The sequence below is a fragment of the Aegilops tauschii genome, chromosome 4, assembly GCF_002575655.3.
Source record: "Aegilops tauschii subsp. strangulata cultivar AL8/78 chromosome 4, Aet v6.0, whole genome shotgun sequence".
In the NCBI taxonomy this organism is placed as follows: Eukaryota; Viridiplantae; Streptophyta; class Magnoliopsida; order Poales; family Poaceae; genus Aegilops; species Aegilops tauschii.
The window spans coordinates 496,064,472-496,136,560 of NC_053038.3; the positions used below are offsets into that span (position 1 = coordinate 496,064,472).

Genomic DNA, 72,089 nt, shown 5'->3' on the forward strand with positions numbered 1-72,089 from the left:
TGATGTCGACGGCATGTAGTGAAAATTTTGTATGATTGATTGCTTAGTATTAATTTTCTAGTGGTATTGATTGATGGCTGCTTAGTAAAAAATATTGGATAGATCAAAACTTTAATATATGGATGTTGTAGATGGATAAAGTGAAGCCTCCTAAAGATACTCGAGATAGTGCGGCTCATACAATTTATATGGACGTGCGCATAGAGGAGGTGCGAGCAAATACCCGCTCGGCAGGAAACACCACTTTGTCTTATGTAGGACAAGCTAAGTTTCTTACTAAGTCCAATGAGCAGTCCGGGAGAAACTATTTGCACCAACAATTAAAAAACAAGTGGGATAGTGCGGCTCATACCATTTAAATTCTGATATTAAACACTTTATGCGATTTGCATCTCGCTTTCGTGTTCATATTAGATGTGAAACTATCTGAAATAACCAAGTGTTACCACTTCAAACACCATTAGGCACATGCAATAAGACAGGAGCAATGACATCGATCACCACGTAGCGCAATGTCACTCTTAATCTTGGACACTTCGTAGGGGAGTCACACATGGATAGTCAAACTCCTCCTGCTGGGCTCGTTCAAGGCTATTGTTCCCCTACCATTATAATCGATACTGATCGGCTTGGTGATTATGATCAGCAGATCCTACCAACACCTTAAGTGTTGTGGAACATACATCGATTCAGAGGGGACCTTGGGGAAAATTATGAAAAGCTTCATCGCGCATAAAAGAAATCTAGAAAATTGCACATGCAGTGTAAAACTATTGTTCACACAACTTCTGAAAAATGTTCTTACCATTCAAAACAATTTCATGACATTTTAAAAATGTCCACATATTCAAAAACATTGGTCGTCCCAATTTAGAAAAAATACACAAAAATGTTAAACATTTTTCGCACAGTTTGTAAAATTATTCATATCATTCAAATAATTTGTCATCACATTTAAAAAATATTCATGTGTTCCAAAAATATGTTTGTGACATTTTCAAGAAATGTTTATACAATATGAAAGATATTCACGTAAATTTCTAAATAATGTCATACCATTCAAGAAAATGTTGTCCCACCCACAAGCACTCAATCCGAGTTAGGGTTTGCGCCGCCAACCGGCAGCAACGACCAGGCGCCATTAGATTCGCCGATAGCCGGTCCCCTACGCCGCCATCCCGCCCTGTCCACCGCCTTCCCCATCACCTCGACGCCCAGTCGTACCCTCTCCTCCGCCGCCATCCCCATCACCTCCATGCACGCCGCCCCGTCCCATAGGCCATGTAGGAGGCACCGTCTTCGCCCGACCTAGCCTCGGCGTTGCTGCTGATCTCCTCTCGTCCCCAGCCTCTATGTCTCCTCCTCTATGCCCCTCTCTGTTTAATCCTCTCACCCTCTCATATCTTTGTTTCTCTTTTCTTCTCTGTTTAGCACTGTAAAAAAATTGTATGCTTATTTGTTTGCTAAACCATATGCCGATTTGGATGGTGCAAACATGTAGTGATTGATGTTAATGGTATGTAGCGAAAATTTTGTATGATTCATTACTTAATATGAATTGTGTAGTGGTATGGATTGATGGCTGCTTAGTAAAAAAGCTTGTATAGATTAAAACTTTGGCATATGGATGTTGTAGATGAAGAAAGTGAAGCCTCCGAAAGAAATTTGGGATGGTGCGACTCATACCATTTATATGGATGTGCGCGTAGAGGAGGTGCGAGCAAATAACTGCTCCACGGGAAACACCACTTTGTCCCATGTAGAACAAGCTAACTTTCTTACTAAGTTCAATGAGCAGTCCAGGATAACCTATTCGCACCATCAATTAAAAACAAGTGGGATAGTGCGACTCATACCATTTAAATTGTGATATTAAACACTTTATGAGATTGGCAACTCGCCTTCGTGTTCATATTAGACAAAATTGTCTGAAATAACCAAGTGTTACCAATTGAACACCGTTAGGCACATTCTATAAGACAGGGGCACTGACATCGCCAGGTAGTGCAATGTCACTCTTCATCTTTGACACTTCGTAGGTGAGTCACACATGGGTAGTTAAACTGCCCCTGTCGGGCTCGTTCAACACTATTGTTCCCCTACCATTACCATTGATAAAGCTCGGCTCGGTGATTATGATCAGCAGATCCTACCAACACTTTAAGTGTTGTGGAACAAACATGGACTTTTTTCGAGAGTATGCCAATGGCATACCTTACTTTTATAGAAGGTAGAAAGACATTTACAAGAACTTGTGTGAGATGCAAACATCCCCACAAGGATACAACCCACACCAACACCTAAGTCCTAACCCTACCCTCTCACAAATCTGTGGAGAACCCCAACGCCCTGTCCAGCTTCTTTCCACGCCTTGATCTCGTGGAAGATGTGTCTGTGAAGTTGCGCCACCGTCATAACTTGCTCTCCGCGGTTGAACACTCGAGCATTTCTTTGTTTCCAAAGTTCCTAGGTAACTGCCGTGACCACGGTGTCGAACCCTCCCATGTTTGTGCCGTGGAAGCTCTCCCTAGCCCGGAGCCACCAGTCAAGTAAAGTATCATCGCTGTCGGGCCGCCGCACGGTAATGTTGAGGTCCGTTAAGCATCGATGCCAAATTTCTCTTGCGTACCCACATTGAATGTGGATGTGCTCAGCGTTGTCCTCATCCTGGAGGCAAGTGTAGCACGCCGATGGGGCCTCATGTAAGCCGTGCATTGCTTTGCGATCTGATGTCCAAATCCTGTGTTGCACTGTCAACAACACGTGGATTTTGAATTTGAGTGGGGCCCAGTTCCCCCATATACATGTATCAAAGGGGGCCCGCTGCAATCCTAGGCACAATCTGTCATATACCGACCGTGTAGTGTAGGCACCCGATGCATCGCACGACTAGGAGAATTCATCCTCCATAGTCGGGTCACGCGGGGCCGTGGCAATTGTTTGCTGCAGATGCAAGAGTTGGATGTGGGCTGTGAAGGACATCTCACCCTGCACGTCGAACGGCCAGGTCGTGCCTGTTAGCGCCTGATGTATTGTCCGTCTGTTCCTTGTACGTTTCTCCACCGCGCCGGCCACCAACGGGGGTATGTCATATGCGGCAAACCCATGAATCCATCTGTCTCGCCAAAAAAGAACCTTCGAACCCTTCCCAACCTTGATCTTAACCAAGCTGTCGAATACCTGTCTCGCCTCCTTGTCCACGATCAGAGGGACTCCTTGCCATGGCCTCTCTGGATCCACTCTCCTTGGCCATTCCCATCTAACCTGTAGAGCAAGGGCTTGGGTTTGCAGGTCTTTCACTCCCAGTTCACCGTAGCAAGTTGGTCTGCAGATGCTATTCCATGCCACCATACACTGTCCACCGTGCACTTTGTCCTTAGCTGTCCAAAAAAGGCTCTCATCCACTTGTTAATTTCCTCGTAGACCCAAAGTGGCGCGTCCATTAACAAGAAGTGGTGTATCTGTCTCTCCAACATGATCGAATTCACAAGAATCAGCCTACCAGGTCTAGTGATCAAACCTCTCTGCCATGCCGGGACAACTTTCTTCGTGCGATCAAGCATCGGCTGCCATTCATTTCTTGTGAGTTGTTTGATTGCCAATTGTAAGCCCAGGTACTTGCAAGGGAACTCCTTCATATCGCACTGCAACCACGTGGCCACCCTCGTCTTGTCAAGTTCGTTGCCGCGTATCAGGATGGACGAGGACTTGCTATAGTTTACACGAAGCCCAGATGCTTCTCCAAACGCATGCAACGCACAGCAAACAAAATGCAAGTCCGCCATCGAGGGCCTGATGAAAAGCGCGACATCGTCGACGTAGATGGAGATCCGCTGCATAGCCTTGATTCCATGAAATGAGCTGACCACGTTCTCCTCCGCTGCCTTAGTGATCATCAGAGTAAGTACGTCCATGGCTATGACAAACAGGAGCGGTGATATAGGATTTCCCTGTCTCATTCCACACGCCTGCATGAAAGCTTCCCATGGTACTCCATTTACCAGAACTCGCGTGGATGTCGTTCTCAACAGGATGGAGATCCATCCAATCCATTTGTTCCCGAATCCCTTCGCCCGCAAAACCTCAAACAGGAACGGCCATGAGAGTGAATCAAAAGCCCGAGATATGTCAAGTTTAAGAAATAGTTCGGCTTCCCTGCGACTGTGTATCTTCCGTGTGACTTGTCGGACGAGCAGAAAATTATCAGGTAAGCTCCGAGTCTTAATGAAGGCAGACTGATTTGCCGCAACCACCAATTTCATCTGTGGCCTCGCTCTGTTAGCAAGCATCTCAACGAAGATCTTGGCTGCACTATGAGTCGGACTAATCGGTCAAAAATCTCCCACTTCAACTGCGTCTGGTTTCTTAGGGATCAATACAATGTGGGCATGGTTAAGCTTGCCAAAGCCACGACCGTCGCCAACATATAGCTTGAGCATAACAGCCATGAGGTCCTGCTTTATGATCGACCAAGCTCGCTGATAGAAAGCGCCGATGAATCCGTCAGGCCCTGGAGCAGATCCGGCAGCCTCTCCTTTATCGTGTTCCATACCTCCTCCTCCGTGAAAATCTCCTCCAGCTCGTGTAGGTCGCAGGCTTGAACACCTAGGAAGTTCAGATCCAGGGTGGCCTCCCTTGAGTTCGCCTTGCCCAGGAGCTGCTTATATGCCTCTGTGAACACCTCTTCCTTTCTAGTTTGATTTGTAATGATTTCTCCGGCGGCGCTTATCCGGGGGATAAATTTTTTTGATCGCCTACCATCGCCACCAGTTGAAACAACATAGTGTTCGCATCCCCTTCTTTAATCCACCTTAATCTAGACCGCTGCCTTTCTATAGTGCGCTGCAACGAAACCAAACCCAGCAGTGTCAATTTTAGCGTTCGCCTTAACCAGAGCTCTTCTGTAGTTAACTGGCGGTGCTCATGTGCTCTATCCAGCCTCAAGATCACATAGTTGGCCACCGACAACTGAATTTTGATATTGCCAACTTTCTTTTGACCCCAAGCTTGGAGTGCCCGAGCCGTGTTCCTCAACAGTTCATTAAATCTTTTGAAAGGATCTGTAATATTCTCCTCGCACATTGGTGCAAATTACTAAAAGGTTAATAGTGTAAAAAAGAATTTTGAAAAATGCTCATGCAATGTGAAAACCTTGTTCATACAACTTCTAAAACATGTTCTTGCCATTCAAAACAATGTTCATGACATTTTAAAAATCTTCATAGGTTCAAAACATTGTTTGTGACAATTTAAAAAAATACGGAAAATGGAAAGCATTGTTAACGTAGTTAGTAAAATTATTCATATCATTCAAAAAATTGTTCATCACATTAAAAAAATATTCATGTGTTACAAAAGCATGTTTGTGACATTTTTAGAAAATGTTTATACAATATTAAAGATATTAACGTAATTTAAAAAATGTTGAACCATTCGAAAAAATGTTTGGGAGATTTTATAAAAGTGTTCTAACACTTAACAATCTTCCTCATGATTTAAAAAATGTTAATGCCATTTATGAAAAAATGTTTAATATGTGATAATAAAGAAGTTCACCATGTGTTTTAAAATTTTAAATGTGCATTAGGAACAAATGTTGAACATGTATTCAGAAAAATGTTTAACGTTTAGTTCGAAAATGTTCGAGTTTATCTGAAATTGTTTAGCACGTGTATAGAAATGTTCAATGTGCATTTGACAAATGTTCAACATGTATTCAAATAAAAAATGTTTAGCATGTAACTGAAAAGTTTTCAACATGTATCTACGTTTATCTTCTGTGTCACTGGTTAACAAACACATACAACCTGCTGCCATTGAGGATTTCCTCAGTTGACTAGCAAAGATGCTTATGTGTGCGTGTGAAAATAGTAATGGGCTTTACTTCCCTCTCTAAAAACTTTGTAGCTATCTGGTTTCTGATAATAGAGACCTAAAGTACCCTCCTGTTTCATTGTAGGCGTTCGTGCGGCACGTCGATGGATGCATCCAACTCAAGGGCCGGTCCAAGGATATCATCATCTCGGGTTGCGGCGGATGACGTTTTGGTCGGCGGTGGAGGGATGGTCAACCGGTCAGGATGTGGATGATGCATAAGGAAAAATTAATAGATGCCAACAAAACGAGGCAACCAGCCATGCCCATAGATTTAAAGCAAAGGTTCAAAAGTGCAATCTATGTATCGTATGCGGTGCTAAATTATTTAATTGGCTATATATGTATAAGGAATAGGGAATGTTAATGTGGTATACCTTGTCGCTCGGTAATGACACTTTGTTGAATGACATGCAGTGGGACGAAAAGGGTGAGCGTGCGTTTGTGCGTGTCTGAACATGCATTTCAGCGTGTGCTAGAAGCACTTGGAGATCAGCCCCAAGAGCATAGTTGGAGAGTTCATCGGCGTCGGGTGACTCCACATAGAAATCATGATCAGAGCTAGCCGATGAGAGGAATACCGAAATTTGGACTGGCGCTCACAAACTCAAGATACTAGGGGGGAGTTCTATCGACACAATTCTAGGGAATCAAGGTTTGGGGAATCAAAACCGCAAAAGAACTAGTTTCCGCGCCAAGAATCGCCTAGAATCATTCCAGAATCGCAATGCATTTTAGAATCAGCAAACGTTAGCGTTTCTGGCGATTCTTGATGGCCCCTCAAAAGAAAATGATTCGTTTTCGATGACTATCCCTATAAGACATCGTCTTTACAAAATTACGACCGAAATGCCACTCGGGCCAGAGCGAGCGAGGCCAAAATGAATGAATCCAGCAAGAAGACTCGCGTTCTTTCCCCACTCTCGTTCGTCCTCACCCACAAGAACTCGACCCTAGTTAGGGCTCGCGCCACCAGTCGGTTTCCCTGACCCGGCGCCATCATATCCGCCGACAGCAGGTCCCTTGCGCTGCCAACTCGTCCCGTCCACCTCCTTCCCCATCACCTCGACGCCCAGCCGCACCCTCTCCTCAGCCTCCATCCCATCACCTTCACGCACGCCGCCTCGTCCCATCCGTACTGCAAGAGGCAGCGTCTTCACCCGAGCCAGCCTCACCGTTGCAGGTGAACTCCTCCTGTGTGCTACCTCTGTGTCTCGTCCTCTATGCCCCTCTCTGTCTCATCCTCTCTCCCTCTCATATCTTTGTTTCTCTTTTGTTCTCTGTTTAGCACTGTAAAAAAATTGTATGCTTACTTGTTTGCTAAATTGTATGCTGATTTGGATAGTGCAAACATGCAGTGGCTGATGTTGATGGCATGTAGTAAAAAAATTGTATGATTAATTTGTTGGGGGGCGTTGCCTGGAAAACAAAAAATTTCTACGCACATGCAGGATCTATCCATGGAGATGCATAGCTACAAGAGGGGGAGAGCATCTTCATACCCTTAAAGATCGCTAAGCGGAAGCGTTTATCAACACGGTTGATGTAGTCGTACACCTTCACGATCCGTCCCGATCAAGTACCGAACGTACGGCACCTCCGCGTTCAGCACACATTCAGCTCGATGACATCCTCACCTTCTTGATCTAGCAAGAGGGGCGAAGTAGTAGATGAGTTCCGGCAGCACGACGGCGTGGTGACGGTGGTGGTGAAGAACAATCTCCGCAGGGCTTTGCCAAGCACCATGGAAACTAGACGGGTGATAAACTAGAGGGTCGGGGTTGCCGGCACACGGCTTGGTGTATCTTGATGTGTTCCAGGTGCTAGCCCTGCCCCTCTATTTATATGTTGAGCCCTGGGCCGAAACTTGGAGAAAAAGCCTCCTCAAAGTCGGTTTTGCCCGCAAGGCAAGAGTCCTACTCGGACTCTAGGACTTGGCGTCTGGTCCCTGGCCTCCGCAAAACTTCCTTTTGCACCTTCCAAATGCCTTGTGGGCTTTACCCCTTGGCCCAAATAAAATGTTCTCGTACCCGAACATTTCGAGAAACATCTGAAACACTTTTTGGTGAATTCCGGAACCCTTCCGGAGACTAAACACTATTATCCCATATATCAATCTTTACCTCCGGACTATTCCGAAGCTCCTCGTCATGTCCGTGATATCATCCGGGACTCCGAACAATCATTCGGTCACCAACATACATAACTCATATAATACTAAATCGTCAACGAACATTAAGCGTGCGGACCCTACGGGTTCGAGAATGATGTAGACATGACCGAGACGCTTCTCCGGTCAATAACCAATAGTGGGACCTGGATGCCCATATTGGTTCCTACATATTCTACGAAGATCTTTATCGGTCGAACCTTTATGACAACATACGTAGTTCTCTTTGTCCGTCGGTATGTTACTTGCCCGACATTCGATTGTCGGTATCTCCATACCTAGTTCAATCTCGTTACCGGCAAGTCTCTTTACTCGTTCCGTAATACATCATCCCGTAACTAACTCCTTAGTCAATTTGCTTGCAAGCTTCTTATGATGCTGTATTACCGAGAGGGCCCAGAGATACCTCTCCGTCATACGGAGTGACAAATCCCAGTCGCAATCCATGCCAACTCAACAGATACCTTCGGAGATACCTGTAGAGCACCTTTATCATCACCCAGTTACGTTGTGACGTTTGATGGCACACAAGGCATTCCTCCGGAGTCCGGGAGTTGCATGATATCATGGTCGAAGCAACATGTATTTGACATTAAGAAAGCAGTAGCAATAAACCGAACGATCATATGCAATGCTAATGGTTGGGTCCTATCCATCACATCATTCTCCTAATGATGTGATCCCGTAACCATCTTTTGATCAACGAGCTAGTCTAGTAGAGGTTCACTAGGGACACAGTATTTACTTATGTATCCACACATGTATTTAAGTTTCCGGTCAATACAATTCTAGCATGAATAATAAACCTTTATCATGAATAAGAAAATATAATAATAACAATTTTATTATTGCGTCTAGGGCATATTTCCATCATGATTGCTCAGTATGAATTGTGTAGTGGTATGGACTGATGGGTGCTTAGTAAAAAGTTTGTATAGATTAAAACTTTCACATATGGATGATGTAGATGGAGAAAGTGAAGCATCCGAAAGAAATTCGGGATAGTGTGGCTCATACCATTTATATGGATGTGTGTGTAGAGGAGGTGCGAGAAAATAACCACTCCATAGGAAACACCACTTTGTCCGATGTAGGACAAGCAATTTTCTTACTAAGTTCAATGAGCGCTCCGGGAGAAACTATTCGCACCAGCAACTGAAAAACAAGTGGGATAGTGCGGCTCATACCATTTGAATTATGATATTAAACACTTCATGGGATTTGCATCTGGCTTTTGTGTTCATATTAGACGTGAAACTGTTTGAAATAACCAAGTGTTACCAATTCGAACACCGTTAGGCACATGCGAAGACATGGGCAATATATGTATAAGGCATAGGGAATCTTAATATGTTATACCTTGTCGCTCGGCATTGACATGATGTTGATTGACATGCGGTGGGAGGAAATCGGCGACCGTGCGCCCGTGCGTGGCCAAACATGCATCTGCGCGTGTACTACAAGGGCTTGGAAATCAGCACCAAGAGCATAGCTGCGGAGTTCACCGGGGGCTCGTGACTCCACCTATAAATCACAATCGGAGCTAGCCGGTCAGTGGAATAGCCAAATTTTGACCGTTGCTCGCAAACTCATGATACTAGGGGCGAGTTCTTTTGACTCGATTGTAGAGAATCACGGTCTGGCGAATCAAAACTGTTAAATAACACGTTTCTGCGCCAGGAATCGCCTAGAATCATTAAAGAAACGCAGTGCATTTTAGCATCATTAAATGTTTGTGTTTCTGTCGATTCTTGTCGGCCCGTCAAAAGTAAACGATTCATTTTTAATTACTGCCCCTATTGGACATCGTATTTATGACCAAAATGCCACTCGTGCCAGAGCGTGCTAGGCCAAACGAACGAATCCAACAAGAAGGCTCACTTTCGTTCACACTCTCGTTCATCCCCACCAATAACCATTCGACCCGAGTTAGCGTTTGCGCTGCCAGCAAGCTGCCATGACCTGAAGCCATCAAATCCGCCGACGGCAGGTCCCCTACGCCGCCACCACGTCATGTCCGCTCCCATCACCGTCATCTCCGTGCCCGGCCGCCTGGTTTCCTCCGACGCCATCCCCGTCACCTCCGTGCCAGCCACCCCGTCCCATCGGCCACGCAGGAAGCAGCGTCTTCGCCCGAGTCAGCCTCGCCGTTGCTGGTGAGCTCCTCCCATCCCCTTCCTCTATGACCCACTCTGCCTCATCCTCTCTCTCTCTCTCTCTCCCATATCTCTGTTTTGCTTCTCTGTTTAGCACTGTAAAATAATTGTATGCTTACTTGTTTGCTAATTTGTATGTTGATTTGATGGTGCAAGCATGTAGTCATTGATGTCGATGGCACGTAGTGAAATTTTGTATGATTGATTGCTTAGTACCAAATTTGTAGTGGTATGGATTAATGGTAGCTTAGTAAAAAAAGAGTTTATAGCTTAAAATTTTCAAATATGGATGTTGGAGACGGAGAAAGTGAAGTCTACAAAAGAAAATCGGGATAGTGTGGCTCATACCATTTAATATGATGTGCGCGTAGAGGAGGTGCAAGAAATTAACCGCTCCATAGGAAACACGACTTTGTCCGATGTAGGACAAGGAATTTTCTTACTAAGTTCAATGAGCGCTCCAGGAGAAACTATTCGCACCAGCAACTAAAAAACAAGTGGGATAGTGCAGCTCATACCATATAAATTCTGATATTAAACACTTTATGAGATTTGCAACTCGCTTTCGTGTCCATATTAGACGTGAAACTGTCTGAAATGACGAAGTGTTACCAATTCGAACACCGTTAGGCACATGCAAAGACATGGGCAGTGACATTGCTAGGTAGCGCTATGTCACTCTTCATGTTGGACACTTCATAGGTGATTTACACATGAGTAGTCAAACTGCCCCTGCCGGGCTCGTTCAGCACTATTGCTCCCCGACCATTACCACTGATAATGCTCAGCTCGGTTATTATGATCAGCAGATCATACCAACACCTTAAGTGATGTGGAACAGACATGGAATCAGAGGGCACGTAGGGAAAATTATGATAATCTTTATCGTGCAAAAAAGAAATTTAAAAAATGCTCATGCAGTGTGAAAACTTTGTTCGTACAACTTCTAAAAAAATGTTCTAACCATTCAAAACAATGTTCATGACATTTTAAAAATGTTAACAGGTTCAAAAACATTGTTTGTTACAATTTTAAAAAAATACATAAAAATGAAAACCTTGTCAAAGTAGTTGGTAAAATAATTCATATCATTCAGAAAATCGTACATCACATTTAAAAAATATTCATGTGTTACAAAAAATGTTTGTGACATTTTTAGAAAATGTTTATACAATATTAAAGATATTAATGTAATTTAGAAAAATGTTGAACCATTCAAAAAAAATGTTGGTGAGATTTTATATCGGTATTCTTACATTTAACAATTGTCCTTGTGGTTTAAAAAATGTTAATGCCATTTATGAATTTAATTAGTATGTGATAATAAAAAATTCACCATGTGTTCTAAAATTTAAATGTGCATTAGGAACAAATGTTCAACATGTATTCAGAAAAAGGTTTAACATGTAGTTGGAAAATGTTCAAGTTTATCTGTAATTGTTTAGGACGTGTATAGAAAATGTTCAATGTGCACTTGACAAATGTTCAACATGTATTCAAAAAAATATCCAGCATGTATCTGAAAAGTTTTCAACATGTATCTACCTTCATCTTCTGCATCACAGGTTAACAAACACATACAACCTGCCACCATTGACGATTTCCTCGGTTGACTGGCAAAGACACTTGTGTGTGCTGTGAAAATAGTAATGGGCTTTACTTCCCTCTCTAAAAACTTTGTAGCTACCTGTTTTTCATAATAGAGACCTAAGGGACCTTCCTGTTTCATTATAGGCGTTGGTGCGGCACGTCGATGGATACATCCAACTCAAGGACCGGTCCAAGGATATCATCATCTCAGGTGGGAGGCGGACAACATTTTGGTCGGCGGTGGAGGGCTGGTTAATCGGTCGGGGTGAGGATGACGCTTAAGTAAAAATTAATAGATGCCAACAAAACAAAGCAACTAGCCATGGCATAGAAGTAAAGCAAAGGTTGAAAAGTGCAAGCTATGTATCGTAGGCAATGGTATATTATATAATTGGCAATATACGTATAAGGAATTGGGAATGTTAATATGTTATACCTTGTCGCTCGGCATTGACATCATGTTGATTGACATGCGGTGGGAGGAAATCGCCGACCGTGTGTCTGTGCGTGGCTAAACATGCATATGAGCATGTACTACAAGGGCTTGAAGATCAGTACCAAGAGCATAGCTGCGGAGTTCATCGGCGGCTCGTGTCTCCACCTATAAATCACGATCGGAGCTAGCTGATCAGTGGAATACCCAAATTTGGACCATCGCTCGCAAACTCAAGATACTAGGGGGGAGTTCTTTTGACTCGATTGGAGAGAATCACGGTCCGCAGAATCAAAACTGTCAACTAACATGTTTCTGCGCCAAGAATCATTCAAGAATCGCCGTGCATTTTAGAATCATTAAAGTTTGCGTTTCTCATGACTCACGTCGGCCCTTCAAAATTAAACAATTCTTTTTTAATGACTACCCCTATTGACATCATATTTATGACCGAAATGCCACTCGTGCCAGAGCGAACGATGTCAAACGAACAAATCCAACAAGAAGGGTTGCTTTCGTTCCCCACTCTCGTTCGTCCCCACCCATAAGCATTCGACCCGAGTTAGCGTTCGCGCCGCCAGCCGGCTGCCATGACCCGACGCCAATAGATCCCCTGACGGCAGGTCCCCTACGCCGCCACCACGTCATGTCCGCTGCCATCACTATCACCTCCACGCCTGGCCGCGTGGTCTTCTCTGCCGCCATCTCCATCACCTCCATCCCAGCCGCCCCGTCCCATCGGCCATGTAGGAGGCAGCGTCTTCGCCCGCGTCAGCCTGGCCGTTGCTGGTGAAATCCTCTCGTCCCCTTCCTCTATGACCCTCTCCGATTCATCCTATCTCTCTCCCATATCTTTGTTTCTCGTTTGTTCTCTGTTTAGCTTTGTAAAAAAATTGTATGCTTACTTGTTTGCTAAATTGTATGCTGATTTGATGGTGCAAGCATGTAGTGATTGATGTTGATGGCACGTAGTGAAATTTTGTATGATTGATATCTTAGCACGAATTTTGTAGTGGCATGTATTAATGCTTGCTTAGTAAAAAAAGATTTTATAGCTTACAACTTTCACATATGGATGTTGGAGACAGAGAAATTGGAGTCTACAAAACAAATTCGGGATAGTGTGGCTCATACCATTTATTGTGATGTTTGCGTAGAGGAGGTGTGAGAAAATAACCGCGCCATAGGAATCACCACTTTGTCCGATGTAGGACAAGGAATTTTCTTACTAAGTTCAATGAGCGCTCTAGGAGAAACTATTCACACCAGCAACTAAAAAACAAGTGGGATAGTGTGGCTCATTCCATTTAAATTCTTATATTCCCACCATTTTTATATACAATGCCATAAACTAAGATTACAGATACCAATGTAAAATTGAATGCTTGCTTTGCAAGTCAGCTTTTCTTCTTGTTTACTGGGATCATTAATTCGCCAATTGCATCCAAGGATATTGAGTGGAGGAAGTACCTGACTATCCTTATGATTGCATGCATGCAAGTATTAAACAGGTTGTTAATACGAGAAAATATCATTGATTTTGCCCGGATTACTGTTAGTGGCCTTGTATAGATGCAAAATGTATATTTCATAGTGGCCTTGTATAAGTAAATGGAGGGAGTATTAAACACTTCATGAGATTTCCAACTCGCTTTCATGTTCATATTAGATGTGAAACTGTCTGAAATAACCAAGTGTTACCAATTCGGACACCGTTAGGCACATGTGAAGACATGGGCAGTGACAACGCCAGGTAGCGCTATGTCACTCTTCATGTTGGACACTTCGGAGGTGAGTCACACATGGGTAGTCAAACTGCCCCTGTCGGGCTCGTTCAGCACTATTGCTCCCCTACCATTACCACCGATAATGCTCAGCTTGGTTATTATGATCAGCAGATCCTACCAACACTGTAAGTGACATGGAAAAGACATGGAATCAGAGGGCACATTGGGAAAAATTATGATAAGCTTAATCATCCAAAAAAGAAATTTAAAAAATGCTCATGCAGTGTGAAAACTTTGTTCGTACAACTTCTAAAAAATGATCGTACCATTCAAAACAATATTCAGGACATTTTAAAAATGTTAACAGGTTCAAAAACATTGTTAGTTACAATTTAAAAAAACATAAAAATAAAAACATTGTCAACGTAGTTGGTAAAATTATTCATATCATTCAAAAAATCTGACATCACATTCAAAAAATATTCACGTGTTACAAAAAATGTTTGTGTCATTTTTAGAAAATATTAATACAATATTAAAGATATTAATGTAATTTAGAAAAATGTTTAACCATTCAAAAAAAAAGGTTTCTGAGATTTTATATAGGTGTTCTTACACTTAACAATTGTCCTGCTGGTTTACAAAATGTTAATGCCATTTATGAATTTTTTTTAATATCCGATAATAAAAAATCACCATGTGTTTTAAATTTTTTAATGTGCATTAGGAACAAATGCTCAACATGCATTCAGAAAAATGTTTAACATGTAGTTGGAGAATATTCAAGTTTATCTGAAATTGTTTAGCACGTGTATAGAAAATGTTCAATGTGCATTTGACAAATGTTCAACATGTATTTAAATAAAAAATGTCCAGCATGTATCTGAAAAGTTTTGAACATGTATCTACCTTCATCTTCTGCATCACTGGTTAACAAACACAAACAACCTGCCACCATTGAGGATTTCGTCGGTTGACTGGCAAAGACGCTTATGTGTGCGTGTGAAAATAGTAATTGGCTTTACTTCCCTCTCTAAAAACTTTATAGCTACCTGATTTTTGATAATAGAGACCTAAGGGACCCTCCTGTTTCATTATAGGCATTGTTGCGGCACGTCAATGGATACATCCAACTCAAGGACCGGTCCAAGGATATCATCATCTCGGGTGGAGGCGGACGACGTTTTGGTCGGCGTTAGAGGGTTGGTCAATCAGTCGGGATGAGGATGACACTTAAGGAAAAATTAATAGATGCCAACAAAACGAGGCAACCAGCCATGGCATAGAAGTAAAGCAAAGGTTGAAAAGTGCAAGCTATGTATCGTATGCAAAGGTATATTATTTAATTGGCAATACACGTATACGAAATAAGGAATAGGGAATGTTAATATGTTATACCTTGTCCCTCGGCATTGACATGATGTTGATTGACATGCGGTGGGAGGAAATCGGCAACCGTGTTTCCGTGCGTGGCCAAACATTCATATGAGCGTGTACTACAAGGGCTTGGAGATCAGTGCCAAGAGCATAGTTGCGGAGTTCATCGGCGGCTCGCGACTCCACCTATAAATCACGATCGGAACTAGCCGATCAGTGGAATACCCGAATTAGACCATCCCTTGCAAACTCAAGGTACTAGGGGGGGAGTTCTTTTGACTCGATTGTAGAGAATCACGGTCTTGGGAATCAAAACTGTTAACTAACATGTTTCTGCGTTAGGAATCGCCTAGAATCCTTCAAGAATTGCAGTGCATTTTAGACTCATTAAAAGTTTGGGTTTCTGACAACTCTCGTTGGCCCGTCAAAATTAGACGATTTGTTTTTAATGACTACCCCTATTAGACATCATATTTATGGCTGAAATGCCACTCGTGTCAGAGTGAGCGAGGCCAAACAAGCGAATCCAACAAGAAGGGTGGCTTTCGTTCCCCACTCTCGTTCGTCCCCACCCATAAGCATTCGGACTGAGTTAGCGTTCGCGCCGCCAGCCGACTGCCATGACCCAACGCCAACAGATATGCTGACGGCTAGTCCCCTACGCCGCCACCATGTCATGTCCGCTGCCATCACCGTCACCTCCGCGCCCGGACGCCTGTTCTTCTCTGCCGCCATCCCTGTCACCTCCATCCCAGCCGCCCCGTTCCATCGACCATGCAGGAGGCAGCGTCTTCGCCCGAGTCAGCCTGGCCATTGCTGGTGAAATCCTCTCGTCCCCTTCCTCTATGACCCTCTCTCTCTCTCTCTCTCTCTCTCTCTCTCTCTCTCTCTCTCTCTCTCTCTCTCTCTCTCTCTCTCTCTCTCTCTCTCTCTCTCTCTTCCATATCTTTGTTTCTTTTTGTTCTCCGTTTAGCTTTTTTTAAATTATGCTTACTTGTTTGCTAAATTGTATGCTGATTTGATGGTGCAAGCATGTGGTGATTGATGTTGATGGCATGTAGTGAAATTTTTGTATGATTGATTGCTTAGTACGAATTTTGTACAAGCATGGATTAATGGCTGCTTAGTAAAAAAAGATTTTACAGCTTAATACTTTCACATATGGATGTTGGAGATGGAGAAAGTGATGTCTACAAAAGAAATTCGGGATAGTGTGGCTCATACCATTTATTATGATGTGCGCATAGAGGAGGTACCAGAAAATAACCGCTCCATAGGAAACACCACTTTGTCCAATGTAGGACAAGGAATGTTCTTACTAAGTTCAATGAGCGCTCCAGGAGAAACTATTCGCACCAGCAACTAAAAAACAAGTGGGATAGTGCAGCTCATACCATATAAATTCTGATATTAAACACTTTATGAGATTTGCAACTCGCTTTCGTGTCCATATTAGACGTGAAACTGTCTGAAATGACGAAGTGTTACCAATTCGAACACCGTTAGGCACATGCAAAGACATGGGCAGTGACATTGCTAGGTAGCGCTATGTCACTCTTCATGTTGGACACTTCATAGGTGATTTACACATGAGTAGTCAAACTGCCCCTGCCGGGCTCGTTCAGCACTATTGCTCCCCGACCATTACCACTGATAATGCTCAGCTCAGTTATTATGATCAGCAGATCCTACCAACACTTTAAGTGACGTGGAACAGACATGGAATCAGAGGGCACATTGGGGGAAAATATGATAAGTTTCATCGTGCAAAAAGGATAAGAAAATGCTCATGTAGTGTGAAAACTTTGTTCGTACAACTTCTAAAAAATGTTCTTACCATTCAGAACAATGTTAACAGGTTCAAAAACATTGTTTGTTACAATTTAAAAAAATACATAAAAATGAAAAATGTTGTTAACGTAGTTGGTAAAATTATTCATATCATTCAAAAAATCATACATCACATTTAAAAAATATTCACATGTTACAAAAATTGTTTGTAACATTTTTAGAAAATGTTTATACAATATTAAAGATACTAATGTAATTTAGAAAAATGTTGAACCATTCAAAAAATGTTTCTGAGATTTTATATAGGTGTTCTTACACTTAACAATTTTCCTGGTGGTTTAAAAAATGTTAATGCCATTTATGATTTTTCTAATATATGATAATTAAAAAATTCAACATGTGTTTTAAAATTTTAAATATGCATTAGGAACAAATGCTCAACTTGTATTCAGAAAAATGTTGAACATGTAGTTGGAAAATGTTCAAGTTTATCTGAAATTGTTTAGCACGTGTATAGAAAATTTTCAATGTGCATTTGACAAATGTTCAACATGTATAAAAAAGATACAACATGTATCTGAAAAGTTTTCAACATGTATCTGCCTTCATCTTCTGGATCACTGGTTAACAAACACATACAACCTGCCGCCATTGAGGATTTCCTCCGTTGACTGGCAAAGACGTTTATGTGTGAGTGTGAAAGTAGTAATGGGTATTACTTCCCTCTCTAAAAACTTTGTAGCTACCTGGTTTTTGATAATAGAGACCTAAGGGACCCTCCTGTTTCATTATAGGCGTATGTGCGGTACGTCGATGGATACATCCAACTCAAGGACCGGTCCAAGGATATCATCATCTCGGGTGGTGACGGACGACTTTTTAACGGCGGGTGGAGGGCTGATCAATCGGTCGGGATGAGGATGACGCTTAAGGAAAAAATTAATATAGGCCAAAAAATGAGGCAACCAGCCATGGCATAGAAGTGAAACAAAGGTTGAAAAGTGCAAGCTATGTATCATATGCAATGGTATATTATTTAATTAGCAATATACATATAAGGAATAGGGAATGTTAATTTGTTATACCTTGTCGCTCGCCATTGACATAATGTTGATTGACATGCGGTGGGAGGAAATCGGCGGCCGTGTGTCCGTGCGTGGCCAAACATGCATATGAGCATGTAGTACAAGGACTTGGCGATCAGTACCAAGAGCTTTCATCGGCGGATCGCGACTCCACCTATAAATCACGGTCGGAGCTAGCCGATAAGTGGAATACCAAATTTTGGACCATCGCTCGCAAACTCAAGATACTAGGGGGGAGTACTTTTGACTCGATTGTAGAGAATCATGGTCTGGGGAATCAAAATTGTTAGCTAACATGTTTCTGTGCGAGGAATCGCCTAGAATCGTTCAAGAATCGCCGTGCATTTTATAATCATTAAAGGTTTGCGTTTCTGACGACTCTCGTCGGCCCGTCAAAATTAAATGATTCATTTTTAATGATTACCCCTATTGAAAATCGTATTTATGACCGAAATGCCAGTCGTGCCAGAGCGAGCAAGGCCAAACGAACGAATCCAAAAAGAAGGGTTGCTTTCGTTCCTCACTCTCGTTTCTCGCCACCCATAAGCATTCGACCCGAGTTAGCGTTCGCGCCGCCAGCTGGGTGCCATGACCGGACGCCAACAGATCCGCCGACGGCAAGTCCTCTACGCCGCCACCACGTCATGTCCGCTGCCATCACCGACACCTCCGCGCCCGGTCACCTGGTCTTCTCTGCCGCCATCCCCGTCACCTCCATCCCAGCCGCCCCGTCCCATGGACCATGCAGGAGGCAGCGTCTTCGCCCGAGTTAGCCTAGGCATTGCTGGTGAAATCCTCTCGTCCCCTTCCTCTATGACCCTCTCTGTTTCATCCTCTCTCTCTCTCTCATATCTTTGTTTCTCTTTTGTTCTCTTTTTAGCTTTGTAAAAAAAATGTATGCTTACTTGATTTGATGTTGATGGCACGTAGTGAAATTTTTGTATGATTGATTGCTCAGTACGAATTTTGTAGTGGCATGGATTAATGGCTGCTTAGTAAAAAAATATTTTATAGCTTAAAACTTTCAGACAGGGGTGTTGGAGACGGAGAAAGTGAAGTCTTCAAAAGAAATTCGGGATATTGTGGCTCATACCATTTATTATGATGTGCATGTAGAGAGGGTGCGAGAAAATAACTACTCCGTAGGAAACACCGATAATGCTCAGCTCGGTTATTATGATCGGCAGATCCTACCAACACATTAAGTGACATGGAACAGACATGGAATCAGAGGGCACATTGGGGAAAATTATGATAAGCTTCATCGTGCAAAAAAGAAATTAAAAAAATGCTCATGCAGTGTGAAAACTTTGTTCGTACAACTTCTAAAAAATGTTCTTACCATTCAAGACAATGTTCATGACATTTTAAAATGTTAACAGGTTCAAACACATTGTTTGTTACAATTTAAAAAAAATGAGAAACGTTGTTAACGTACTTGGTAAAATTATCCATATCATTCTAAATCGTACATCACATTTAAATAATATTCACGTGTTACCAAAAATGTTTGTGACATTTTTAGAAAATGCTTATACAATATTAAAGATATCAATGTAATTTAGAAAAATCTGAACCATTCGGAAAAATTGTTTGTGGGATTTTATATAGGTGTTCTTACACTTAACAATTGTCCTGGTGGTTTAAAAAATGTGAATGACATTTATGAATTTTTTAATGTGTGATAATAAAAAAATTCACTATGTCTTTTAAAAATTTAAATATGCATTAGGAACAAATGCTCAACATGTATTCAGAGAAATGTTTAACATGTAGTTGGAAAATGTTCAAGTTTATCTGAAATTGTTTAGCACATGTATAGAAAATGTTCAATGTGCATTTGAAAATGTTCAACATGTATTCAAATAAAAAATGTGCAACATGTCACTGAAAAGTTCTCAACATGATTCTACCTTCATCTTTTGCATCATTGCTTAACAAACACATACAACCTGCCGCCATTGAGGATTTCATCGGTTGACTAGCAAAGACGCTTATGTGTGCGTGTGAAAATAGTAATGGGCTTTACTTCCCTCTCTAAAAACTTTGTAGCTACCTGGTTTTTGATAATAGAGACCTAAGGGACCCTCCTGTTACGTTATAGGCGTTGGTGTGGCACGTCGATGGATACATCCAACTCAAGGACTGGTCCAAGGATATCATCATCTCGGGTGGCGGCGGACGACATTTTGGTCGGCGGTGGAGGGCTGGTCAATCGGTCGGGATGAGGATGACACTTAAGGAAAATTTAATAGATGCCAACAAAAGAAGGCAACCAGCCATGGCATAGAAGTAAAGCAAAGGTTGAAAAGTGCAAGCTATGTATTGTATGCAATGGTATATTATTTAATTGGCTATATACGTATAAGGAATAGGGAATGTTAACATGTTATACCTTGTCGATCTGCATTGGCATGATGTTGATTGACATGCGGTGGGAGGAAATCGGCGACCGTATGTCCGTGCGTGGCAAAACACGCATATGAGCGCGTACTACAAGGGCTTGGAAATCATTACCAAGAGCATAGCTGCGGAGTTCATCGGCGGCTCGCGACTCCACCTATAAATCACGGTCGGAGCTAGCCGACCAGTGGAATACCCAAATTTGAACCATCGCTTGAAAACTCAAGATACTAGGGGGGGTGTTCTTTTGACTGATTGTAGAGAATCACAGTCTGGGAAATCAAAACTGTTAACTAACATGTTTCTGCTCCAGAAATTGCCTAGAATCCTTCAAGAATCGCAGTGATTTTAGAATCACTAAAAGTTTGCGTTTCTCATGACTCTCGTCGACCCGTCAAAATTAAACAATTCGTTTTTAATGATTACCCCTATTGACATCATATTTATGACCGAAATGCCACTCGTGTCAGAGCGAGCGATGCCAAACGAACGAATCCCACAAGAATGGTTGCTTTCGTTCCCCTCTCGTTCGTCCCCACCCATAAGCATTCGATCCGAGTTAGCGTTCGCGCCGCCAGTCGGCTGCCATGACCGGACGCCAACAGATCCGCCGAAGGCAAGTCCCCTACGCCGCCACCACGTCACGTCCGCTGCCATCACCGTCACCTCCGCGCCTGACTGCCTGGTCTTCTCTGCCGCCATCCCCGTCACCTCCATCTCAGCCGCCCCGTCCCATCGACCATGCAGGAGGCAGCGTCTTTGCCCGAGTCGGCATGGCCGTTGCTGGTGAAATCCTCTCGTCCCCTTCCTCTATGACCCTCTCTGTTTCATCCTCTCTCTCTCTCTCTCCCATATCTTTGTTTCTCTTTTGTTCTCTGTTTAGCTTTGTAAAAAGATTGTATGCTTACTTGATTTGATGTTGCTGGCACGTAGTGAAATTTTTGTATGATTGATTGCTCAGTACGAATTTTCTAGTGGCATGAATTAATGGCTGCTTTGTCAAAAAGATTTTATAGCTTAAAACTTTCACATATGGATGTTGGATACAGAGAAAGTGAAGTCTACAAAAGAAATTCGGGATATTGTGGCCCATACCATTTATTATAACTAGATGATACCACGCACCTTGTTGCAGGGATATTTTGCAACATATTTCAGTGTGATTTGTTGTATGATACATGAATATTTGAAGTAATAATATAAAAAGCTCAAATTAAAAATACATAAATTTATTATGTTTGATTACTATATAGTTGTAAAAATTAATTATAAATAGCATAACAAAATGAAATTTCTTATGTATGTTTGCATGTTGAGATGAGTCTTTTTTTCATGCATGTTTAATGATGAAGTGGCATGCTTTCATGTTTTGAGAAATATGATACTGGGAGTGGGCCTTTTCTCATGCATGTTGTGGGATGATGTGGCATGCTTGCATGTTGAGAGAAATAGTTAGTGGGGTAGGCATTTTCATGCATGTTGTGGGATGATGTAACATGCTTGCATGTTGAGAGAAATAGATAGTGGGGGCTAGCTACTTAGATATAGAAGATGTGCGCGTAGAGGAGGTGCGAGAAAATAACTGCTCCATGGAAACACCACTTTGTCCGATGTAGGACAAGGAATTTTCTTACTAAGTTCAATGAGCACTCCAGGAGAAACTATTCGCACCAGCAACTAACAAACAAGTGGGATAGTGCGGCTCATACCATTTAAATTATGATATTAAACACTTTATGACATTTGCAACTCGCTTTCGTGTTCATATTGGACGTGAAACTGTCTGAAATAACCAAGTGTTACCAACTCGAACACCGTTAGGCACATGCGAAGACATGGGCAATGCGCCAGGTAGCGCTATGTCACTCTTCATGTTGGACACTTCGTAGGTGAGTCACACATGGGTAGTCAAACTGCCCCTATCGGGCTCGTTCAACACTATTGCTCCCCTACCATTGCCATCGATAATGCTTAGCTCAGAAGATCCTACCAACACTTCAAGTGACGTGGAACAGACATGAAATCAGAGGGCACATTGGGGAAAATTATGACAACTTCATCGCGCAAAAAAGAAATTTAAAAATGCTCATGTAGTGTGAAAACTTTGTTCGTACAACTTCTAAAAAATGTTCTTACCATTCAAAACAATGTTCATGACATTTTAAAAATGTTAGCAGGTTCAAAAACATTGTTTGTTACAATTTAAAAAAAAACATAAAAATGAAAAACGTTGTGAACATAGTTCGTAAAATTATTCATATCATTCAAAAAATCATACATCACATTTAAAAAATATTCACATGTTACAAAAAATGTTTGTGACATTTTTAGAAAGTGTTTATACAATATTAAAGATATTAATGTGATTTAGAAAAATGTTGAACCATTAAAAAATTGTTTGTGAGATTTTATATAGGTGTTCTTACACTTAACAATTGTCCTGGTGGTTTAAAAAACGTTAATGCCATTTATGAATATTTTTAATACGTGATAATAAAAAAATCAGTATGTGTTTTAAAATTTTAAATGTGCATTAGGAACAAATGCTCAACATGTATTCAGAACAATGTTTAACATGTAGTTGGAAAATGTTCAAGTTTATCTGAAATTGTTTGGCGCGTTTATAGAAAAAAATTAGTGTGCATTTGACAAATGTTCAACATGTATTCAAAAAAAAATGTGGAGCATGTATCTGAAAAGTTTTCAACATGTATCTACCTTCATCTTCTGGATCACTGGTTAACAAACACATACAACCTGCCGCCATTGAGGATTTCCTCAGTTGACTGGCAAAAACGCTTATGTGTGCCTGTGAAAATAGTAATGGCCTTTACTTCCCTCTCTAAAATCTTTGTAGCTACCTGGGTTTTGATAATAGAGACCTAAGGGACCCTCCTATTTTATTATAGGCGTTGGTGCGACACGTCGATGGATACATCCAACTCAAGGACCGGTCCAAGGATATCATCATCTCGGGTGGCGGCGGACGACGTTTTGGTCGGCGGTGGAGGGCTGGTCAATCGGTCGGGATGAGGATGAAGCTTAAGGAAAAATGAATAGATGCCAACAAAACAAGGCAACCAGCCATGGCATATATAGAAGTAAAGCAAAGGTTGAAAAGTGCAAGCTATTATCGCATGCAATGGTATATTATTTAATTGGCAATATACGTATAAGGAATAGGGAATGTTAATATGTTATACCTTGTCACTCGACATTGACATGATGTCGATTGACATGCGGTGGGAGGAAATCGGCGACCGTGTGTCCGTGCGTGGCCAAACATGCATATGCGCGTGTACTACAAGGGCTTGGAGATCAGTACCAAGAGCATAGCTGCGGAGTTCATCGGCGGCCCGCGACTCCACTAAATCACGATCGGAGCTAGCCGATCAGTGGGATACCCAAATTTGGACCATCGCTCGCAAACTCAAGATTCTAGGGGGGGTTCTTTTGACTCGATTGTAGAGAATCGCAGTCTGGGGAATCAAAACTTTTAACTAACATGTTTCTACGCTAGGAATCGCCTAGAACCACCGCCTGGTTGCAGCAAAAATAGGTTAAAGCAAATAATCGTTGCACCGTCGCCACCGGTCACACTTCATTGTGACTGGTTGTAGCAAATCTGGGCACCAGTTGTAGGTTTAATGCTGCCGGTTGCAGTAAAAATAGCAACACCGTTGCCGCCGGTTGTAGCTTTCCTGCTGCCGGTTGCAGTAAATCACATCACTTTTGCCATGCCGGCCACAGTTTCAATGTCTCTGGTTGTAGAAAAATGCGACGCTGGTGGTAGCTTTCCTCATTGTCGTTGCAGCAAAACATGGCACCGTCGTCGCCGGCCAAGCTCACCGTCACCTAGTTCTAACAAAACAGGGCACCGGTGGTAGCTTCCCCGGTGCAGGTTATAGTAAAAACGCAGCACCATTGTCACCGCCAAGAACACCGTCGCCCATTCAGAAAACTGGCGCAGGTGGTACCATGGCACCACTCTATATATATAGCACAGCTGGTGGATGTGCCGCGGCCATGCGGCGGAGGAGCTGGTAGTGTGCCATGACCGTGACCAGAGGAGGCCGGGAGGAAAGTCGAAAGCAAGGAAACGGCGGCCCGGGGAGCGGGGGGGACGGAGTAGCAGGGGAACGACATGATTTGTGGGGAACGGCGGCAAGAAGCGAGGCAGCGGGAAACGGTGGGGGAGCTCGCGGCGTTGAGGTAGAACAAGGGAAGGTGGAAGATGGGCACGTGGAGGTTTTTTTTTTTAGTGGTGGGCACGAGGAGGTGGGAGGATAAGGTTGACGGGGCGGTTACATGGGCCCATGAGAGGGAAGGACGTGGCCCTCTGGGCTTGCACTGGGCGTGTGACGAGGTGTGCGACCGGCCGAAGCTTTGGCTAGCCGGCAGGTGCAAAACGTTTCCCTACTTTCAAAGTGGTTTTTGGTGATGACATGGGCTGGTTTTGGACGAAACTTGACATGGTGGCAAATTGTGACTAAAACTTGGCATGGTGGCAAATGGTGAGTGAAACTTGACATGGTGGCAAATGTTGACTGTTGACTCATTGCCATGTCAGCATCCTAGTCAGGGCATATGGCAGCTAGAGCTACACATAAAGGATCGGTCCTTCACTTGAGGACCGTTCATGATTCAAACTCGCTCTCTTTCCATGCCTTTGATTCACAAACTCGAGCCAAATTCATTCACTGTTGATTGTTGGAACAGGACCTCTGTGATCGGTTGATCATTAGTCATTTTGTCCGTAAGTATGCTGGGGTGTCTTGATCGAAACCGAACTTCAACTCCACACAGCTCAGATTCTATGCCACGAGGCCATACAAACAGTTGAAAGTCCATCATCCTCTCTCCTCCCGTTCTCTCCAATCGCTACTTCCTCAAACTTAAAGTGCCACATGCCTACTTCACCACTGAAATCGCTCTGATCGGTTCAAGGAACTAAAAGTACCAGGTTTAATAGTTGAAGGATTTAATGAGAGTTGAGATACCATTTCTATACTTTTGGCACGATTGAGGCATGAAATAAATACTTTTTCAGTTTCCTAAAACATCAACTACCTGGATTGTTTCGAGCGTTAGTCATTTTTTCCACTCCGAGTGAGGCCGAGCGTGGGGATGGTGTGAGAAGCACCGGCGATAGCCATCGGAAACGAGTCGGAGGGGCGGCTTAGAGGGATGGCTGGGACGATGGAGGAGGTTGTGGGGAGGGTGGGGTGCAGCAGGGAAGCAACCTTCAGACGTAGGGGGGCAAGGCAGACGTTACTTTTTTCTCTATAACAGGATTCTTAGTTTCTCGTTGGGCTTCCTCGGGACATTTTTCATTAAGTAATTTATATGAGTCATTGATCTTCCTTTCATGGGCCCTATATATTCTTCATACCTTCCTAAAATATAGAACTCTAAAAATGATTTAAGCACAATAACTACGGTTTTGAACTGCGCTTTGCCCGTACTAGGTCTTGAAACTTAGACGGTTATGGCTGGGTTGGAGCGGCGGCTGCAGGAGGAAGAAGAAAGGAAGGAGGAAGATAATAGTGCGCGATCTGTTTTCAATCGTTGGATGAAGTTTCAGTGGTCCTGAATGAAAGTGACCGATGCATGATATTTTGCGTGACGTATAAGCGCTCCGATAATTTTTCCCTTTTTTCATGGGAAAAGATTCACATCACCCGGCTAATTACAAACGCACCGTCCGCCGTCTTGGATGTGCGCCAGGCGTCCCATGTGGGGTGAGGACATTACCGCTTATCCTTTTAACTTTATCTCCATAGCTAATGAGCAAGAGTCACTCGTTTCCTTTTTCCATTCGTCTTCTACATCTAGCTTGCAAGCTGCTACACATGTGACGAGAAGCACCCATGGCCGGTGGCCAGTGCAACAGCCTACTAGTACGCACCAGTGCTAGTGCGTAGATGCTGGAAGCCGGCCACCCGCGTGCTGCGTGCTGGCCGCACCCGGACTACACTGCTCGCATCCGCGAGGCACGCCGTCGCTGAAGCCGCGTCTTCCGTCGCTCGTCGTTTCATGTCGCCGCCGTCCTAGAGGAGAAACGGCATCCATGGTTGCCGCCTCCTCGAGCCGAGGCGCAACAACATATCCCGCAACAAGATTTTTGTTATAAATTTTTTTCGCAACATGATCTTTGTTGCAAAAAAATCTATAAAAATTTCCGCAACATGATCTATGTTGAAAAAAATTCGCAACATAACCTTTATTGCCGCCGCCGAACCCCGTCCCTCTCCCCATCCCTCCCCTCGCCGCCGCCAGGGCGTGCCGGCGGGCGAAGCCCGCCCGGCATGGGCGGCGGCGGGGCGTTCTCTCCTTCTCGCGAGGCGGGCTCGCCGTGGGGCGATCTACCCTGGCCGGAACGCGGCATTGTGCGGGACGCGGCGACGCTGGGCTGCCACGGTGGCTGGCGTGGAGGGCTGCACGAGGCGGGCTGCGTGCTGGCGGCGCTCGTCGGCGGGATCTGGCGCTCGTCGTGGGCGATCGTCGGCGGGCAAACCCCGCTGGCGGCCGGCGGCGGCGGGATCTGGCGCTCGCGCTGGTCGGGCGCGCCCCTCGTGGGGAGCCTCGGATCCATGGCGGCGGCCCTGGCTGGTGGCACGCGGCGTAGCTTCGGCGGGCGGCGCCGGCGTGGACAGGTGGGCCACTTCCCTGGCCATGTGGATGGCGAGGAGGTGGTGGGCTTCGGCTGCGGCGACGGTTCTTCGCTGGATGTTGGTGGCCATGGTGCAGTTCGTCTTCGACCCCGATCTACTCCTATCTGTATCGGTTCCGACCCTTGGTGGCTTCGGCCGCCGTTCATGGGTGCTGGCCTTGCAGATCCGGTGGATGGAAGGGTTCCGGGGGAATCTCTTGGCCGGCGTGGCGGCCACTCCGATGGCACTGCCTTTGGGTGTTGCTTCCCTTGTTGGAGGCTTCGGAGAGGACCTCCTTCCTTCTACCCCTCCCAGGAGCTCAGGTGAAAACCTCAGACCCCCCCTGTTCCAAGCAACGACGACACCACGGTGGCGTGCTCCTTCCTGAAGGCGTTGCTCGGGGGCTGCTCAAGCGGCGGTGGAAGTGGTGGCGGTTCGGCGTCGACACATGCATTCTGGTCAGCTTCATCCTGGAGGCTGCGGCGACGTAGGCGACGCTCGTCTGGTGGAGCTACTGCCGATGGTCGGCATCGTCGGCAGTCTGCGCCATCAGGCTTGGGGTGCTCAGGGGGAAACCTCAGATCTGGGTCTTCCGGATCGGATGATGATGGCGTTTTATCGCTTTCCCTTCTGGGGGCATTGTTTTGGAGCAAGTGCTGGCTGGAGGGATGGTGGAGCGGTGCTTCATCTCACACATTGATGGCGGCGGAGATCGATGGCATGGCGCTGTGGAGACTCGACGTCCGATGCGCGGAGATGGACTCGCGCAGGAGGAGGTTGCTATCTGGCGTCATGGTGACGTCGATGGCAGAGTGGCCAGACAAGGTAGAAGCCTCAATATAATCTGAAGACCTGTGGAAGATGGCGGCGACGACATATGAGTGCGTCTGACCGGATTGTGCCCTAGACCCGGTATGTGGCTCGGCTGGGGCTTCCGAATGAGTTTCGGCTTCCGGCTTTTGATGTTAGGCTTAGGTGAGTGGTTTGGGTAGTGGCCCAGCTAGCACCCCTTCATCATATTGGATAGGAGTAGCGGCATATGTTGCCAAGATGGTGGATTCAGGCACATTGTTGTAATACTTTGTACGGTCCTCGAGAATAATTAATAAAGTGGCCGTATGCATCTTCCAGATGCAGAGGCCGGGGGTCATCCTCCTTTTCTAAAAAAAACCTTTATTGCACAAAAAACTTACAAGGTTTCTGCAACATGACCTTTGTTGCGAAGGAGAGGACACTCGGCAAGTTTTTTTCCCCTAGGCTCCTGCGACTAGGGTTTTTCTCCTCGGCGGCGATCCAATCGCCCCGAGTCCTTACTCCAGCCATCCACGTACCCGCTGGCATCCGTCGAGCGGGTTCCGGTGTCTGCGCTACGATGGCCTCCCCTGAGGACGCCATCTCGTCCACGAGCGGCGGCGCCTCGGCAGCCGCTAACCCTAATCTGGAAGATTTCTTCGACCAGCTAGATCTCAATGAGGAAGAGTTCAATGATGTGGAAATTGATGAGGATGATCCGTTGATCAAGGAAAGTATTCGGTGGCTTTCCCTCGCAAGGGTGCATACCGAGAAGAGCTTCTCTCCATCTGCCTTCTACAAGGACATGAGGGCCGCATGGAACCCTGCGCAACTGGTGAGATTCAGACCGGTTGGTCCTAATAGATTTGTGGTTCAAGCATCCTGTTTGGGTGATTGGGAATGCATCATGGCGCAAGGGCCATGGATCTTCCGTAACATGGCAGTACTACTATGTCCGTATGATGGGTTCAGTAGGGCTGAGGAAGTCGTGTTCGATCATATGCCAATCTGGCTACAGATTCACAAGCTGCCCGACCCCTTTTGCAAAGAAAACATTGTAGAGAAATTGTTGAAGGGTGCAGGGGAAATCATGGAGATGCGTTTGAACGGGAACACTCGTGGGGATTACATAAGGGTGAGGGTAAATCATGATATCCAAAAGCCCCTTACGAAGTTTGTGAGCATAGTCCGAGCCAAGGAGCGCCAGGTATATTTGGTGCGCTACGAGAAATTGGCTCGTTTTTGCAAGGCGTGCGGTCTGATCGGTCATGATTATAAGGAGTGTAGTCTGGGAACTCATGATGCAAAGAAGCTCAAGTACGGGGAATGGCTGTATGCTGATGGCCCGAACAGCTACAGGTCTGATCTGAACAATAGCAATCCGGCTGCTCCCCGTCGTCAGGGGAGGCCGAGTAGCCCGATAGGTACCCCAAGATCATCTAAGCAAGACCAAGACCCGGAGAGTAGAGATACAGCCACAAGTCCTTTAAAGGGCCATGTGGCTAGGATGGAGGTGGACCGTGATGCTAGGAAGAGGCTCAATATGGAGGATGAAACAATTGAGATAAACAGGAAATCCAGTGCTCTGAAGCCGCTCCTTGCCATTACCAATGGTAGTGGGACAGATATGGGAACAGCGGGCTCGCCGACGAGTAGCACGTCAAGTTCCAAGCGTGCAAAACTCGTCAAGGATAACGACACCAATGATACATCGGCGGCCTCCCTAGAGGAGGACCGCCGGACGCAATGAATGCCCTATCATGGAACTGTCGGGGGGGACCGCCGGACAGTTCGGGAGGTGTTGGCCCTCTCAAAAGCCAATAACCCCAAGCTAGTCTTCCTTTGCGAGACTAGACAAGTATCCTCGAGGATTGAGAAGTTATGTTGGAGGCTTGGCCTCAAAGGTTTCCATGGTGTTGATAGTGATGGAAGGAGTGGAGGCTTAGCCCTATTCTGGGATGAGTCGTTGGCTGTAACAATTTTGGATTCATGCAATAGATATATTGATCTGAGGATCATAGAGGGGGGCACCGGTTTGACTTGGAGGTGTACCTTTGTCTATGGTGAACCGAGAGTGGAGAACAGATATCGTATGTGGGATCATCTATGCAGGCTTCGGGCTATATCTACGGAACCGTGGATGGTTTGTGGTGACTACAATGAAGCCCTATGGCAGCATGAGCACTTGTCCCGATCCATGCGTTCTGAATCACAAATGGCGTCGTTCAGGGATTGTCTGCAGGTGTGTGAACTGGAGGATCTCGGTTTCTGCGGCATTCCTTTTACATACAATAATGGCCAAGCTCTAGACCGAAACGTCCAAGTTCGTTTGGACCGGGCATGTGTGGACGAAGCTTGGCATGACTTGTTCCCGGCGGCGAGGGTACTCCACCTCGCAACGTCGTGCTCTGACCACAGCCCCCTCTTGGTCCAGATGGAAGGGGTACAGGAGAAGCGCCGTAGGGCGACACTGATGCGCTATGAAATCATGTGGGAACGGGATCCCACACTGCCGGACATGGTTGCTAGGAGTTGGAATGAGCACCGTCCGATCGGCAACCTCGATTCGGTGGCAAACTCGTTGAAGGAGATGATGAAGGATTTGAAACAGTGGAGTAAAACACACTTTGGTAATGTCATAAAAGATATCAAGTCGCTTCGTTCTCAGCTGGCTGAACTACAACTGTCTGGGGCTGACAGTGCTCGGTCAAAAATGAACCAGCTAGACGAACTACTCTATAGGGAGGAGATGCTGTGGCTACAGTGTTCCCGTATAGCCTGGCTGAAGGAGGGTGAGCGCAACACAAAATATTTACACCGTCGAGCAGTTTGGAGAGCTTGTCGGAACCTGATTCAGCGGCTACAGAAAACTGATGATACTTGGTGCAGCGTCCCAACAGACATGGAGCGGATGACGAACTCCTATTTCAAGGAGATTTTTACAAAAGAGTCCTTGAGTGTATCGCTCCCAAGGTTACGGATGAGATGAACGAGTCACTTTGTAAACCGTATACAGAAACAGAAATTTCGGATGCCCTCTTTCAAATCGGCCCGTTAAAGGCCCCGGGGTGTGATGGTTTCCCGGCAAGATTTTACCAGCGGAACTGGGCGACTTTGAAGGTGGATATTGTGGCGGCGGTGCAGGACTTCTTCATCACTGGCAGTATGCCAGATGGAGTTAATGACACGGCGATCGTACTGATTCCAAAAGTTCCCCATCCAAAGGAATTAAAGGACTTCAGACCGATTAGCCTGTGTAACATGGTGTATAAGGTTGTTTCTAAATGCATGGTCAACAGACTACGACCTCTCCTGGCTGGACTCATTTCGGAAAATCAAAGCGCTTTTATTCCAGGGAGGCTCATATCTGACAACTCCATCATTGCCTTTGAGTGTATTCATCATATCCAGGTAGCAAAAAACAATTCTCCCGCCTTATGTGCCTATAAGCTTGATCTATCCAAGGCCTATGATCGGGTGGATTGGGAGTTTTTGGAGAAGGCTTTAGCTAAATGGGGCTTTTCTCAGATCTGGATTTCTCGTGTGATGGCATGTGTGTCTTCGGTGAAATATTCGGTAAAATTTAATGGCAAGTTATTGGAGGCGTTCACCCCATCCAGGGGGCTCCGCCAAGGTGATCCGCTATCCCCCTTTCTCTTCCTTTTTGTAGCTGATGCTCTTTCTTCTCTCATAAAGAAGGCTACAAGGGAGGATGATCTTCAGGGGGTCAAAATCAGCAGAAGTGCTCCAGAGATTTCTCATCTTCTGTTTGCGGACGACTCTCTCCTGTTCTTCCATGCGACAGAGCAGCAGGCAACTTTGGTAAAAGGTTTGTTGAACACGTATGCATCGGCGACGGGACAACTAATCAATCCGTCGAAGTGTTCTATCCTCTTTTCGAATCATTGCCAGCCTAATGTTATACAGGAGGTAAAGAATGTGTTGGAGATTACTCACGAGGTTTTTGAACCTAAATACTTGGGCTTGCCAGTCCCTGAAGGAAGAATGCACAAAGTTAGATTTGAAACTACTCAAGATCGGTTGCGGAAGAGGCTTGTGGATTGGAGTGAGCAATATATGTCCTCGGGCAATAAAGAGATTCTCATCAAGGCCGTTGCCCAGGCCATTCCTACTTATGTGATGAGCGTGTTCAAGCTTCCAGCATCGGTTTGTGACGAACTTACACGTATGATTCGCCAATACTGGTGGGGTGTTGAGAAGGGAAAAAGGAAGATGGCATGGATGAGTTGGGATAAGTTGAGGCTTCCTAAGTCCATGGGGGGTATGGGCTTCCGCGACATGAGATCGTTTAATCAAGCCCTGTTAGCCAAACAAGCGTGGAGGCTTCTGGATTCCCCCGAGAGTTTGTGCTGAAGATTGTTAAAGGCTAAGTATTATGCACATGGCCAGGTATTGGACACTATTTTCCCAAATAGTGGTTCGGAGGTGTGGAAGGGAATTTTATACGGGCTTGAGCTGGTTAAGAAAGGGACAATTTGGCGTGTGGGAGATGGTGCGTCGGTACGTACCTGGAGGGATCCTTGGATCCCGAGACCTGTCTCGTTCCGACCAATTACTCCTAAAGAGAATTGCAGACTAAACCGAGTGTCGGATTTCTTGGATGATAACGGGGCTTGGCGAGTAGACAGCCTGAATGAGTTTTTCTGGCCTATGGATGTGGTGCATATTCTGAAGATCAGAACTTCTCCCCGGCAGCGCGGTGATTTTCTGTCCTGGTTCCTGGAAAAAAGCGGTCTATTTTCGGTAAAGAGTGCGTACAGACTTGCAACCCAGGCACACAACTCTGTCTTCGCCAACGGTTCATCCAGTACTAATCCGGACGGGGAGTGCTCTTTGTGGAACCTCGTCTGGAAGTCTGATGTACCACAAAAAATGAAGATTACCACTTGGAGGGTTGTTACAGGTACACTAGCTACACAAAAGTGCAAACAGCTTAGGCACTTATCAACGCGATCGACACGTGCTCTTTGTGGTGTTGAGGAAGAGAGCACGTACCATGCGCTGGTTGCATGTACGCATGCAAGAATCCTCTAGGTGAACATGCGTCGTCGGTGGCCATTACCAACTGATGATATGCTCCTTGATTCTGGAAAGGAATGGTTTCTGTCCTTGTTGAGCAAGTGCACTGCTGATGTCAGGGATATGCTAATTATGTTGGCGTGGAGGATTTGGCAGATGCGCAATGATTTGGTGCATGGGATGATAGTACGTCAGTCCTCGCCAATGTTGAATACTTGGACAGTTACTACAAGTCGATCAAACTGGCTGGAAGATACTCAACTGATGAGATCATAAAAGGCAAGATGCCTATCCTAGAGGCTACACCCAACGTGAGTGTTGATCGGCCCCTCACAACTCCATGGCCGGCGCCTGCAGTGGGGATGGTGGCACTTTCGGTGGATGGATCCTTCCAACAAGATGACGGTACTGCGGCAGCTGGTATGGTTCTAAGGAACCCTGATGGTACAATTCTCTTCGCAGCTTATCGTTTTATTTTCCACTGCAACAACTCGCTGGAGACGGAATTACGTGCGTTGATGCAAGGTATGGCGTTAGCTATACAACACTCGGACCTCCCGGTGGTGGTGCAGTCGGACTCCTTGGAGGCTTTGTCCAGTCTTTCCAATAATGCTCTTTGTAAATCAGCTTATGGCCACCTTGTGCTGGAGATCAAGGATTTGTTAGGTACTAGGGAGTTTTTTCCTTTGAAGATTACCCGTTCTCAGAATAGAGTTGCCGATCGTCTGGCCCATTATAGCCGCACGGAGCGAACTACTGCTGTGTGGTTGGGCTCAGTACCACCGTGTATTGAGGATTTGTGGCCTCAAGACTGTAACTCTGTCATTATGCAATAAAACTCCCTTTACCCCCGCAAAAAAAACATGACCTTTGTTGCAAAAGTTTCTGCAACAAGACATATGTTGCAAAAGGTTCTGCAACAATATCTTTGTTGCAATGTCGAGGGTGCCGGTCAGCCACTCGATGACGCCAGACGCCAGATCTAACGGCTCACAAACCGGCTGATCTTTTAAATAGATCAGCGGCAGACGCGTAGCACGCCCTTTTTTCCATTTTGGATTTGTCCAAAAAACATTGTGTGTGCGGGCTTTACAAAGAGTCCAAACATCAAGCGGCCCAGAAAGGTTCATGAACAAATTTCTTAGCCAAGATGCCACAATATTACACGAGGACACAACAAGATGTGAAAAAATACGACAATATTCCATCCACACAAACAAATGCTACAATTTGGGCGTGTTTGGTTACATTGCCGATCCAGCCTGGCCCGGCGAGCCTGGCTCTATTGAGCCGGTTTGAGGGGATGCAGGCCAAAAAAAACCCATATGCAAATAGTTTGGTTGCCTGCATGCCCCTAGTTGCATGAGACAACCACTTTCGACCCGGCGTTTGGTTGCCCGCATTGCATTAGAGCATGTCTAACAGAGCCCTCAAACTGGTCAAACCCTCAAAATAACTGCTAGTTTGACTGTTGAGCAGAAAAAAGGCGCAGATCAGCACCCTCAAATCCCTAAACCCTCAAAAAAATCCAGGCCGAACCGTCAACTTCGAGTCCAACCTGCACTAGTGAGGGTTTGGGCCAATTTTCCAGGCCGAACCCTCACTCGGTCAACCACGCGCGCGGGAGGGAAATTTCCCAACTTCTCTCCCCGCCGCCCCGCGCCTTCCACGCCGCCGCCGCCCGTGCTCGTCCCCGCCGCCGGCCATGGAGCCCGGCCAGGCCCCGGTGACCCCCTCCGCCGCCCCCGTGCCCGCACCCGCCCCCGGCCCTGCAGCGCCCGTGCCCGCCCCCGCCCCCGCCCCCGCCCCCGCCCCGCGCCTCCCGCCACCGGCCACCTCGACCGACGCCGTCGTGGCGGAGATGGTGGCGGCCACCCATGTCAGCCAAAAATGGAGGCGGGCGGGCACCCACCTCGTGCCGAGCAAGCCTCCCGTGCCCGCCCCCGCGGCGAAGCCGGCAAAACCGGCGGGGGAGGCGGCGAAACCGGCGAAGCCCGGCAAGCCGGCAACCTCCACCGCGGCTGCTACCAAGCGCAAGGAGAAGCAGCTCGCAAGCCGCAAGAGGGGGGCAGAACAAGCGGTACCGCCACCGCCACCAACGTGTTCGATGAAATGTCCGCACCAACCGTGTCATATAGGGCATTGCTCGACGACGCGGAGGTGAACATCACGTCTCCTCCACTTGCTTCCTTCGACTTCCATGTTGAGGAGCCGACGGTTGAGGAGGGGGAGGCCGGTGAGGAGGAGGAGGCGGGTGAGGAGGACGAATAAGATGAAGATGTCACCGAGATCGGAGAGGAAATGTTTGAAGCGGGAGGTGGTGCTCGAAGGCCAATTCGCACGGTGAACTACACGGAGGTTGAGGATGTCCTCTTGGTCAAGGCTTGGTCGCAAGTGGGCTTGCATGCGGTCACCGGCACCGATCAAACCGGGAAACGTTATTGGCAACGCATTGAGGACAAGTATTGCAAGCTGAAACCCAAGACTGCCACATTGAGAGCTCGTTCTTACCGATCGCTTCAAGGCCAGTGGGAGTTGATGAAACCCGCTTGTGCTCGTTGGAGTGCGGCTATGGATCAAGTGAGGGATCAACCCCCAAGTGGCTGTGTTGAGAGTGATTATGTGAGTACAAATATCATGCTTTATTTGTAGGGGAATGTAGCAGAAATTCAAAATTTTCTACGCATCACCAAGATCAATCTATGGAGTTTACTAGCAACGAGAGGGAAGGAGTGCATCTACATACCCTTGTAGATCGCGAGCGGAAGCGTTCAAGAGAACGAGGTTGATGGAGTCGTACTCGTCGTGATCCAAATCACCGATGATCCTAGCGCCGAATGGACGGCACCTCCGCGTTCAACACACGTACGGAGCAGCGACGTCTCCTCCTTCTTGATCCAGCAAGGGGGGAGGAGAGGTTGATGGAGATCCAGCAGCACGACGGCGTGGTGGTGGAAGTAGCGGGATTCCAACAGGGCTTCGCCAAGCGCTGCGGGAGGAGGGAGATGTGTCACGGGAGGGAGAGGGAGGCGCCAGGGCTTAGGTATTGCTGCCCTCCCTCCCCCCCACTATATATAGGGCCAAGGGAGAGAGGGGCGCAGCCTTGGCCCTTCCTCCAAGGAAGGGTGCGGCCAGGGAGGAGTCCATCCTCCCCAAGGCACCTCGGAGGTGCCTTCCCCCTTTAGGACTCTCCCTTTCCCTTATCTCTTGGCGCATGGGCCTCTTGGGGCTGGTGCCCTTGGCCCATATAGGCCAAGGCGCACACCCCTACAGCCCATGTGGCCCCCCGGGGCTGGTGGACCCCCTTGGTGGACCCCCGGACCCCTTTCGGCACTCCCGGTACAATACCGATAATGCGCGAAACTTTTCCGGCGACCAAAATAAGACTTCCCATATATAAATCTTTACCTCCGGACCATTCTGGAACTCCTCGTGACGTCCGGGATCTCATCCAGGACTCCGAACAACTTTCGGGTTACCGCATACTAATATCTCTATAACCCTAGCGTCACCGAACCTTAAGTGTGTAGACCCTACGGGTTCGGGAACCATGCAGACATGACCGAGACGTTCTCCGGCCAATAACCAACAGCGGGATCTGGATACCCATGTTGGCTCCCACATGTTCCACGATGATCTCATCGGATGAACCACGATGTCGGGGATTCAATCAATCCCGTATACAATTCCCTTTGTCAATCGGTATGTTACTTGCCCGAGATTCGATCGTCGGTATCCCGATACCTTGTTCAATCTCGTTACCGGCAAGTCTCTTTACTCGTTCCGTAACACATCATCCCATGATCAACTCCTTGGTCACATTGTGCACATTATGATGATGTCCTACCGAGTGGGCCCAGAGATACCTCTCCGTTTACACGGAGTGACAAATCCCAGTCTCGATTCGTGACAACCCAACAGACACTTTCGGAAATACCTGTAGTGCACCTTTATAGCCACCCAGTTATGTTGTGACGTTTGGTACACCCAAAGCATTCCTACGGTATCCGGGAGTTGCACAATCTCATGGTCTAAGGAAATGATACTTGACATTAGAAAAGCTCTTAGCAAACGAACTACACGATCTTGTGCTAGGCTTAGGATTGGGTCTCGTCCATCACATCATTCTCCTAATGATGTGATCCCGTTATCAACGACATCCAATGTCCATGGTCAGGAAACCGTAACCATCCATTGATCAACGAGCTAGTCAACTAGAGGCTTACTAGGGACATGGTGTTGTCTATGTATCCACACATGTATCTGAGTTTCCTATCAATACAATTCTAGCATGGATAATAAACGATTATCGTGAACAAGGAAATATAATAATAACCAATTTATTATTGCCTCTAGGGCTTATTTCCAACATTATTTACTTGTTGGTTCATGCTTTATTTACTTGTTGGTTATGCTTGGTTGTGATTTTCATATGCTTCCAATGATGATATTGTTGGGGAACGTAGTAATTTCAAAAAAAATTCCTACGCACACGCAAGATCATGGTGATGCATAGCAACGAGAGGGGAGAGTGTTGTCCACGTACCCTCGTAGACCGAAAGCGGAAGCGTTAGCACAACGCGGTTGATGTAGTCGTACGTCTTCACGATCCGACCGATCAAGTACCGAACGCACGGCACCTCCGAGTTCAGCACACGTTCAGCCCGATGACGTCCCTCGAACTCCGATCCAGCCGAGTGTTGAGGGAGAGTTTCGTCAGCACGACGGCGTGGTGACGATGATGATGTTCTACCGACGCAGGGCTTCGCCTAAGCACCGCTACATTATTATCGAGGTGGACTATGGTGGAGGGGGGCACCGCACACGGCTAAAAGATCAAACGATCAATTGTTGTGTCTAGGGTGCCCCCCTGCCCCCGTATATAAAGGAGCAAAGGGGGAAGGCGTGGCCGGCCAGGAGGAGGCACGCCAGGAGGAGTCCTACTCCCACCTCCCTTCCTTGTTGGACTAGGAGAGGAGAGGGAAGGAGAGAGGGGGAAAGGAAAGGGGGGGGGCGCCGCCCCCCTCCTTGTCCAATTCGGACTTGGGGGGGAGGGGCGCGCGGCTGCCCCTTGGCCGCCTCTCCTCTTCCACCAATTGGGCCCATGAGGCCCAATAGCCTCCGGGGGGGTTCCGGTAACCCCCCCGGTACTCCGGTATATATCTGATAACCCCCGGAACCATTCCGGTGTCCGAATATAGTCATCCAATATATCAATCTTCATGTCTCGACCATTTCGAGACTCCTCGTCATGTCCGTGATCACATCCGGGACTCCGAACAACCTTCGGTACATCAAAACATATAAACTCATAATATAACTGTCATCGAAACGTTAAGCATGCGGACCCTATGAGTTCGAGAACTATGTAGACATGACCGAGACACGTCTCCGGTCAATAACCAATAGCGGAACCTGGATGCTCATATTGGCTCCCACATATTCTACAAAGATCTTTATCGGTCAGACCGCATAACAACATACGTTGTTCCCTTTGTCATCGGTATGTTACTTGCCCGAGATTCGATCGTCGATATCTCAATACCTAGTTCAATCTCGTTACTGGCAAGTCTCTTTACTCGTTCCGTAATACATCATCCCACAACTAACTCATTAGTTGCAATGCTTGCAAGGCTTAAGTGATGTGCATTACCGAGAGGGCCCAGAGATACCTCTCCGACAATCGGAGTGACAAATCCTAATCTCGAAATACGCCAACCCAACAAGTACCTTTGGAGACACCTGTAGAGCACCTTTATAATCACCCAGTTACGTTGTGACGTTTGGTAGCACACAAAGTGTTCCGCCGGTAAACGGGAGTTGCATAATCTCATAGTCATAGGAACATGTATAAGTCATGAAGAAAGCAACAATAACATACTAAACGATCGAGTGCTAAGCTAACGGAATGGGTCAAGTCAATCACATCATTCTCCTAATGATGTGATCCCGTTAATCAAATGACAACTCATGTCTATGGCTAGGAAACATAACCATCTTTGATCAACGAGCTAGTCAAGTAGAGGCATACTAGTGACACTTTGTTTGTCTATGTATTCACACAAGTATTATGTTTCCAATTAATACAATTCTAGCATGAATAATAAACATTTATCATGATATAAGGAAATAAATAATAACTTTATTATTGCCTCTAGGGCATATTTCCTTCAGATATGTCTTAGGAGAAATATGCCGACTTGAGGTACAAGGACATGGCCGGTTCCAAGGGCAAATCCTTCCCATTCATGCATTGTTGGGCATTGCTCCAACATCTTGACAAATGGAAATTGAGGGATCAAGAGAGTGCACCGAAAAAATCGGATATGCTCAAAATGGATGATAGTGATGATGAAGGAAGAAACCATGACAAGCCCGGGGGAAACAAGAAGGCAAAATAGAGGATGAAGATGGAAGCGGAGGCATCAAGCTTGAAGGAAAAGCTTGATCAAATGATCAAGTCAAAGGAGGCATTGGCGGCGAAGGCATTGGAGGCAAAGCTTATTATCACCGAGAGAAAGAAAGAGGTGAAACTTGCACAACTGGAAGCAAGGCGAGAAGATGCCAAGCGCAAGGCCGACATGGAGGAGAGGATGATCAAGCTCAAGGAAGCAAAAGCATGGAAGGAGCTCATGGCCGAGGAGAAGGAGCACATGATGATGTCTAGAAAGGACATGGATGAAGAGCAATTGGCGTGGTGGAAGGAGTACAAGGAGAACATCGCCGAGAGGAAGAGGCTACTGCATGGTGGTGGTGGTGGTGCGTTGTCTACTCTCCGAGGTGAGTCTCCGATGAGTGGTGGAGGCGATGGAAGTGTGGACAACTTCACCGGTGCTTGAAGTTGTTCGTATGTTTTATGTTTTGCAAATGATGTCTCCGATGACTATGTGATGATGATCATTTGCACGTTGTATATTTTGCTATGATGTCCATGGGATTTAATATGTCATGATGATGATTTGCAAGTTTGTTTCATGTTTGTGATGATGATCATTTGCAAATTTGAAGTGATTTATGTTGCTGTCCAGTTTTGAGGGTTTGAAGGCCGGGGCACAGATCAATGCCCTCAAACCAACCCTCAAAACAGAATATTCAAACCAACCCTCAAAACAGAATATTCTATTTTGAGGGTTGGTTTGAGGGCACTGATCTGCGCCAGGGATTTTCGGCCTTCAAAACGACATTTTCTCAGCCCTCAAACTGATTTTGAAGGTTGAGTTTTTTAGGGCTCTGTTAGACATGCTCTTAGGCGCACATATGACATGGTGTTTGGTTGCAACCTGCATAAGGTGTTGTCACCACTTCTAAGTAGTGGTGAGCTTACCACACAGAATCTGAACATGTGGCACCATCTACTTAAACAAATGACAGTTCATCCTAACTACTATCAAATGACAGTTCAAATTATTAAGAGCCATTGGCTAAATAGGGGATAGTTCATCGGTGCTACCAGATCTTCATCTTCCTCTCTTCTTCTGCTTTTGCTTCTGCTTCTGCTGCTGCTTCTGCTATTGCTGCTGCTGCTTCTTGTTCTTCTTCCATCTTCTTCAAATCCTGCACTGACCTTTGTTAAGCCACATCGCCTCTGCCCACTCCAACCTTTTGTTCTTCCAAGCATCATTGTCAAATGCCTCCACACCATGGCCGGAGCTAACAACATCGTCAGGCTCCACATCTTCCTCCTCAGGCACGTGTTCATCAAAGCCCCACTAGAGGATCCAGTTATGCAGAATGCAACAAGCAAGAACTAGCTTAACCTGAGTGGAGTATGGGTGGAATGGCTTCTGATCCAGGATCTTAAACCTATTCTTCAGAGCTCCAAATGCCCTCTCAACGGTTACTCTAAGGCTGGAGTGTCTGAGATTAAACAGCTCCTGTGCAGTCCTAGGATAGTTCCTACCAGAGAACTCGTTGAGATGGTACCTTGTTTTCCTGAAGGGTGGAAGAATACCCGGCCGACATGCATAGCCAGCATCTCCAAGGTAGAACTTGCCGTCGGGGATGTTGATCCCATCAGGTCGACTCATGCTGTCAGTGAGAATGTTAGCATCATGCGTTGACCCCTCCCAGCCAGCCATCACATATGTGAACTTTAGATCAAAGTCAACAGCAGCAAGCACATTCTGGCTTGTGTAGTGCTTCCTCCCCCTGTATGCTGCAGACTGTGACCTAGGAACTCTGGCAGTGACATGAGTACCATCTATTGCCCCAATGCAATCCTGAAAATGGCATCACAAGCCTGTGTTAGTGCTCAACTTGAACAATACAAGCATATCAAGCCATGAAAAGTGTATATTGTCAATGCTCACCTTGAAGTGTGGATACCATCTTGGGCTTCCGCGAATCTTGGGTGGAGTCTGACCAGATGGTCTCCTGGTCATCTCTCCTCTAAGCTCCCCAATAGCATAAAGCACTTGCTTGAAGTACCTAGAGATGGTCTTCATTGATCTCCTGAACGTGTCGTGAATGACCCTGAACCTCTGGTTATGGCCAACAACATGGAGGAACATGGCCACTTGCTCTTCGACACTGGTGTTGATGCTATCTTGTAGCAGCCCCCTGCTCCTGAAGGTCTCGACAAGCCTGGCAAATGGTGCTCTTTTCATTCTAAGCATCCACAGAGCCTCACTGTCATTGCAGTTGTAGATGTAGTTCAGATTTTGGATCCTTCCCCTGTTCCCGGGGAAACAATGGACCATAGCGGATCAAAGGTCTCCCAGCACGACGAACAGCTCTCTGGTGCATGAACATGACCCATGCCTGAATCACACTAATCAGTGCTGCTGCCTGGATTATCAGCCTCATCCGTTCATCCGTGCGTCCATACCCTAGTCGACATCGACGGTTCGTTCAGTGGAAAATCGATCCTACACCTAGCTTAACGGCCTAACCACTGAGCTAACAAAGGGGGGATGGGGTGCTGCTTAGCGGCATCGGAGACGAGGACAGCGTAGGGGGAGCCATGGCACAGACTAGATTGACTAGATGGTGGCCAACAACAAGGGGAGCACCAGATCCGCCGCAAACGCCGCCGCCTCTTCCGCCGCCGCCTATAGCGCAGATCTGAAATCGCAGCCGCCGCCGGTGGTGAGGCAGTAGGAAAGAAAGGGGGGCAGTGGCTATGGGTGAGCGAGTGAAAGGGGGGTGAGGCTAATTTGGCGCCGGGACGGCGCGCCAGATTTCATCTCCCGCCATCCCCCCTCGCCCTCGCCTCGCTCCCGCCCGTGCGACCTCGCGCCGCACTCAGCCTGGCTCGCGAGAAACTGCCGATCCGAGCGTTTCCAGCGAGCCAGGCTCTGGGCTGTTTTGAGAAGCGTGCGATGCAGGCCCAACAGAAAAACCAGGCAACCAAACAGGCCTCTCCCTTTCCGCGCGGGACTGGTTGGGCTCGATGCGGGCAACCAAACACGCCCTTTGCTGTTTTCGGCCTGTTTTCTCCGGCCTTCTCTCGAAGAACAAACTTCTGCGTCTTCCCGGTGGAAGCTTTGGGCAAATCCTCAAATACCACTATCTTGGGCACCATGTAGTGTGGCAGCTTCTCCCGACAGAAGCCTATGATCTCTGTTTCTGTGGAACTTGTGCCATCCTTCAGCTTGACGAAGGCACATGGTGTCTCCCCCCAATGGTCGTCGGGCCTCGCCACAACCGCCGCCTCGAGCACCGCCGGGTGGCCAAAGATTATGGACTCCACCTCAATCGAGCTGATGTTCTCGCCGCCCGATATGATGATGTCCTTGGCCCTATCTTTGACTTGGATGTACCCGTCTGGGTGCCGGATGGCAAGGTCCCCTGTGCGCAACCACCCTCCCGCCATGGACTCTTTGGTCGCATCAACATCCTTGTAGTACCCACTCATGACTGTGTTGCCACGGAACATCACCTCGCCCACTGTCTTACCGTCGTGCGGCACACTCTCCATGGTGGTTGGGTCCTTGACATCGGCATCCTCCATCGCTATGTGATGGAACCCCTGTCGCGCCTTGAGCCGCGCGCGCTCCTCCACCGGCAGCGCATCCCACTCCGGCGTCAAAGTGCACACAGTGGCTGCACCGTGCGTCTCCGTGAGGCCGTATATATGATATACCACGAAACCAAGCTCCTCCATTCCAGCCAGGACGCGGGGCGGTGGCGGCGCGCCGCCCGTCATGACACGCACCACCGTCTCGGTCGACGGTGGCCTTCGATCTACGGCGGGCGCATTAACGGTCATGTTGAGAACCGTAGGTGCACCGCCCATGTGTGTCCCTCCATGTCGTGCGATGCTGTCGAAGATGACCCTCGTCGTGAAGTGGCGGAGACAGATGTTGGTGCCACCCTGCATGGCGACAACCCACGTCAGGCTCCAGCCGTTGGGCACAGTCCACAGGTACGTCGGCATCGGAGTGATGTCGTAACCGAGGACCGTGGCGATGGTGTTCAGGTACACGCCCCGGTGGTTGTAGAGCACACCCTTGGGCCGCGACGTCGTGCCAGACGTGTAGTTGAGCGTGATGGGGTCCAACTCATTCGCCGGCCAGCGGATGTCGAAATGCCAAGGGGTACTCTTGATGAGAGCCTCATACTCATTTTCGCAGACGTCAGGGTCGATGGAGTCGGTGTCGTCAGAGATGGTTACGAGGACTGGAATGCTGGCGGCGCCGGACCTAGGGTCGGCGAGACGATGCAGCGCGTCTCTCCCGATTCCGAGAAGGCTCGACTCAACGAGGAACACCTTGGCATCGGAGTGCTTCAGCAGGGTGGACACCATGGCCGCGTCGTGCCGCGTGTTAAGCGTGCAGAGGACGGCGCTGGCCATGGGCACGGCGAAGTGTAGCTCGTACATCGCCGCCACGTTCGGGCTGAGAACAGCCTGCACATGGATGACACGATTAGCACGCGGCACTCGTGATTCGTCCGCTGTTCATAATCGATAGGGCCCATGGACTACACGATGGACGGGCCAGCATTGAGCCGACAAGGATATCAAAGGCCACGATTTGCACGACTTTTTTTTAATAAAATAAAAAGTAGAGCAGTCTCTGATTTGCACGAATAGTGTGTCCTTGCATGATTTCGCTACGATGTGATCGATGCCGCTGTTCCTCACCAGTGCAAACAGTAGCGCCAGTTCCGCTCTATCATGCAAACAGGCAATTCGTACTAGAAATAATTAAGCCTTCTCAGGTCAAGATGGCAATGGGGCCCCGAAACCCGTGTCCCCGTGGGTTTTTACCCTATTAGGGGACGGGGATGGGCATCTTTTCATCCCCGCGGGGCTGTTGTTGGGCACGTTATACAACCCGACACGTTTCATGGGTTTACACCCGTTTCGGTAGTCCCCGAACCCGAAACCCGGCAATACCTGCGAAATTACATTATTTTTTTACCACCGTAGTCATCTTACCCCCAAAATCTTAGAGGCCTTGATGTGTTCACAAGATTGGATAAGAAACAAATATAAAGGTAGACGGGGCTCAGGTACTCCCTCCCTACCAGGCTGGAGAAGAAGGACAGAGACACGACGCCAGTGGGAGGAGAAGCGAACGGGCGCCATGGCGTGGATGATAAAGTAGACGCGCGCGCTCGGGCAAAATTTGGGCTTGGATTATAATAACCCCAGCTGCAAGTAGAATAATAGTGGCGGGTCATCTGCATTGATCCGATGCCGCTGATGGTGCGGTGGTGGCGGAGTAATCCACGGAGTGTTAGAATAGGATACGTAGAGGTAGTAGAGATATGTTTAAACTGTTTCTATCTCTTCTTCTGTTCTGTTCTTCTCCTCCAAGTTGTATCTCTCTCGATGTAATCTGAAAGCATCTTAGCGATATTCCAAAACCTTGTAAGCCACGGCAACTCTTCTATATATACACATGCGGCCCGAGCAAAGGGTTCAACGCTTTCTATTAAATCTTACATGGTCATGAGAGCCCTTCCTCTCGTACGTCTAGCTTTCCTGCGAGATCGATCTAGTTGATCGAGAGAGAAACCTAAACCTATCCAGAGAGAGTCATCGAGAGAAAATTATGTCAGGCACCAACTGTATCAACACACCATTGAAACAGGTCGATATGATGTATCATTGGATGATGAATTAGTTGCTCTATCTTACAGTCTATCATACATACTGAATCGATAGCCACATACTAACGGCCAAAATCGGTTCAGTTCGGTTTAGTTTGTCGGATCGCTGCCGATGAAAATCTTCAACTTGACAAACGTGCATCGCATCTCATCCTGGTGGCTGTTTGGCCTCGCCACGACCGCTGCCTTGGGCATCGTCGGGTGGGAGATGGCCGGCGTGTCCTATGGTACCCATATGTCGACATCAAAGTGACTGTGTAGGTGTTAGAGTTGACTCCGTCATGCAATGCATAGTCTACTCTAATCAAAATAGCTTTGTGTTTGTTCGTTGTCGAAGATAGATAGTTTGATCACATTGTTTCTAGGAAGTCATAGGAACACGTGCAGTGATTTATTTCTCAATCAGTCGAATTGCATGTTACAAAGACAATAGTTTTTTAGTCGGATGGTGAGTGTAGCGATCATAGGTGCACGCAATGGGTAGTTTGATAGTGCCTGAACTTGTTCTCTACCTTTCCCCTTATTTTGGTTATTCTATTTTGAAATGTGTATTTCCATTGTGTTAAATTAATGGAAATGGGATGGTCTGCTTTTCAAATAAAAAAAGGCAATAACTGAAATGGACAAACTTTAAGTTTTGAAATGTGCAACTATCTAAAGGAGCATACCATTTCACAAAATGAAAATAATATACCCCCCCCCCCCCCCCCCCCATGTTTTGCTCAAAAAATGTCCCAGTCGCTAAGAAATAGGCACTCAGTATGAATATTTGGGATATAATTATGTATAATGACACAACATGCACCTGGTCTCCGCCTCGTGATGCACAAAATCGACCATCATTGTAAAATGAAGGTTAACAACTAAATATTGGTAAACAAATATAACAACCAAATAGTGCTCTCATTGTCATCTACTTGTGTTTCAAAGCTATAGTCACCCCATACAATACAATACCATATTTTGACCGAGACAAATGATCTCACGCGCGCTATTTTAGGTCTTCCCGAGGCTGCCCATAGCCCGATCGAGCCTTCTGACGGAGAATAAACTTTTGAGTCTTCCCCGTCGAATTCTTGGGCAAGTCAGCGAAGACCACTTTCTTCGGTGCCATGTAATGTGGCACCTTATCCCAACAGAAGTTTATAATCTCTATTTCTGTTGCATCGACGTTAGTCTTTAACTTGACGAACGCACAAGGTGTATCACCCCAGTGGTCATCTGGCCTTGCCACGACCGCTGCCTCGAGCACTGCCGGGTGGCTAAAGATCACCGCCTCCACCTCAATCGAGCTTATGTTCTCACCGCACGATATGACGATGTCCTTGGCCCTGTCCTTGAGCTGGATGTACCCATCCGGGTGACTCACAGCAAGATCGCCCGTGTGCAACCACCCTTGGGCCATTGCCTCCTTGGTTGCATTGATGTCCTTGTAGTACCCAGGTGTTACCTCGAAACATCACCTCCCCGATAGTTTGGCCATCATGTGGTAGGCTCTCCATGGTTGTTGGATTCTTGACGTCAATGTCCTGTATACCGATGTGATGATGAAACCCCTGTCGTGCCATGAGCCGTGAGCGCTCCTCGGTCGGCAACGTGTACCACTCTGGCATCCACGTGTTGATGGTGGCCGGGCTGGTAGTCTCAGTAAGACCATACATTTGGTATACTATGAATCCAAGCTCCTCCATCCCGGACAAGATGTCAGGCGGCGGTGCGGCGCCGGCGGTCATGATATGTACCATCACTGGCAGTGGCTTTCGGTCACCAGTTGGTGCGTTAACGATCATGTTGAGAACCGTGGGTGCGCCGCCCATGTGCGTCACCTTGTGTTGTGAGATCTTATCAAAGATGACCTTTGTCGTGAAGCGGCGCAAGCAGGCGTTGGTGCCGCCCTGCATGGCGATGCCCCATGATAGGTTCCACCCGTTGGCGCGAAACATCGGCACGGTCCACAAGTAAGTCAGCATGACAATGATGTTTTACGTGAGAGCCGTTGCAATAGTGTTGAGGTGCGCGCCCCGGTGGCTGTAGACGCCCTTGGGCCTCGCAGTCGTGCCAGAGGTGTAATTTAACACGATGGGGTCCAACTCATTCAGCGGACAACGGATGTTGAGCCGCGAAGGTGCTTCTCTGATGAGACTCTCATAGTCTGTATAGTCAGAGACGATGGACTCGGTGTCGTCTGAGATGGTTATGAGAACCGGAAGCCCCGTGGCAATAGACTCGTCGCCGGCGAGGTTATTCAAGGCGGCTCTCCCAACTCCAAGGAGGCATGACTCGACAAACAACACCTTGGCACCAGAGTGCTTCAGCAACGCGGACACCATCACTACCGGAATCGCACCCTATGCCGACGGCCAGGGCCGTCGGCATAGCCATGACTAGCCGTCGGGTCAGGCCTATGCCGACGGCACCCGTCGGCATAGGGCCGTCGGCAACATATCCGTCGGCGTAGCCAGGATGACCGTCGGCATAGAAAAGCCGTCGGCATAGACCCTATGCCGACGGTGGCCGTACATCTATGCCGACGGCCCTGGCCGTCGGCAACGTCATCGCCTAACGGCGGCCGCCGTCAAGTGCTGCCCAATGGCTTCTCGCCACGTGGCGAGACGCCGTTCAGCATGGGCGCGTCTATGCGGCATAGGCACGCCACGTGTCAGATACTGGGCGCTCCTGGGGCAGGTCTATGCCGACGGCCAGGCCGTCGGCATAGACGTGCCACGTATCGGCCACTGGGAGCTCACGCTAGGCCTATGCCGACGGCCAGGTCTATGCCGACGGCCTAGCCGTCGGCATAGTTTCCACGTGCCGTCCACTGGGAGCTCACGCCAGGCCTATGCCGACGGTGGGGCCGTCGGCATAGATTCTGTCCAGTTTTTTTTTCTTTTTTCTGTTTCTTTTCAGCTCAATTCATTTGAATATATAACAAACAGCATATAGAACAAACATCATATACACAACATCACACAACAAATTGGCATCGCTAAGAAGCATCGCAAAGCATCACACATATAAGTATCATCACCGCAAAGCATCACACATATAAGTATATAAAAATCTCACAAACAACAATAAGATAAGTATCATCACAAGCATACAAGTATCATAGCATCGAGAACAAGCAAGTATCATAGCATCGAGAAAGGCTTAAGCGCCAGGACGTCGAGCACCGCGGAGGTCGTCACCGCCAAGACCGCCGAAGCCCAGGCCGTCACTGCTAGCGGCAGCGCTACCGCCAAGACCGCCTGCGCCTCCGTCTCCGTGGATCGGAGTGGTCGGGCTCCGTGTCTCGGGAGTGTTGCGAAGACCACCGCCAACGGTAGATGCACCTGTTCCCTGGATGTTGAAAAGATATATTAACGGGATATAAGAGTGTGTTGAAAGGCATGACATGCTTTGGGTGAATTGATTGGGGATTGAACTAACCGGCGAGGGGCCAGCGGAATGTGCCACAAACTCCTCAAAGGTCAGCAGCGCTGGTTGTGCTGGAGGACCCTCTGCTGATGGCCATTGAGGACACCTGCCGGCCGCCATTTCCTGAAAAGCGTGCTGCATCTCGCGATCCCTCTGCTGATGGTATGCATGCAGGCGGTCGTGCCACGCCATGGTCTCCTGGCGTGTGTACTCCATGTAGGCCTACAGTATGACATGATGAGACTCATAAAACTACTAAATGCGGAAAATAAAGGGAACAATGAAGATAAAAGGGAAAATACTTACAGTTTGCTGCTCCTGAAAGAGGGACAGTGACGGTGCACTGCTCATGCGCGTGCTCGTGCGCTGGCTCAGGGTCGGGTCGATCCGACGGAGCTGTGTGTAGGAGATAGACGGAGTGATCACAGCATCGAGAACCGCCTCCCGACCGTGCTCCTTCGGCCCCATGCCCACCACCACCCTTTCGTCCAGAGCCGCCGCAATGGGGTCAGCTGTGTCAGGATGTAACGCCAGATACCCTTCGGAGTAGGCCTTCTTCCTCCCCGCGGTCTTCTTGCCGTAGTACTTGGGCTCGCCAGGCTTGGGGTCCTTCCGCGTATGGGCGATCTCCCACGCCTGCATGTGTGAGAGCGGCCGCTTCAGTTTGTCCTCCTGCACCACCAAACAGAGGTTAGTCATACATAAGAAAGTGATGGTAAATAGAAGAAGAAGAATGTTTAATGGGGTTAGCTAGTCATACATTAACTGCCTTGTGGAGATAGTGGTTTCGGTTTCCCTGAGCATGTACTCCCTCCTTCCCTCGGTTAGCCTTGTTTTTGACTCTCATAGCCGCCCAGGCTCCAGCCTCATCACACCAAAGATCCACCAATGCCGCCCAGGACTCGTCTTTTCCATAACACCAGTTTGGACACACCTACATAATACATGTCAACACGAAACGGTGAAATGTACCACAAGGTAATGAAAGCATAATGAAAAATCTTTTATACTTACCGCCAAGAACTCGTCCCTCTCCAAGGTAATGGCCATCCTCCGCGCTTCTTCCTTGGTCATCTTCACACCAAGATAGTCGTGGTAGTATGTCGAGATGGCCACATAGCGCACCTCGTACTGCATCTGGCGGGCCTTCTTCTTGCATTGGCGTAGCACGATCTGGTCCGCTCTGCCCCTGTGCTCCGGGAGAACTCGATGGAATTTCTACAATCATGCACGAAACAAGAATGGAAGAAGCCATGAGTTAAATCATTCATGAAACTAGAATGGACTTGTGCTTCTGAAGAGAACTCACCCAGAAAGTGGTGATCACGGCCTTGGCATGGGTCCCATGCTCCGCGTGGAGGGCCGCTTCCCAGTGCTCCCAGCTCGTGGCCAAGACCCGATGGTCCGGGTGCCTGACTGGATCCGGACAGTACAACCCCGGCCAGTGTAACTTCAGCAGGACGGTGATGAGGCCGTTGGGAATACGGACCCCTTTAGAATATATCCAGTTGCTGCAAAAGAATGAACTATTAGCATGTGACAAGCAAAATAAATAACAACCGGAATGAGCATGTGACAAGCAAAATAATGAAATTATTATAAAGTGGCACTTACTCTTTCCCCGTGGGCTCAATGAGCCACTTCTGCTCCTCAATAGCAGGAACCTGCTTTGGTAGCTTTGCGTTACCACGCAGCCACCCCTTGTTGTCAACCCCCTCCCCGCCAGCACCATCATCCCCGCCACCACCCTCCTCCTCGCCTGCCTTCCCCTCCCCAACCTCCTCCTCATCCTCCTCCTCCTCGTCCTCCTCCTCCACCTCCTCCTCGGCCCCATCCCGAACCTCCTCCTCCTCGCCTGCCTCGTCCTCCTCCTCCTCTTCACCAGAGGAGGGTACCTCACTAGAGGAGGGTACCTCACTAGAGGATGGCCTCGAAGACAACACCCCTAAGTCGGTGAGGGTGCGCTCTTTCTGGCCGCGACCCCCTGTAGTGGCTCTCCCCCCACCTCGCCCTCTAGGGGCTCTCCCCCCGGCCCCTCCTCCTCTAGGGGAACCTCTCCCTCGACCTCCCTGTGAGGAGTCATCGTCAAGTAGCCGGGGGGAGGATTACGTGCTCGACCACTCCGACTAGGCAGGCCAACGACCTTGCGTAGGAAACCCACGCCGTCGGCCTTCCCCTTGCCCATGTTCCACGAACCTGCATTGAAAAGAGAATAAGCAATTAGTAAATTAATGAAATGAAGGAAAAGGCATGAAAATAAACACATTAATAAAAAGGCATAAAAGGCATATTCCTAAACTATAGAAAAAAAGACTTGACACGTACATCTGCTAGAAACCATATGAATCATCACTGTTGTAACCTCTTTCTCGGTCCGTCTCATCATCACTATCAATCATATCATCTTCGTTGTCTGACGGAGGTGGAGGCGCTTCCTCGTTGTCAGCGTCTAAGTTTAACTTTTCTAGCATAAGTATGTCATTTTCATTGACAATGGTCTCACCATCATTCCCAATGGTCTAGCGTCATCGTTTCTAACCACATCATCATCATCACCCAATGGTCTAGCGTCATCGTTTGGATCCACATCATCATCACCCAATGGTCTAGCGTCATCGTTTCTAACCACATCATCATCATCAGGTTGCTCTTGATAGAACACTCCCTCGTATGTCATGGGGTTAATGTTGTAGTAATCGTCTTCATTCGGGTTCGGTAGCTTACCATGTGGCGACACCTTGAACACAACTTCCCAACCCTTTAGGTACTCTTTCTGGCATGGGTAAGGCAGATAATATACTTGTGTAGCTTGGGTAGCCGCAATGAAGAGATCGGCTCCGGCATAGACGATTGATGGTTTAACTTCGACCAAACCAATGGAAGGCGTATGTTTTACCCCCTCCCGCGGATCGAACCATCGACATTTGAACACAGGCAGACTTAGGGTCTCGCGCCCCTGGTGGAATTTAATCTCGTATATATTTTGTACCCTTCCGTAGTAGTCTACTGAATTTTGACCGAGGGTGTACACTCCGGTATTTATAGTTTTGGGATCAGGCCGGCTGTTCTGGTGATCCTCTGTATGGAAGCGAGACCCATTCACATCATACTTTTTACATGTCATGACGGCAGGGTCAAAACCCATGGAAACCCATCTCAATTCATCATCCATAGATATGTTCGGATCTTTTCCCTACAAGTATAATTGAAATTGTTGCGTGCATTAGTTAACTAATAAATGTTGAACTAGGTATTTAATAGGGGAGTGTGGACAATTACTTTCTCCATGAACCAAGCAACAAAATTTTTACGTCCAGGGTTTCCATGACGGAGAAGAGTAAGTGCCTCCACCTCAGTAGGAGGATTCATTCCCGTCCATTCCTCTTGAACGAAATCACTAAAAAAAAGAAAACCGGTGTTAAACCGGGACTAAGTGAACATAAAACATGATGATGTGGAAGACATAAAGGAATGGTGTAGTGGTATTACCTCATCCACACTTCCTCAACTTCCCTGATGTTGTGCAAGATATAGAACATGAGGTCCTCCCACTCTTGTCGTGGCATGTTATAAGGTTTCGAGGCCCCAGCCCTCCCACCTTGCGCGTTGAATAGATAGAGCTTGGGTTGATAATTCGGCTCTTCTATATTGTATCGAGGCACCTTGTTATGCAGATGGGGAACGTGGTCTGGATAGTATGATGTCCTGAGGTCTGACACCTCCTCTAGGATAACTGCCTCAGCTATGGAAGCTTCAATCTTAGCTTTGTTTCCACATTTCTGTCGGAGATGCTTGTTCTGTCTCTCAGGGCCGTACTGCCAGCGATTCTGCACAGGCCCCCCAACAATACCTCGTTCGCGAGGTGCAGAATGAGATGTGTCATCGGTGTAAAGAAGCCTGGCGGAAAGATCTTCTCTAGCTTGACTATCAACTCCGGTGCCTTCTTATGCAATTTTTCAATCACGTATTTACTTACTTCTTTAGCACAGAGCGTGCGGAAGAAATGGCTTAGCTCGGCAAGCACTCGCCAGACATGCTCGGGGACATAGCCTCGTCTGGCACATCTCGCACAGGGGCATGGTGGGATAATTCTCATTGGACGACGGAATATCTCCTTCAAATAGACATCGGTTTTCGCGATCCACTCTGATGTTACTCGATTCCGACGGATAAAACCACTGTACATCCACTGATTATCTGCCATCCTCTGCTTTTTTGCAAGCCACACAACATAATTAAGGATTCATTTAAATTAATCACATCAAATTTTCAGTTTCTACCGCGTTTAATCCACCTACTTCTCTAATAGGTAAAGATGGGTCCTAATCCCACCCGAGGATGTGTAGATTGAGTACGTTCTCCATTCTACCCCGTTCCGAGACAAAATTTCGGCAGCACCTCCCCGCTGTTCTCCAGATACACGTCTCGGCAAAAAGCCGAGAGAATGTGCTCTGGAGAACAATGGGGAGGCGCCGCCGAAATCCTGTCTCGGAACGGGGTAGAACATGGAGAACATACCCAATCTACACATCCTCGGGCTGTCCGTGGAAAACGCTGGACAATCCGAAAGAGCTGCGGTGATAAATATGCAATTGAATGCATATTTATCGATGCAACCCTTTCAGACAAGAGACGCCTAGGTTACGCGACATGACTTGAGAATGAAATCTAGTCACATGATTCGTAGCTCACCCTCGGCTGTAGAGGAAGTATTCGAATAGCTGACGGACGACCGGGGACCAACAGCTCCTACACCGATCACTTCACCGAGATGGAACACCACATAACCTGCACCGTGACAATAATTAAGTACATCACAATATATTCGTCATCTATCATCATGTAACAATCATTGAAGCATAAAAAAACCATCATCATCATCGTCATTTACCATGATCCAACAATCATCATCATTTATCATCTCTTCCGCAAAAAAAAAATGGAAATCTATCATCAACATCATCATCTATCATCATTAACATCATAATCTATCATCATCAACATCATCATCTATCATCTAATTTTTTTGCATTTCTCACATTTCTAACTATCATCAAATCATCTACCATCTAACTATCATCATACATAATGCATCCATCCATCTAACCATCCATCTAATTACATAACTATGAAAAACAACTTAATTCACAAAAAAAAATTGCTACAGAGAGGGAGGGAGGGAGCTCACCATGGGGGAGGGCCGGCTCGGGTGGGGGGGGAGGGCAGGCACGGGCGATGGAGGTCCGGAGCAGGCGGCGGAGGGCCGGCGCCGCGGTCGCCTGGGGAGGCCAGAGGGGGTCGGGGCGGGGCGGCCGAAGGGGGTCGGGGTGGAGCGGCGCGGGGTCGGGGCAGGGAGGCCGGAGGGGGCGGGGCGGGGCGGCCGGCGCGGGGCCGGCGCGGGGCATCACGGAGTCGGGGCGGGGCGGCCGGCCCGGGGTCGGGGCGGGGTGGCTCGGGGTCGGGGCCGGGAGGCGCGGGCGGCGGCGGGCTCGAGGTGGGGCGGCGCGGGTGGGAGCGGGGAGGCGCGGGCGGCGGCGTGCTCGAGGCGGCGCGGGCGGTGGCGTGCTCAGGGCGGGCGCGGCGGAGGTGGGCGGCGGCGGTTGGGGTCGGGGTCGGGTGCGGTGAGAGGGAGAGAAATGAGTGGAGAGGAGGAGGGTGGCCGCGCGAGGGGATAAGGTTGGCCCTATGCCGACGGCATGGCCGTCGGCATAGGCTCGGCCCACATGTCAGCAGCCCGGGGGGAGTGGATAACGTGGACGTATGCCGACGGCCCGGCCGTCGGCATAGATGGGAGGCCTATGCCGTCGGCATAGTTGGCAACTACTTTTTTTTGAAAAAATAGTCCCACCTCGCCGAGGGAAAAGCAATTTGACCTGTTTAAATAGTTCACTAATCCATACGTTATAAGCTCCGGTATTCATTAAACTTATATGAAGAAAATGGACAATTGCTGTGAACTTTGCAGTGCTCGGGCAGCCGGCCCGGTGCCCGAGCACTAAAAGGTTCACATCAATTGTACATTTTCAATGATGAATACCGGAGTTTTTAATCAATTCAATTATTACATGATGATACCCAAGAGGCGGCACGCGTCTCCGGGGTGTGCCCCCCCCCCTCACGGACGGCGCCGCCGCCGGCACCTGGAGGGGGGAAACGGGCGCGTCGGGTCTACACGGAGGGGATCTTGCCGTGGGTCTGGCCCGGATGTTGCTCCAAAGTGTTCCTATGGGCTGACCTACCACAACCGGCTGGATAGGTCCACTGCTCAAAGCCCGTCCGTGCAAAGTCAAAGGGCTAGACCCCGTGGTCAAACGCTACAGGGTTAGGCGGGACGGGGGCCCTGCGGGGTAGCAATGCCACCCGAGCGTCGCACCGGGCCCTCATACATGCGGGGTGGTGTGGTGGCATGTCCCAAGAGGCGGCACGCGTCTCCGGGGTGTGCCCCCCCTCACGGACGGCGGCGCCGCGGGCACCTGGAGGGGGAAACGGACGCGTCGGGTCTACACGGAGGGGATCTTGCCGTGGGTCTGGCCCGGATGTTGCTCAAAATGCTCCTATGGACTGACCTACCACAACCGGGTGGATAGGTCCACTGCTCAAAGCCCGTCCGTGCAAAGTCAAAGGGCTAGATCCCGTGGTCAAACGCTACAGGGTTAGGCGGGACGGGGGCCCTGGGGGGGTAGCAATGCCACCCGAGCGTCGCACCGGGCCCTCATACATGCGGGGTGGTGTGGTGGCATGTCCGAAGAGGCGGCACGCGTCTCCGGGGTGTGCCCCCTCACGGACAGCGCCGCCGCCGGCACCTGGAGGGGGGAAACTGGCGCGTCGGGTCTACACGGAGGGGATCTTGCCGTGGGTCTGGCCCGGATGTTGCTCCAAAGTGTTCCTATGGGCTGACCTACCACAACCGGGTGGATAGGTCCACTGCTCAAAGCCCGTCCGTGCAAAGTCAAAGGGCTAGACCCCGTGGTCAAACACTACAGGGTTAGGCGGGACGGGGGCCCTGGGGGGTAGCAATGCCACCCGAGCGTCGCACCGGGCCCTCATACATGCGGGGTGGTGTGGTGGCATGTCCCAAGAGGCGGCACGCGTCTCCGGGGTGTGCCCCCATCCAAGTGACGGCGGCACTGCCTTGCGTGCAGGGGGCACACCGCGGAGCCCCAAGACGGGCGTCTACGCATGCCTAAACACTTTCACATATGCATCGGGACCCGTGCGATGTTTCGGTGACATAGCTACACCCCGAATCCCCCCACCAACTAGAATTCCCTCCATGTCGACCGTTTCCCCCCTCCGTGACACGGCGATAGCGACGTTCGTAACGGGGGGCAATCGATATACAATCAGGGTATGTTTTTTTAGATAAGGCATAATTATCTTATGCAAAAACAAAAACTAAAATAAAGTAAAAATGAGAAAATAAAGTAAAAATTAAAAAAAGTATGCGACGGCGAGGCCGTCGGCATACCTGTGCACACACGGAGGTGCAGTCCCACGGATCGATGACGTGGCATGGCGCACGGATCAATGACGTGGCAGAGGGGCCTATGCCGACGGCTACACCGTAGGCATATATTTGCCATAGGTAGTATAGAGCGAAATTTAAAATAAAACTAAAAAAATGTATGCCGATGGCGAGGCCGTCGGCATATCTGTGCACACATGGAGGTGCAGTCCCACGGATCGATGACGTGGCATAGCACACGGATCGATGACGTGGCAGAGGGGTATGGGCCAGGTCTATGCCGACGGCATAGCTGTCGTCATAGGGCTGGCACGGGTATGCCGACGGCCGCCGTTACCACCCGTCGGCGTAGGCTCAACGTCGTCAAACGGTCAGCGCTGACGGCAAGGGCTATGCCGACGGCCGCTCCTATGCCGACGGGCCCCGTAGGCGTACCTCGAGCGGTCCCGAGGGCCTCGTATATGCCGACGGCCCCGTCGGCATATATGTATTTATGCCAACGGCTTTTCTACGCCTACGGCCTGCCCTGGGCCGTCGGCATAGCGGCATTTAAACGAAGTTTTTCTGGTAGTGCATGGCCGCGTCATGCCGTGTGTTCAAGGTGCAGAGAATCGCGCCTGCCATGGGCACGACGAAGTGTAGCTCATACATCGCCGGCAAGTTCTTATATTTATCCCCTAATCATGCTAGGGTACCTTCCATGTATAGGCAGTCCTAGATTGACATGTTGTAAAATTACACCACTAGCTAATTGTTTGTACGCTGCAACACTAACTATATCTGACATATGTTTCAAAAAAAATTATATTTGACATATGCCTTACACCCATCGTACTGTAAATTTTGATAAGACTAGCAAGATGCCCATGCATTGCACGGAACATCAAAATACATTTTTTTTTTACAAAACACCTGTTGTGATTGACCCATGCAGTGTTGGGGAACGTAGTCATAATTCAAAATTTTCCTACGTGTCACAAAGATCAATCTAGGAGATGCTAGCAACGAGAGAGAGGGAGTGCATCTTCATACCCTTGAAGATCGCTAAGCGGAAGCATTACAAGAACACGGTTGATGGAGTCGTACTCGCGGCGATTCAAATCGCGGAAGATCCGATCTAGCGCCGAACGGACGGCGCCTCCGCGTTCAACACGCGTACAGCACGGGGACGTCTCCTCCTTCTTGATCCAGCAAGGGGAGAGGAGAAGTTGAGGGAGAACTCCAGCAGCACGACGGCGTGGTGGCGATGTAGCTCGTGGTTCTCCGGCAGAGCTTCGCTAAGCACTACGGAGGAGGAGGAGTTGGAGGAGGAGAGGGCTGCGCCAGGCAAGGGGTGTGGCTGCCCTCTCTCTCCCTCACTATATATAGGGGGAAGGGGCGTGGAGGAGGCACCCTAGGGTTTCCTAGGGGAGGGGCGGCGGCCACAGGGGAAACCCTAGATGGGTTTGGGCGCCCCCACCCCTGGGAAACTTGCCCCCCAAGCCGGGAGGGGTGGCTGCCCTAGGGGAGGCGCCCCCACCTCTCCACGTTACGTGAGAGGGGTTGGGAGGGGCGCACAGCCCCTTAGTGGGCTGGTGTGCCCCCTCCCCTTGGAAGGCCCCCCAACGCTTGCGGGGGCCTCCGAAACACTTTTCGGTCACGCTGGTCGTCTCCTGGTACTCCTAGAACAATTCCGGACTCCAATACCCTTCGTCCAATATATCGATCTTCACCTCCGGACCACTCCGGATTTCCTCGTCACGTCCGGGATCTCATCCGGGACTCCGAACAACCTTCGGTAACCATATACTATTTCCCATAACAACTCTAGCATCACCGAACCTTAAGTGTGTAGACCCTACGGGTTCGGGAACCATGCAGACATGACCAAGACACCTCTTCGGCCAATAACCAATAGCGGGATCTGGATACCCATATTGGCTCCCACATGTTCCACGATGATCTCATCGGATGAACCACGATGTCGGGGATTTAATCAATCCCGTATACAATTCCCTTTGTCTATCGGTATGTTACTTGCCCGAGATTCGATCGTCGGTATCCCAATACCTCGTTCAATCTCGTTACCGGCAAGTCTATTTACTCGTTCCGTAACGCATGATCCCGTGGCTAACTCATTAGTCACATTGAGCTCATTATGATGATGCATTACCGAGTGGGCCCAGAGATACCTCTCCGTCATACGGAGTGACAAGTCCTAGTCTCGATTCGTGCCAACCCAACAGACACTTTCGGAAATACCTGTAGTGCACCTTTATAGCCACCCAGTTACGTTGTGACGTTTGGTACACCCAAAGCATTCCTACGGTATCCGGGAGTTGCACAATCTCATGGTCTAAGGAAACGATACTTGACATTAGAAAAGCTCTTAGCAAACGAACTACACGATCTTGTGCTATGCTTAGGATTGGGTCTTGTCCATCACATCATTCTCCTAATGATGTGATCCCGTTATCAATGACATCCAATGTCCATGGTCAGGAAACCATAACCATCTATTGATCAACGAGCTAGTCAACTAGAGGCTTACTAGGGACATGTTGTGGTCTATGTATTCACACATGTATTACGGTTTCCAGTTAATACAATTATAGCATGAATAATAGACAATTATCATGAACAAGGAAATACAATAATAACCATTTTATTATTGCCTCTAGGGCATATTTCCAATAGTCTCCCATTTGCACTAGAGTCAATAATCTAGTTCACATCACTATGTGATTGTAATGAATCCAACACCCATGGGGTTTGTTCATATCTCGCTTGTGAGAGAGGTTATTAGTCAACGGGTTTGAACCTTTCAAATCCGTGTGTGCTTTACAAATCTCTATGTCATCTTGTATATGCAGCTACCACGCGCTACTTGGAGCTATTCCAAATAACTGCTCTACTATACGAATCCGGTTCACTACTCAGAGTCATCCGGATTAGTGTCAAAGTTTGCATCGAAGTAACCCTTTACGACGAACTCTTTTACCACCTCCATAATCGAGAAAATTCCCTAGTCCACTAGTTACTAAGGATAAGTTCGACCGCTGTCATGTGATCCATTCCTGGATCACTATTGTACCCCTTGACCAACTCATGGCAAGGCACACTTCAGGTGCGGTACACAGCATAGCATACTGTAGAGCCTACATCTAAAGCATAGGGGACGACCTTCGTCCTTTCTCTCTCTTCTGTCGTGGTCAGGTCTTGAGTCTTACTCAATACTCACACCTTGTAACACAGCCAAGAACTCCTGCTTTGCTGATCTATTTTGAACTCCTTCAAAATCTTGTCACGGTATGTATTCATTTGAAAGTACAATTAAGCGTTTTTGATCTATCCTTATAGATCTTGATGCTCAATGTTCAAGTAGCTTAATCCAGGTTTTCCATTGAAAAACACTTTTCAAATGACCCTGTATGCTTTCCAGAAATTCTACATCATTTCTGATCAACAATATGTTAACAACATATACTCATCAAAAACTTCTATAGTGCTCCCACTCACTTCTTTGGAAATACAAGTTTCTCATAAAATTTGTAAAAAAAACCCAAAATCTTTGATCATCTCATCAAAGCGTACATTCCAACTCCGAGATGCTTACTCCAGTCCTTAGAAGGATTGCTGGAGCTTTGCATACTTGTTAGCATCTTTCAGGATTGACAAAACCTTCTGGTTGTATCACATACAACCTTTCCTCAAGAAAATAGTCGAGGAAACAATGTTTTTTGACATCCTATCTGCAAGATTTCATAAATAATGCAGTAACTGCTAATATAATTCCAACAGACTCTTAGCATCGCTATGAGTGAGAAAATCTCATTGTAGTCAACTCCTTGAACTTGTCGGAAAACATCTTAACGACAAGTCGAGCTTTCTTAATGGTGACACTTACCATCATTGTCTGTCTTCCTTTTAAAATCCATCTGCACCCAACAGCCTTACGACCATCAAGTAGTTCTTCCAAAGTCTATACTTTGTTTTTATACATGGATCCTCTCTCAGATTTTATGGCCTCGAGCCATTCGTCGGAATCTGGGCCCACCATCGCTTCTCCATAGCTCGTAGGTTCATTGTTGTCTAGCAACATGACTTCCAAGACAGGATTACGTACCACTCTGAAGTAGTACGCATCCTTGTCGTCCTACGAGGTTTGGTAGTGACTTGATCCGAAGTTTCATGATCACTATCATAAGCTTCCACTTCAATTGGTGTAGGTGCCACAGGAACAACTTCTTGTGCCCTGCTACACACTAGTTGAAGTGACGGTTCAATAACCTCATCAAGTCTCCACCATCCTCCCACTCAATTCTTTCGAGAGAAACTTTTCCTCGAGAAAGGACCCGTTTCTAGAAACAATCACTTTTGCTTCCAGATCTGAAATAGGAGGTATACCCAACTGTTTTGGGTTTCTATGAAGATGCATTTATCCGCTTTGGGTTCGAGCTTATCAGCCTGAAACTTTTTCACATAAGCGTCGCAGCCCCAAACTTTTAAGAAACGACAGCTTAGGTTTCTCTAAACCATAGTTCATACGGTGTCGTCTCAGCGGAATTGCGTGGTGCCCTATTTAAAGTGAATGCGGTTGTCTCTAATGCCTAGCCCATAAACGATAGTGGTAATTCGATAAGACACATCATGGTATGCACCATATCCAATAGGGTGCAGTTATGATGTTCGGACACACCATCACACTATGATGTTCGAAGCGGTATTAGTTGTGAAACAATTTCCACAATGTCTTAATTGTGTGCCGAACTCGTAACTCGGATATTCATCTCTATGATCATATCATAGACATTTTATCCTCTTGTCACGACGATCTTCAACTTCAGTTTGAAATTACTTAAACCTTTCAATAATTCAGACTTGTGTTTCATCAAGTAAATATACTCAGCATCTACTCAAATCATCTGTGAAGTAAGAACATAACGATATCCACTGCGTGCCTCAGCACTCATTGGACTGCACACATCAAAATGTATTACTTCCACCAAATGTCTTTCTTGTTCCATCTTACTGAAAACGAGGCCTTTCAGTCATCTTGCTCATGTGGTATGATTTGCATGTCCCAAGTGATTCAAAATCAAGTGAGTCCAAACGATCCATCTGTATGGAGTTTCTTCATGCATATCTACTAATAGACATGGTTCGCATGTCTCAATCTTTTCAAAAACGAGTGAGTCCAAAGATCCATCAACATGGAGCTTCTTCATGCGTTTTATACCAATATGACTCAAATGGCAGTGCCACATGTATGTGGTACTATCATTACTATTTTATATCTTTTGGCATGAACATGTGTATCACTACGATCGAGATTCAATAAACCATTCATTTTAGGTGCAAGACCATTGAAGGTATTATTCAAATAAACAGAGTAACCATTATTCTCCTTAAATGAATAACCGTATTGCAATAAACATAATCCAATCATGTCTATTCTCAATGCAAACACCAAATAACAATTATTTAGGTTTAATACCAATCCCGATGGTAGAGGGAGCGTACGATGTTTGATTACATCAACCTTGGAAACACTTTCAACACATATCGTCATCTCACCTTTAGCTAGTCTCCGTTTATTCCGTAGCCTTTTATTTCGAGTTACCAACACTTAGCAACCGAACCGGTATCTAATACCCTGGTGCTACTAGGAGTACTAGTAAAGTACACATTAATATAATGTATATCCAATATACTTCTGTCGACCTTGCCTGCCTTCTTATCTACCAAGTATCTAGGGTAGTTCTGCTTCAGATACCGTTCCCCTCATTACAGAAGCACTTAGTCTCGGGTTTAGGTTCAACCTTGGGTTTCTTCACTAGAGCAGCAACTGATTTGCCGTTTCATGAAGTATCCCTTCTTTCCCTTGCCCTTCTTGAAACTAGTGGTTTTACTAACCATCAACAATTGATGCTCCTACTTGATTTCTACTTTCGCGGTGTCAAACATCGCGAGTTGCTCAAGGATCATCATGTCTATCCCTGATATGTTATAGTTCATCACGAAGCTCTAATAGCTTGGTGGGAGTGACTTTGGAGAACCATCACTATCTCATCTGGAAGATTAACTCCCACTCGATTCAAGCGATTGTACTACTCAGACAATCTGAGCACATGCTCAACGATTGAGCTTTTCTCCCTTAGTTTGCAGGCTTAAAAAACTTGTCAGAGGTCTCATACCTCTTGACGTGGGCACTAGTCTGAAATCCCAATTTCAGTCTTTGGAACATCTCATATGTTCTGCGACGTTTCAAAAACGTCTTTGGCGCCTCAATTCTAAACCATTAGCATTACGCACTGAACTATCATGTAGTCATCAAAACGTGTATGTCAGATATTCGCAACATCCACAGACGACGCTCGAGGTTCAGCACACCGAGCGGTGCATTAAGGACATAAGCCTTCTGCGCAGCAATGAGGATAATCCTCAGTTTACGAACCCAGTCCGCATAATTTCTACTATCAACTTTCAACTAAATTTTCTCTAGGAGCATATCTTAAACAGTAGAACCAAAGCGTAAGCTATGACATAATTTGCAAAGACCTTTTGACTATGTTCATGATAATTAAGTTCATCTGATTATTTAATGAACTCCCACTTAGATAGACATCCCTCTAGTCATCTAAGTGATACATGATCCGAATCGACTAGACCGTGTCCGATCATCATGTGAGACGGACTAGTCATCAACGGGGAACATCTCCATGTTGATCGCATCTACCATACGACTCATATTCGACCTTTCGGTCTCTCGTGTTCCGAGGCCATGTCTGTACATGCTAGGCTCGTCAAGTCAACCTAAGTGTTTTGCATGTGTAAATCTGGCTTACACCCGTTGTATGCGAACGTTAGAATCTATCACACCCGATCATCACGTGGTGCTTCGAAACAATGAACCTTCGCAACGGTGCACAGTTAGGGGGAACACATCTCTTGAAATTTTAGTGAGGGATCATCTTATTTATGCTACCGTCGTTCTAAGCAAATAAGATGTAAACATGACAAACATCACATGCAAATCATAAAGTGACATGATATGGCCAATATCATCTTGCGCCTTTGATCTCCATCTTCGAGGCGCAGCATGATCACCTTCGTCACCGGCATGACACCATGATCTCCATCATCATGATCTCCATCATCGTGTCTTCATGGAGTTGTCTCGCCAACTATTACTTCTACTACTATGGCTAACGGTTAGCAATAAAGTAAAGTAATTACATGGCGTTTTTCATCGACACACAGGTCATAGAATAAATTAAGACAACTCCTATGGCTCCCGCCGGTTGTCATACTCATCGACATGCAAGTCGTGATTCCTATTACAAGAACATGATCAATCTCATACATCACATATATCATTCATCACATCCTTTTGGCCACATCACATCACATAGCATACCCTGCAAAAACAAGTTAGACGTCCTCTAATTATTGTTGCATGTTTTATGTGGCTGCTATGGGTTTCTAGCAAAACGTTTCTTACCTACGCAAAAGCCACAACGGTGATATGCCAATTGCTATTTACCCTTCATAAGGACCCTTTTCATCGAATCCGATCCGACTAAAGCGGGAGAGACTGGCACCCGCTAGCCGCCTTATGCAACAAGTGCATGTCAGTCGGTGGAACCTGTCTCACGTAAGTGTACGTGTAAGGTCGGTCCGGGCCGCTTCATCCCACAATGCCGCCGAATCAAGATAAAACTAGTAACGGCAAGCAAATTGAACAAATCATCGCCCACAACTACTTTGTGTTCTACTCGTGCATAGAATCTACGCATAGATCTAGCTCTGATACCACTGTTGGGGAACGTAGTAATAATTCAAAATTTTCCTACGTGTCACCAAGATCAATCTAGGAGATGCTAGCAACGAGAGAGAGGGAGTGCATCTTCATACCCTTGAAGGTCGCTAAGCGGAAGCGTTACAAGAACGCGGTTGATGGAGTCATACTCGCGGTGATTTAAATTGCGGAAGATCCGATCTAGCGCCGAACGGACGGCGCCTCCGCGTTCAACACATGTATAGCCCAGGGACGTCTCCTCCTTCTTGATCCAGCAAGGGAAGAGGAGAAGTTGAGGGAGAACTCCAGCAGCACGGCGGCGTGGTGGCGATGGAGCTCGTGGTTCTCCGGCAGAGCTTCGCTAAGCACTACGGAGGAGTTGGAGGAGGAGAGGGCTGCGCCAGGCAAGGGGTGTGGCTACCCTCTCTCTCCCTCACTATATACAGGGGGAAGGGAGGTGGAGGAGGCGCCCTAGGGTTCCCTAGGGGAGGGGCGGCGGCCACAGGGAAAACCGTAGATGGGTTTGGGCGCCCCCACCCCTGGGAAACTTGCCCCCCAAGCCGGGAGGGGTGGCTGCCCTAGGGGAGGCGCCCCCACCTCTCCACGTTACTTGAGAGGGGTTGGGAGGGGCGCACAGCCCCTTAGTGGGCTGGTGTGCCCCCTCCCCTTGGCCCATAAGACCCCCCAACGCTTGCCGGGGCCTCCGAAACACCTTTCGGTCATGCTGGTCGTCTCCCGGTACTCCCAGAACAATTCCGGACTCCAATACCCTTCGTCCAATATATCGATCTTCACCTCCGGACCACTCCGGAGTTCCTCGTCACGCCCGGGATCTCATCCGGGACTCCGAACAACCTTCGGTAACCACATACTATTTCCCATAACAACTCTAGCGTCACCGAACCTTAAATGTGTAGACCCTACGGGTTCGGGAACCATGCAGACATGACCGAGACACCTTTCCGGCCAATAACCAATGGCGGGATCTGGATACCCATATTGGCTCCCACATGTTCCACGATGATCTCATCGGATGAACCACGATGTCGGGGATTCAATCAATCCCGTATACAATTCCCTTTGTCTATCGGTATGTTACTTGCCCGAGATTCGATCGTCGGTATCCCAATACCTCGTTCAATCTCGTTACCGGCAAGTCTCTTTACTCGTTCCGTAACGCATGATCCCGTGGCTAACTCATTAGTCACATTGAGCTCATTATGATGATGCATTACCGAGTGGGCCCAGAGATACCTCTCCGTCATACGGAGTGACAAATCCCAGTCTCGATTCGTGCCAACCCAACAGACACTTTCGGAAATACCTGTAGTGCACCTTTATAGCCACCCAGTTACGTTGTGACGTTTGGTACACCCAAAGCATTCCTACGGTATCCGGGAGTTGCACAATCTCATGGTCTAAGGAAATGATACTTGACATTAGAAAAGCTCTTAGCAAACGAACTACACGATCTTGTGCTATGCTTAGGATTGGGTCTTGTCCATCACATCATTCTCCTAATGATGTGATCATGTTATCAATGACATCCAATGTCCATGGTCAGGAAACCATAACCATCTATTGATCAACGAGCTAGTCAACTAGAGGCTTACTAGGGACATGTTGTGGTCTATGTATTCACACATGTATTACGGTTTCCAGTTAATACAATTATAGCATGAATAATAGACAATTATCATGAACAAGGAAATACAATAATAACCATTTTATTATTGCCTCTAGGGCATATTTCCAACATGCAGGAATAATCTCATGTGTAAAAACTAATGATATCTCGAGAATTTCATTGAAAAAAATGGTATCTCGAGAATTTCATTGAAAAAATGATATCTCGAGAAAGATGAGAGATAAGGTGAGGAGGAGTGGAGCGCGGTGGCGATTGGTGGTCGGACTTAGCGGACGCATGGGGATGGACGACGCTGGCAGCGGCCACCATGCCAGATTGTTCCAGAGGCTTTCTTTTTTTATTACTCAAAAATGAAGTTGTGGGAGATAAGGATGAACGAGAGAGGTGCGAGTATCCTTTTGCAAAATTGCCATAGTTTGCTTTCTATCCGTCAGATATAGATCGGACGGTCTGTATTGCAAGATGGCAGCCACACCATCATCACCAACTCGGTTTTTGTAATTAATAAGATTTAATTTGATAATTATGGGTATGGTAATGCAAGAAAAGTTTTGATTTAGTTGATATTTTTGGAACATTTGATTTGATTTGACTTTATTGAATTAATGCAAGACGTGATTTTGGGAAAAGTACATAATTGGTTTACATTATTCCAAGTTACTCTATTTATGTTGGTTTTAATATTGTGCGGTGTCGATTGTGACTACGAAAAAATCAACAAAAAAAACCAAGGAAGGAGGGGTGCATGGGAGGAAAAAAACCAAGGCGGAAGGGGAGGCGACGGAACCAACTCCTCTTTAATAGTAGAGACATAAAGCCCTGGTGTCCCTATTCCCCATGCAGGTTGCTGGGTAGCGAGCAATCGCATACCGATGTAATCACTACGCTCACTATGCACAAATATATTGGGCTAACCCAAGTAAACATTTCTGGAAACTCCCTAGTCTGGTTTTGCGAAGGTCCGAGACTTTCCCAGACCGGGTTTTTTCCCCGTTTATTTTTTTTTGTCTTTTCCGTTCCTTTTTGTGTCCTTTCCTTTTTCTTTTTCTTTTCGTGAACATATTTTAAAATCAAGAACAATTTTGTATTGAGTACAAAAACTATTCATCAAACTCAAAAAATCATGAATTTTAAATAAATAGTCGAATTCAAAAAATGTTTATCCATATCAAAAAAATGTTCAACCAATTCAAAAAAACCGTGAACTCAAAATTTGGTCATCAGCTTTAAAAAGTTTCACCGAATTCAAAACAAATCATCAAATTTAAAATGTTCATAAATTTTTTCGAATGTTCACTTTTGAATCATGAATATTTTTCCCACTTTAAAAAAAGATAAATTGACTTTTCTTTTCGAATCCCAAATATTTTGTAGAAATTTGGTATTTTTGAAAAAAAACTCAAGTTAAAAAACAAAAGGAGAAAATCAGGCGCGGCCCGCCCAGCACATGGGCCTGCCCAAAGCACGCGCTGCGGGAGGAAGGTGCCAGTGCACGTTTGCATGTTTTCCAGCGCGTACAGCGCTGAATAGGGGAGGTGATTTGTGTCGCATGTAACGAACGCTGCGTCCCCAAATCCTATTTGGCGCCTTATCTGCCACTGATAGTCATTCTTGTTACTTGGCGCCACACCCCTCCCGTGTTTCAAAAATATTACTGGGCTGGCCTATTTTAATCCCAAATATTTTGTAGAAATTTGGGACTTTTAATTTCGAATCCCAAATATTAAAATAGGCCAGCCCATGTAAGTCTTTTTTTTTTCACCGATCTTGCTAGGAACTTTCCCGTGAAGGTTTCATAGGTTTTTCTTTAGGATTTCACCAGCACGGGATTTGTGATTTTTTTCCTCTGTTTTCTTTTCATTTGTTTTTTTCGTTTTCCTTTTTTCCTTTTTTTGTTTTTATCAAATTCGTGAACTTGTCACAAATTTGTGTACTATTTATAATCTTGAAAGAAAAATTAAATTTATGAACTTTTCTCATATTCATGAACCTTTTCCAAATTTTATGAAATCTTTTGAATTCTTGTGAATCTTCTTTGAAATTCATGAAAAAAAATCATTTTAGGTGATTTTTTTCAAATTATGAAATTTTCAAATTCTTGGTTTTTTTTAATTCGTGAACCTTTCTCAAATTCACGAACTTCTACCAAATTTCATGAACTTTTTTCAAATTATTCGATCTTTCCTAAATATATGAACTTTTATTTATTTATTTTCCAGAAGTCAATGGTCAATGTTGTGTGGTCAACGATCAACCGGTCAACAGTCAACGGTCGTTAGTCCACCAGTCAAATCCATGGTCGTTTTAGCGCATTTATGATTCTTTTTATATGTTTAAATCTTCAAAAAAACGAATCTTGTTTTTTGATTTCAACAAATCGTAATAGGCCACGTCTCAAGATGGCAATGGGGCCATGAAACCCATGTCCCCGCGGGTTTTTACCCTATTAGGGGTCAGGAATGGGCGTGTTTAAAAACCCACGGGGCTGCTGGCCTGCTGCTAGGTAAATTGTAAAACTCAGCTTGTTTCGTGGGTTCAAACCCGTTCCAGCAGTACCCGAACCCAAAACCCCCCATTCCCGTGAAGCTACTGACATATGGGCCCTGGAATACACATGAGCCGACCAAAACCTAGCTTATCCCCCCAATTTTTTCAGCCCATGATGATGCCTAGTTTGAAGTGGTTTGTGAATTATGATTTCTATTTCGGTGTTTGTGTAATTGGACCATTTCAGGTCATTTGTGCTTGTGAACCATGTACTGAGTACCAAAACTTGTTGAACCATGAATTGCCATCTCGTTGAACCATGTATGGCTGAAATATACTCCTATTTGTTGGTGAAATATACTCATATTTGTTGCTGAGATATGCTTTGTTTTGTGTTGAAATATGCTCATGTTCTGCTCCTGAAATATGCTCCTTTTTGCTGTTGTTATTCCTGAAAGGCTGCTGAAATGTACTCATGTTTGCTGCTTAAATGCTACTGCTTGTGGCTGCTATTGGTCTCATGTTTTGCTGCTGAAATGTGATCCTTTTTGCTGCTGCTATTGCTGAAATATATTCAGATTTTATTGAGCAATGTTGTTGTTTTTGTTGGCCCCACGTGGGGACGGGTTCCCCATGAGTATAGAAAACATGACATGTTTAGGGGATGGGCAAAAAACAGACCACGTGCACGGGTTCGGGGACGGGAGCGGGCTTGCGATTTTCTCGCGGGGCCGGGGATGGGCATGCAAAACCCGACGGGTTTCGTCCCCATTACCATCTTGAGCCATGTCCCGCAGGCATGCACATGAGCGTCTGGTCGTGCAAGTTTTTTCTATGGCAGCCAGGTCGCGCAAGTAGCACTTAAGGCGCTGAAAGAGGAGCTCTCCGCTACGGCTCGCTCACCCGTGTTTTAGAGGAGCGCGAGGAGAGTTGGCACTCTGTTTTTTTGTTATTTCTATTTTTTTTCCTTTTTGTGCGCTTAATTTAAATTTGAGAAAAAGGAAAATACATAAAATGTCCTGAATTCAAAAAATGTTCACGTGATACAGAAAATGTTCGCTGATTCAAAAAATGTTCAAGAATTGAAAATTTGGTTGCATATTTGCTAATATTTTCATGCATTAAAAATTGTTCACGAAATTTTAAAAAAGTTCAACTACTTGAAATTTGTGATCAATTTTAATGTTTTCAAAATCCAAACATTTTTTCAAATGCACACTGCATATTTTTTATATGTGGTGAATTTTTTTCAAATACACACGAAACAACTTTTTAAGTACACGCTGATTTTTTTTTAACATGGAGTGATTTTAAAAAAACATAATGAACAATTTTTAGTACACGATGAACATTTTTGCAGTGCTATGTTGTGATCACAGTTGTTGCACTTGGGCAGTGCTATGCAAGTGCCACTGATCATGGCTATTGCTACTGGGTAGTGTTATGATCAGTATAGCATAAACTGTCCAAAATGCATGCACATGTGCTACTATTTTTAGCGTGCAGATGCATTGTCCTACTACTATCATTGGAAGAATCTACTTGTCAGGACCCCGATTCTAAGTCACAACGATCTAGCCTGTAACACCTCATATCACATTGCGGCCTCACGCATGGTACTCCCACGGGTGTCGCCTTACCATGGCCCGGGACCGTTTGCGCCTTTTGGCTCACGTATATGACAATGTCGCTAGCATCCATGTGACAGAGAACCCGGGCCGACATGGCTAGTCGTGAACCCAAAGCGGCACTAGCGTATGGGAACGGGCATACATGAATCAACATCGAACGTGTCGGTCAGCAGCGTGTGAATCCGGGCTGTAGCACTGGGCTAACAGGACTCCGGGAACCCGGGCTGTAGCAGGCTAGGCAAAACTCCGGATGTCACCGCGTGACATTTCCCCGAAGGGACAGACACAGGAATGATGTGAGACACATGCCGGCCAGTCAAGTGTCCAGAGCAGTAGTGTTGGGCTAGCAGGACTCCGGTGAACCGGGTTGTAGCGGACTACTATGGCTCAAGGAGGCACTAGACTACATTTCCCCATAAGAGAGGCTGCCAAGGATAAACAACTAGATTGTCGGATCCCACACATACCAAGCATTTCAATCATACACACAATATGCTCGATATGTGTAAATACAACATGGCATCACAACAAAACTCTACAACTCAAAGTACTTTATTTAAAGGGCTCCGGAGAGCCTTACATAACATGTTCATACAGATAGGGGTCACATGACCCGACACTCAAGTCATACAATCATACAAACACATGCGGAAGCAACTTGTCTGGGTACAGACACTAGAAAGAAAGAAGGCTTGACGAAGCCTGTCTATCTACGTAGGCCCTTCACAAGCCTAGATCACCACCTGGGTGGCAAGTCACTCGTCGTCGTCGAGTTCTACATAGAACCCATCGGAAGGGGCGGTGTTGTCGTCTGAAAACAGTAATTGAAGCAACATGAGTACAAAGGTACTCAGCAAGTCTTACAACAGATCCTACTATACATGTACATTCTCAAGAAGGTAGAGGAGTTATTGCAGCAAGCCAGCTTTGACTCTTGGCTAAGCTATCCTACGAGACACCACTTGTAAAATAGTTTTCGCACACGAGTCCACTAATCACCATCTCAATACTCCACCGTGGATCCTCCCTCGTCATCCCACGAGAGAGCCATCCGCGGTACTCACACTTATCTTGAGGCTTTTAGTAGTATCCATTTACTTGTCTATGAACTGCATAAGCGACCAAGTAGTCCTTTACCGCGGACGCGGCTATTCGAATAGTTTTATACCCTGCAGGGGTGTACTTCGTCACACATGCTCTCACCACTTACCGTCGCTACACGACATGTACTCGGCAACCTTCAAGCGGAAGCCCAACGTGGGTGTCGGCCACAGCCTACCTAAACACTCAAGTCTCTAGTCCAGGTTTATCGCCTATTCAGGTTCCATTCGCAGGGAGTCCGGCCGAGGTTTCCATATACGGCCCCAAACGATGTGTGCAGGGTTCCCGGACACCAAACGGGCGACTCGGTACACCGTGCCACGAGCCTACCGCATCACAGCCAACCCCTTGGTCAGCGCTGTCCACGGCCTCCAGCTTACTACAAACACCAGAAACTACGTGCAACTCCTGGACAGAGGACAAGGGTGATTAAGAAGCCGAGGGGGTCCATTGATTTCGGGCCCAATGCGTGGTAGTAGCTGAATCTTAAATCACGCATACAGATCTCAGTTCTTAGGGACGGTCTCAATGAAACAACCCACCATGTACTCCTACATGGCCTCTCATCGATACCTTTACCAAAACGTGTTCAACACCTCACTCTCATTACCGACACACGCTTTCACTCTAGTTCATCACCCTGATGAGCCAGACCTGACACGACTCTAAGCGTAGCAGGCATAGCATTGTAGGAACACAACATGGCTCAAGCAACTCCTACACATGCTAGTGGGTTTCAGCTAGTTACTGTGGCAATGACAGGTCATGCAAAGGAAAGTGGGTTCAACTACCGCAACACACAGCAGTTTGAATCGCGTTGTCTTAATGCAGTAAATGAGAGCAGAAACGAGAAGATGGGTTTGTATCGAAATGATCAATGGGTTGCTTGCCTGACGGAGTGGTGGTGGGATACTGCCCTTCAGTTGGATACTCGTGAATATCCTCGGAGGCAGGACCTACCACGATGAACACAACGAAGCACAATCAACACCAAGCAAGTGCAACAATATGATGCATGCATGAGATATGGCAAAATGAATGTATTGGGCAAATGCAACTAAGACAGATGGGTTTGGACTATTTGAATCAAAGATTCAAATTCCAAGTTCATATGTGGTCCTTATTAGTGATTTATCTTGTTCTGCATTAAACAGTAGGTTAATTTGCTTAAACATGCATGAACCTAGTACAGATGGATAGAATGGATTTTTCTGATCATTTTTCATATATAAATCTTTTCATTTTGAGCTATAGATTATTTTCTATGATTTTTTGAAGTTTGTGATATTTTCTGGAATTTCCTGTATAGAAATAATTCCAGTAATTAAATTACTTATTGCGTCAGCAGTGTGTCATGATGACATCAGCAAGTCAACTGGGCGGTCCAAGTCAAACCTGAACGGTGGGAC

The 72,089-nt window shown here is 46.9% G+C and overlaps 1 protein-coding gene and 2 pseudogenes across 1 annotated transcript; 1 reads left to right on the forward strand and 2 right to left on the reverse strand.

Moving 5' to 3' along the window:
* Nucleotides 1-30,266: 30,266 nt before the first annotated feature.
* LOC141022000 (uncharacterized) lies at nucleotides 30,267-34,658 on the forward strand. The gene is made up of 6 exons (XM_073497870.1): nucleotides 30,267-30,843; nucleotides 31,068-31,324; nucleotides 31,463-31,604; nucleotides 31,722-31,880; nucleotides 33,554-33,752; nucleotides 34,571-34,658. Exons 1-6 carry the CDS (start codon nucleotides 30,267-30,269, stop codon nucleotides 34,656-34,658), a joined length of 1,422 nt encoding a protein of 473 aa, XP_073353971.1.
* A 5,980-nt stretch (nucleotides 34,659-40,638) lies between these two features.
* Nucleotides 40,639-43,943, reverse strand: LOC109759587 (butanoate--CoA ligase AAE1-like; annotated as a pseudogene).
* Nucleotides 43,944-46,142: 2,199 nt separating this feature from the next.
* On the reverse strand, nucleotides 46,143-56,684 carry LOC109759588 (butanoate--CoA ligase AAE1-like; annotated as a pseudogene).
* Nucleotides 56,685-72,089: the final 15,405 nt, after the last annotated feature.

Bases quoted from the DNA above. Each gene is read 5' to 3' on its own strand.
- LOC141022000 (XM_073497870.1), top strand. From the start codon at position 30,267: ATGGCGTCGTTCAGGGATTGTCTGCAGGTGTGTGAACTGGAGGATCTC. The intron at 30,844-31,067 runs GTGAGCGCAACA...AACCGTATACAG, and splicing joins TATAGCCTGGCTGAAGGAGG to AAACAGAAATTTCGGATGCC. The intron at 31,605-31,721 runs GTGTGTCTTCGG...TCCTTTTTGTAG, and splicing joins GATTTCTCGTGTGATGGCAT to CTGATGCTCTTTCTTCTCTC.